Source organism: Strongylocentrotus purpuratus, unplaced genomic scaffold, assembly GCF_000002235.5.
Source record: "Strongylocentrotus purpuratus isolate Spur 01 unplaced genomic scaffold, Spur_5.0 spur5_scaffold_14, whole genome shotgun sequence".
In the NCBI taxonomy this organism is placed as follows: Eukaryota; Metazoa; Echinodermata; class Echinoidea; order Camarodonta; family Strongylocentrotidae; genus Strongylocentrotus; species Strongylocentrotus purpuratus.
The window spans coordinates 18,734,404-18,806,492 of record NW_022145599.1 but is presented as its reverse complement, the minus strand read 5'-3'; the positions used below and the strand labels follow the sequence as shown (position 1 = coordinate 18,806,492).

The 72,089-nt window shown below is 37.6% G+C and overlaps 3 protein-coding genes across 3 annotated transcripts in view; 1 reads left to right on the top strand and 2 right to left on the bottom strand.

Annotated features, from left to right (window-relative positions):
* LOC586328 (serine protease 33-like) overlaps positions 1-11,960 on the bottom strand; it is an 18,484-nt gene extending 6,524 nt beyond the window's left edge. Inside the window, 5 exon segments of the mRNA XM_030985132.1 lie at positions 3,891-4,071; positions 5,374-5,522; positions 7,532-7,664; positions 9,664-9,872; positions 11,891-11,960. Coding sequence (XP_030840992.1) covers positions 3,891-4,071; positions 5,374-5,522; positions 7,532-7,664; positions 9,664-9,872; positions 11,891-11,960 — 742 coding nt within the window.
* Positions 11,961-16,908: 4,948 nt separating this feature from the next.
* Positions 16,909-26,914, bottom strand: LOC589018 (serine protease 52-like). Its single transcript, XM_030985130.1, has 6 exons — positions 26,791-26,914; positions 21,568-21,742; positions 20,016-20,320; positions 19,092-19,237; positions 17,822-18,002; positions 16,909-16,994 (listed from the first exon to the last, which is right to left on the bottom strand). Exons 1-6 carry the CDS (start codon positions 26,912-26,914, stop codon positions 16,909-16,911), a joined length of 1,017 nt encoding a protein of 338 aa, XP_030840990.1.
* Positions 26,915-38,415: 11,501 nt separating this feature from the next.
* LOC100889101 (heparan sulfate glucosamine 3-O-sulfotransferase 1) lies at positions 38,416-71,444 on the top strand. Its single transcript, XM_003727431.3, has 2 exons — positions 38,416-38,602; positions 68,996-71,444. Exon 2 carries the CDS (start codon positions 69,064-69,066, stop codon positions 70,606-70,608), a length of 1,545 nt encoding a protein of 514 aa, XP_003727479.1. The 5' UTR covers positions 38,416-38,602; positions 68,996-69,063; the 3' UTR covers positions 70,609-71,444.
* The last annotated feature ends 645 nt before the right edge of the window (positions 71,445-72,089 follow it).

Sequence of the window (72,089 nt, the reverse complement as noted above, 5' to 3'; positions counted from 1 at the left end):
GTGGCTATTTCGGCCAATATGGATCCTTTTTAAAATACGTACAGTGTTGAATTATATACATATATAGTTTGGATGCGCATCTGACATCCATATGACATACGTTGGATGCAGTGGCGTAATGAGCCAAAACAAAAATTGGGGGTGGGGGGCAGAAGAAAAAAATTATTTCAACTACATTTGTAAATCATTGGTATCGAATTAGAAAGAAAAAAAAAAATCCACGTTTAAATCGTCTTTTGTGAAACGTACATGTGCAAGTGTGTGAGCGAGTGCATGTATTTGGAGCGCTTATTATATAATATCTATTACTTGTATGCAGATAATAAATGACGCTGCCATGAAAGAATATATCGTATAGTACATGATTTTACAGTAGCTAGGAAACTATTCCATAGGCAAAGGCCATGGTGTCGGATAGATTTATGAGCAATTAGCATTTGGGATTTAAATGACAATTCTGAGAGTTTCGTGTCGGATAATAATGGATTGTGTTGTTTATAACAAACAGGCTGTGGAATGCCAGATGAAGTAGGTTATTTGAGTATCTGGACATAACGATTACAAGCTTTTAAGTATCGATATAATGTTTTCAGCTTTTGAAATAATAGAATTAAGTGAATGTATACAAATAGAATTGCTGTGCTACATTTCGGCTATAAAAGTCATCTCAGGAAGAAGAAAAAATACAAATAATGAAATTTCGGTCTTATGAGATAAGCCATCGTTATTCACATTGTACATGTGATTGATTTAAACAAGTTTTCTTCTTCTCCTTCTTCCTTTTTAAGTATGAAACAAACTCAACGATTATTTAAACATATTTGTGGCTTACACCCATTAAATAAGATCGATTGATCGATCTGTATTGAAAAAAGCCACAAATAAACTCAACGTTGTGATAAATGATTCTTATTTATATAAAGACGTAATACAACTTCTGATTAGCAAACAAAACGTCGGTTTTAGGAGGAGAGGAAAAACGATTTTTCCATCGGCTTGCTTGTGAAGAGCACAATCACAGATACATGAATACTTTATTTCAAATATTTGCCTACATTAGAAATCTTACATTTCTGAACATGACGAAGGAAATAATACAGCTTTCATAAAATATGTCTTACAAAATACATACAAGAATGTCTTTATTATTAGAGGGAAGATGAACAGATGAGATTTTTACCATTAACAAAAAAAATTAACCTATATACATAAATATCATGTAGAAAATGTCACAATACAAAATTCGAATCATGTAAACCGTCTGAGAAGCAAACTTTATTTCCTGATTTTAAAATGCATTCACTTTCTCATTGATATAAGCATCGCTATCGCATCCTTTGCTTAACAATAAGAACGAGAGAGAGAGAGAGAGAGAGAGAGAGAGAGAAAGAGAGAGAGAGAAAAACAAATAGGTGAAGAGCGGGGGCAAGCCAAAGAGAGAAAATGTGATCATTTGTTTTAAGATGGGGTGACCAAAGTTCGCGGGTATTTTTTAAAACATTAGTAAATATGATATTCGATCCATGATTTCTCTTGTTCGACACAAATTGATTTAGTTCATATATTACCAAATGGACTATAAAGTTTTTTATTACAAATCGGTGCAACTAGAACATTTATCGTCAAGGAATTCCGGAATATATCGCGATTTCAAAATTCGATGTTGAATCGAAATGCGCTGGAACTCAAGAAAAATTCAACAACAAAAAACCGAGACCTTAATTCGCGCACGAAAGTTTACGACTTATTTAAACCCCCACCCAAAGAGGTTAATCAAATATAAAAATAAATGCACATTATGCAAAGAAAATATTACAAATTAGTTAGTACCACGTTTTACTCATAGTTTTGATGACATCTGCTCTCAAAATAAAAATGTCCAGACCCTTGTCGGTAATTTCATATTTTTCGGAACGTACGCAAAAAACAACAACATTTTCCGATCTTTTGTCAATATTTTCATAATTTTACACCAAGTTCCATAACAAATATTGGTCTCTGTCTAATTTTAGGTTCTTCTTTCCATTGGTAGTATATATTAGATTTTCGAAATCTTACCGATTTGTTGAGACAGCGAACTAAGGCCACGCTCGAACTATGGTCACACCACCATACATATATTTCTAAAGCGAATCATGTTAGGCCATACGAATATTTCGAAATCGACCAAGGCAAGGATGGAAGAGATTACAGCTATCAGCGACTATTTTTTGTCATGAGTTTATTGATTATAAGCCAGTAATATTAGTTTTTCATGCAAGTGATATTTAAATTTACGAGAAAGTACTATATACCAACATATCAATGGTGGCTATAACCTAAACTCATCTTAAATATATAGACATAAATTGTACAGAATATATAGGCTACACTATATTTCTTAATGATCAGAAAGAAATCGATTTCCCAGCTACACCTATATGAAAAACACTTTTGAAATTAATCTCATTACCGGAGGCATTTATCTTAATGATGTTATACTAGTATTCACTCATTTATACGGACTCTATTTTTCATTTATATTTTCAATCGAATTTTTCGGCGACACCATAGCCAAATGTCGGAATACCTCAATCATCATGGAAAACTGTGTCAAGCAAACCAAACCGTGTCATATTCAAGCAAAAATTCCTTTTCATTCGTAAGGGAACTTTTAAAAATCAACTTGAAGATGTTTAGTGTCTATATTCTCTGAACCTTTTTTATTCTGTCTGCACAAATAAATTCCTAGAGCTACACTGATGCAGATGAAAATGGCGAGCATTCCAGATAATACTGAAATAGCTGCTATCGTCGACGAATGCATCCCCTCCGGAGGCATCTCTTGGGTTTCATCACAAGCACATGCTACATCTGAAATATCGTGAATGGAAAGGAGGTATTAGTAAATCTATTTTGGTTATTGGTCAGATGGTCAACATTTTCAATAAGCTACATATAATAGACCAGTGCACGGTTAGCACCTTACTGCAATGACCTCGAATATCCACAGATCTTCAAAACATAAAGAGGTCCCACTTTGTACATTTTGAAATAATCACCCCTTACATGCGATGGAGGTGCTTTATAAATAGCCTTTGTTCCCCCTTTTCAAAGAATACTTCCACCTGTGTATCATGGAGTGCACTGAATGTGCATGAATGAATAATGTTACATAACTTTCATGAGCACGTATCCAGTATTTCGTCTCGGTGTATTTAAAAATTTGTTCTGCAATGACCTTTGTCTGCTCATGCTCAGATTGCAACCGTGAACTGGCTATGTCCGCAACCACAAATAATACTTAACTAAAATGTTGTATCGTGAGATATACAGCTTTCTGAGCTATGGCGTCATAATTACTATGGAGATGTCATGTCATGTTATATTAATCGGCTCTGCAGCCCACAAGACAACGAGACCAAAATTGTCGGTCTCCCGGGCTGTCGGTCTACCGGGGACAGGGGCGTACGCAGGGGGGGGGGGGTTTGAGGGTTCAACCCCCCCCCCCCTTGGTATTTTTATGTGTGTAAACCCCCCTAAACCCCCTAAAAAAACCTAAAACCCCCCCCTTTGGATTTTTTTTTTTTTTTAATTATAAAAAAAAAATAAAAAAAATAATAATATGCCCACGGCTAACCTAAAAAAGATGACCTTACCCCCCCCCCCCCCCCCCCCAAGAAGAAAAATGTCAAATTTTCAAATTTCGAGACCAAAAAAAAAAAAAAAAAGTGTCCGCTTACTCCCTTGAGCAGACCGGTTTTGAAGAAGGCCGTTACTGCCATACTTAATACGACCTTCTGCTTGACAGCCGAGTGGTTTATTGGTTTCCCCAAAGAAATGAAACGAAGTAAATATTGCGTAATATGTGATAAAAATGTATTAAATATATCTTCACGCCTTCAACTTACATGATTTTTGAGTTGGAGTGTTAAGGAATGATCGAATCCAGTCTTCATAACGTGTGACATTGGTGTAGACTCCAGGTGAATTCGGATTGCCACACCCATACCCCCAGCTCACCACACCAATCTGATAGTACTGGTCGGTGTTATTCGATGGATACGCCACTAAGGGACCGCCACTGTCACCCTATAAGGGTAATTTGGAAATTCGAGGACAATTGTTATTAGTTAGTTAGTTTGTTAGTTAGTTACTTTGTTTGTATGTTATTCTATGCATCTGTGGATTAGATTATCTTTGGATCAAGGATATAAAACCCCGTCTTAACTGGAAAATAGCGAGCTTTCGATTTTAGGCACCCGACGTGGGCTACTAAGCGTGACGACATATTTATTCCCTGCGCATGCGCGAGCTTCTGGGCCCACGTTCCCTTCCAAATCACCCGACGGGAGTCGGGGGCAATTTCCGCAAAGGTTCGTACGAACGATAATTTCGTACGAATCTCCCTGTTTTTCCATTGTCTTCTCGAATTTCCATTGTCTGAAAAACGTTCGTACGGCGTTCGTAGCAGTTCGTAATGGCATTTGTGACCGATCGAGGCTTTATTATCCTGTGTTTATTGCACCAAAATAACTACAGGTACATATAAATTTACATCCAATGGAATTGTACCCACGAATTGTACTAATTTTTTCACATCAATATGAAATTATGATTGAAATATTTGGGAATAAAAAGGTGTTAAAAATGCCACATCTGGGCCTTTAGATTGTGCCCTAAAATCCAACAGCTTCAGGGGGCTGCGTCCCCTGCATCCCCGCTGTCGGCTCGGTCGCTACGCTCCCTCGCAGCACAGAAACAAAACATACAGTTTGGCACTTCAACTACAAATTATTTTTGTGTTGGCACTTCTAATAAACTAGTTGAGAAGGCCTGGGGGGCGTTTCATGAAACAATTAATATTAATATCATGTTCACCGGCAATTCTTTTGTCACCGACTATTTTCCAGGCCTGTGATTGGTCAAATTTAGTCAGCACTGACTAAATTGTCGGTGAACATGATATTAGTCGGTGAAAACCACCGACTAATTGTTTCATGAAACTGATAAATAGTGAGGACATGGCGTCACAAACTGTTTTGTGATTCTCATTGTTCCATAGTTTTACATATTTTTCAAAAATTCATAACTTCCTTATTAGTTATCCGATTTTGCTCAAACTTTTTTTGATTGGTTTGTCTGATTTTTCTGCTTTTATTGAATTTATTTTTCGAGTGGACTTGTCCTTTCAGGATTACACTAAAAACGGAAGGGGCGGGGTGGTATACGTCAAATTTTTTGTAATCGCTTTTCTCTCGCAAATGCATTGACTGACTGAACCTAAATCGATGGAAAAATGATTAATTTTAACAGAAAAAGACGCACGTTGTGATGAAAAGTTAAATATTTTCATTGAAATTCATTTGTTGACATTCGTAGAATGACTATTACCTGGCAAGAATCAACACCGCCCTCTTCGTATCCTACACAGATCATGTTATCAGTAAATAAGATGCCTTTCCCTGCTAGGGACTGATTGCACTTTGCCCAGTCGTGGATGGGAACAACTGCCTCATATAACCTGTCAGGGTTTTCGGCCGCTATTATTGAAAAGAGAAACAAATAAGAAATACGTAAGTATTTCAGATTCAGATTCAGATTCAGATTATTATATTGGTCCATTTGGAAATTTAGTTGTTAGCATTAGATAAAGCACATGAACAATATACAATAGAAAATAATATACACAAATAGATAATACACAGTAGCAAATGTACAATGACATATTCATATGGAAACACGGATATAAGTCGTTTTTACATAGTGGAATAATATAAGAAAATAATGGACTCACAACACTATTGAAAATGTACAATTGCGTAGAATTCGGAAATAGCAATGTTATTACATTTTATTATTATTATTTTTATCTTTATTATTATCATCATCATCAGCAGTATTTATTATCATTATTTGTCACGGTTATATCGCTGAATTCTTTCTTTTTTTTCTTCTTCATAAATTAAAGGTATTACAAAGTTTTGGTATGGGGTCATGAATTTGGTTCAAATGAACATATTGGAAGCATAGGCGATCCTACAATATTCAGTGATCGTTGTCGTGGTTGAAATCGAGTCTAAAGTGATGAAATTGTAAATAATAAACTCTTTATGTTGTATAGCGCCCTCTCAATGTCAATATATTAATTTAGTTATAAAACAACGTTCTTTGAATAAAATCGACCGATTTGCTATTACCGTTTGGAATATATATATCACAACTACATATTCTGAGATTTTCATGGTCGCAGCTACCATCGTATGGTCGTAGGCGCTATTTGAAATTTCTCAAAATTTACCGGGAGCACCGGTAAATTTGTATATTCAATTTATCTCGAAAGCAGAAGTGTTTTAGGGGCTAAATTTTTAAGTGCTTATAATACATCCATAAGGGCATCCAAATATATCATAATTGTAAAGAATCACTATCCAGCCAATTTTCAAAATTTACCAAAACTTTGTAATACCTTTAAACGTTATAACATTATGATATCATAGGGTATTATTTATTTCTGTGCTTGTGATACTGGTACATTTGGTTGAAAAGGAAGGGTACAATGCAATTCATGAATAGCGAAGTGGCAAGATACAGGCCTATTAAATTTGACTGGAGTTGTTCATTGCATAAACGAACTGGGGTGGGGTAGAGGTAGCCCCTCGCCCCGAGGATTTTGACATTCGGGCAACGAAAAGACCGAATATGTAAATGTTACAGCTTATATAATGTATTTTGATCACATAAATAACGTTTAATCATTCTCGCAAAATTAAGAATCTGGAAAGTTGGTTTTCGGACATAAGATATCACCCCCCCCCCCCCCGCGTAAAATAAACCCCTAAGCATATAATTATTTCAGGTATCCAAAGATGAATATAATTAAGGTTATTTTCCTTATGTATCATCCTCATCTTGTCATCCTGCTACTGTTTCTTGTTTGTTTTTGTCTCGTTTTTTGTTGTTGTATGTCCTGTTTTTTTTATTCCGTAACTTTTTCAAAATTTAGTTATGAGTGTATAAAGTTTGATTATTATTGTGCGAACCTACACCTTTTTTTCTTGTCACTTAATGTTCCACCATCAACCGCCACTCAAGAAACCCTACAAATCATTAATGTCGATTTTACGCCTATTATCTAAATAAAATGCAGCTGCTAATATTTCACATTATTATAATTTCTCTAAGTTAATTGTTTATACATCATTGCTTTATTGTATTCCTTTGTTAAATTTTATTCATGAGACAATAATTATGGTTAGGAATGTAGAACAAAAGATAAAGCAGACGCGGATCCAGGATTTCTAGGGGGGGGGGCCAGCTAAAAAAAAAGGGTAAAATTAACGTGTTTTTACACGTTTTTTCCCAGGGGGGGGGGCGGCCCCCCCCCCGCCCTGGATCCGCCACTGTCCACACTGATTACCACCCCTTTAAATCCTCCTTGGAAAAAAAATGCCTCGTCACTGGACATGCAATAAAAATATTATCAACAAATCAAACAATAAAACTGAAAAACCAATATTTCTCCCCCACATGACCCAAAAATCGTCCTCACCCCCGCTTTGTAGTGTTCCCCATCCAGTGACTGTTGCATTCTGCCCGACGACGAACTGGTCATCCATGTCGCCAGTAGGAAGACAAATCGTATTCACTTTGAAATCTTCGCTGAGGATAAATGGTTCTGTCATCTTAAACAAAGCGATGTCGTTATCGTTATTAAATGCATCTATAAAGTCGTAGTCGGGATGGACCAGGATTCTTGAGGCCCAACGTACTTGAATGACATCAGTGAAGTCAGATAAATTGTTTGAACCGACTTTAAAAGCGTATACTTTTGGCCTGCAGAGTAAACAAGTATCGCTTCAAAAGAAAAGAAAATAGAATGTGGCATTAAATGATATTGTTAAACCTTTGTTGAAGTGTTTTATTTAGGCATATATATGAACTGTCAAGGCTTTTATTTCAATTTGTTTCAATTATATACTATCGTTTCGGAGGATTATCCAAATTGAATTATTTGCTCATTCTAAACAGTGACAGAAAATACAATTGGATCTGTCTACTATTCGCCACTGAATACTATAAAGGGCACTGCAGACTGAAGAATGATGTGATCTCAAAGCAAAAAAACATGAAAAAAGTTAGTCATTGGTATTGATAACATTAACAGGGATTATTTCAACATCATAAAAGATATTGCTTAAACATCATACTTTGCAGTTGGGTGTGATGGTCTGAATATTCATTTGCCAGCGAGCGAAGCAAGTAAGGACAAATTGTAAGATTTGTGAGGTCGCAGTGCAAAAAATAACTTCTTATAAGAGAAGAAAAGAAATTATCAGAACATTCTCATAACGCAAGACTGAAAAGGCCTTTGATAATTTTATCATTCATATATGCAAGCGAGCTTTGGGAGAAATTGCTCTTAGTCACTTTAAATTAGTAGGTGTATGTTTAGTGATGAGAGGAAAAGGGGACACTTGTCGAAAGGGATAAGACATTTATTGGAAAATAAAAGGAGCACAAGTACAAAGGGTAATTATCAGAGATAATTAGATTACACCTAAAAAGAGGCACTCATCAGGGATGAAAAAGGGCACTTATGAGAATGGGGAAGGGGCATTTGTCGACGGAAAAGGGGAACCCATCATATTTTGATAGGGGCATTAATAAGAGGTGAAAATGGGCATTTATGAAAAGGGGATAGGTCCCATATTGGAAAGAGAAAATGGCACGCATCATTAATAACAAGGAAATTATCAGAGGTGAAAAGGGGCTCTACTCGCACCTGAAGAGGGGCACTAATAATAAAGGGAAATGTGCATTTTTTGAAGAAAAGGGGCACCGATCACATTTTAATAGGGGCATTTATCTGAGGTGAAACGGGGCTTTGAAGAAAAGGAGGAAGTGGCTCATATTAATAAGAAAAGGTGGCACATGTTAAAATAAAAAGGGTAATTATGAGAAGGGGAAGGAGCACTTTTACGAAGAAAAGGAGCATTATTAGAAAAGAAAAGAAGCACTTTAAAAAAAATAAAAGGTGCAGTTATTAGAAGTTAAAAAAGGGCACTCATCAGAGAGGAATAGAGCACTTATCAGGAGAGGAAGGGGCACTTGTCAAAGTAAAACGAGCATCTCTCAGAGTTGAATAGGGGCAATTATTGAAGGTGAAGGGGGCACTTAGCTGAAGTGAAGAAAAAAATAACTTCTCGTACCTGAAAAGGTTCATTTACCAGAGATGAAAAGGGGCACTTATGAGAAGCGGAAAGAGCTCTTTTTTTTTAAATGAGACACTTATCATATAAGGAAAAGAGGCACATGTGAAATTAAAAGGTGCGCTTATCTGAGTTAAAAAGGGGTAGTTATTAAAAGGGGAAAGGGCTCCTCTTACAAAGGAAAAGGGGCAAATGTCAAAGTAAACAGGGCACCTCTCAGATTTGAATAGGGCAATTATCAGAGGTGAAGGGTGCACGAATCAAAACTGAAAAGGGGCACTTACTAGAGATTAAAAAGGGCACTTATGATAATGGAAATTGCGGGACACTTAGTACAAAGGAAAATGGGAACTTCGTTGTCGAAGGATAAGGGGCACTTGTCAGAATAAAAAGGGCACTTTTCCCGTGTAAAAAGGGGCGCTTTTGGGAGTACTTGAAAAAGGGGGCACTACGCCCCCCCCCCCAGAAGCGCTGCCTCTGCATCATCATCATCATCTTTGACTTACACGCAATGTGCAGCTGTCAGGATCCACCATGGGTCAATCAAGGAGCCTCCACAGATGAATTCCCCATCCTCGAACATAGCAACCTGCCATGGCCACGCATACTCCTTTGCTGGGTGACCGCCGACGATCATAGAGCTCATTCCTTCGTATGTTTTCCCACAATCATTAGGATTTGCTAAATATAGAAGAAAACAAGTTCAGTGGAATAATGATATGATTTAATATATGCGAAATTATGATAATATTAATGGTGATAATGATGATGATAATAATTATGATGATACTAATAATAATGGAAAACAGTTATAATAATTGATATTATAGAAATATAATAATAGTATTATTGTAATGTTAATAGTAATACAATGATAAAAATAAAAATAACATTGATGATGAAAATTATGATAATTATGGTGATAATATTAATAATAATAACAAATACGATCAAAATTATAATATTAACAAATAAAATGATGATAATGATATCAGTCGTAATAATCATAATTATAATAATAATAATGATCATCATCATGATGGTGGTAGTAATGATGACAATGTTGAATAATATTATTCAGTATTAATGCTGCGCTCGCTTTTGGGGCCTGACAGATTAATTTGAGGATGCAAGCTGATAACGAGAAAAGATCGATCCCTGCACCTCTCATACAAAAGTCAAGAGCCTAAACCCAGAAGCGGATCTAGAGGGGGGTTGGGGGGTTACAACCCCCCCAAAAAAAATCCGGGGACCATTTTTTAAAATCTTATCTTTTTTTTTAAACTTGTAATTTTATTTTATTCTATTTCTATGTATTTATTTCATTTATTATTATTATTATTATTATTATTATTATTATTATTATTATTATTTCTTTTTGGGGGAGGGGGGGGGGGTTGGGCGAACAAATGTCACAGAGTCCCTTGCCCCCCCCCCCCATCAGCTTTTTTGAGGACACGGGCCACCGCCGAAGTGAAAAAAGAAAAAAAAGAAAAAAGAACGCACGCTGGAGAGAAACCCTTTCAAGTGCAAATATTGTGAGAAGATTTTCAACTCATCTGGTAACTTAACCAAACACATGATAACTCTGGATATAACTGTGTATTTAACTGTTACTCGATTTAAAAAGACGTTATCATGCACTGCTTTTTATGGTCTCCATTGTGTTAATAGATGCCAGGAAAACATCACTTACGGGTTCAAATAAACACCCCAAAAAAATCGGCTCGCCGCTTCGCGGCTCGTGGACGATGCTCCGCATCGTCATTATTTTGGTCAACCCCCCCCTTAGCAAAAAGCTAGATCCGCCCCTGGGTTAAACCAATATACCAAAGTGCTCCCACTGTGGCACGATTATGGGTACTATAAAGATTACCACCCCCCCCCCCCTCCCCATCCATCCGCCCTCCCCTCTCTCTTTTTCTCTCTTCTCTCTTTCACTCATTTCTTCGTTCTTCTTTTTCTTCTTCTTCTTCTACTACTTCTTCTCTTCTTCTTCTTCTTCTTCTTCTTCTTCTTTTTTTCTTCTCTTCTTCTCTCTCTCCCTCTCTTTCACTCATTTCTTCTTTTTCTTTTTCTTTTTCTTCTTCTTCTTCTTCTTCTTCTTCTCTCTCTCTCTCTCTCTCTTTCACTCATTTCTTCTTTTTCTTTTTCTTCTTCTTTTTCTTTTTCTTTTTCTTCTCTCCTCTCTCTCTCTCTCTCTCTTTCACTCATTTCTTCTTTTTCTTTTTCTTCTTCTTTTTCTTTTTTCTTCTTCTTCTCTCTCTCTCCCCTCTCTCTCTCTCTCTCTCTCCCTATCTCGATCGTTTTTTTTGTTCTTTTCCACTTTTACCTCCCATCAATCTCGCTTCCATATGTTAACCTTGCTCTTGTTAGCAATCAATATGAAATTGTAGGTTCAGTCTTTCACTGAACAATGTTACTTCGGATAGATTACATATGACATATACACTCTTCTGTGAAACAGATACATTGTGATAAATCCGTTTTCAAAAATTAGTCCGCACTAGTTTGGCCAGGAGGGATTAGACCTCCCTGCATGGTCACTGACATGTGGTAATCTCATCAAATCAACTCTCAATTAACATAAGAAAAAGGGGATCATGGGGGACCAACGGGCACCGATTAGGCATTGTTTAGTATATAGAGGGCGCAAATAGATACAAGTAGTGCAGAATTTTTATTCATCACGGGCTCACCTTGCCAATCAGCTGCCATTGCTGTTACAGCAATCATCAGAACCACGAACATTGAGGAAAGTGACGCCATTGTTTCAAGTGCTCTAATGAGGAAAGGTCAAAGGTCAATTCAAACTTGACGCATCATACCTATCTATTTCCTGTGTATTATCTTCGTTTGTCTAAAGTACACTAATTATATATTTGCATAGTCTTTATCATTTATTAAGGGCTCTAAAAGCCCGCGAAATTTTACGTCCTTATCACCTTCACGATGCGTTTCCTGGCTCACTGTTTATCCATTACTAATCATGTTCAATTTCAATTTTATTCCTGTTTCTAACAAAGCATTACAAATCAATTATAATAATTTACACAAATTAAGGAATACATATTGGCAGCAACATTACAGCCTAAAAATTGCGAGCTTTTAATTAAAGAAATAACAGTGATTTTGCTTTTCCTTGTCATTTCTGAGTGTGAAAATACATTCTCCACGTGTACAGTGAGACAATCACAGAGATGTTTTGACAAAACTCATTATGAATTTGGTAAAATAAATGTGCTAATCCAAAAGGCCGGCTCCAGCATGAAGTTTGATTTTCATCCCTTGGATAATAATTATATAATCATTATCATAAATCATTGTACAGTAATAGTTAGAAATAAGACAAACTACTTACAGAGTGTTGGAAACCATCGAAGTTGTAGCCGTGCACGGTGCGAAATCAGTGCTTGATTCTGAGCACGCCGCCAGTATTTATCAGTCATATATAATTATAATATAGTTTAAAGTCTAATGTATATTTGATTGTTTTTAAGATAACAATTCGGCTTAGGGACCCTTCTGCAAGTAGGTCTGTCGTTATTTTTTAACTTGCGAAATCAATCATGATTTAATAGAAGACATGTAGCAGAAATCATCTTTCAACAATAAAAAATATCTTACGATAATGGTCAACATGACCGGAGGTACTGCCCACATACAATACTCCCCCTCCTTTTTTGAATTTATTTTTTTTCATATTTTTTCCTCCACAGGGATGTTATTGATTTTCCTTTGCAACAACTTCAAACATTAATTATATTCAAGGTAATTTGCATTTATAATATAAATAAAATTGACTACTCAAGATACAAATATTTGTTAAACTGTTGATGTAACAGAAGACAAATATAGTTTCAATAATGTATTTCTGATGTGCATGGAGAAAAAAATGGAGAATTAAAAAAAGAAAAATTGTAACTGATTGAGAGCCAGCAGTTAGTATGTGTCTATCCTTCAAAAGGGCATGTAGAACAGTATCATATTTTCAAAAATGATAATGAGAAGGATTTATAATCTTCGTAGACAGGGGTGTAATATATTTTGGCATATTCGTATACTTATGAATTAAATCGATGTTTTGTTTTCTTTCTCTACCAAATTTTCCCCTCTATTTCCCTTGGAATAATGAAGAACGGTGGCTGTTTCAGCCCACGTGGATCCTTTTGTAATACGTACAGTGTTGAATTACATACATATCCAACATAATAGTTCGGATACGCATCTGACATCCATATGACATACCTTGGATGCGGTAATGAGTCAAAACTTTTCTTTCGTTGGGGAGGGGGGGGGGGGCAGAATAAAAAAAATCATTTCAACAACATTTATAAACCATTGGTATCGAATTCGAAGGGGAAAAAAAATCCACGTTTGAATAGTCTTTTGTGAAACGTACTTCTTTTTATGTTCGTATTCAAGTATGTGCATGTGCAAGTATGTGAGCGAGTGCATGTATTTGGAGCGCTTATTATAATATATATTACTTGTATGCAGATAATAAATGACGCTGCATGGAAGCCATGAAAGAATATATCGTATAGTAGATGATTTTACAGTATAGTTAGGAAACTATTCCATGTGCCAGGGCCATGGCGTCGGATAGATTTATGAGCAATTAGCATTTGGGATGTAAATGACAATTCTGAGAGTTTCATGTCGGATAAGTATGGATTGTGTCGTTTATAACAAACAGGTTTTGGAATGCCGGAGGAAGTAGGCTATTGGAGTATCTGAACATAACGATAACAAGCTTCAAAGTATCGATATAATGTTTTCAGCTTCTGAAATAATAGAGTTAAGTGAACGTATACAAATAGTATTGCTGTGCTACATTTTGGCTATAAAAGTCATCTCAGGAAGAAGAAAAAATACAAATAATGAAATTTCGGTCTTATTAGATAAACCATCATTATTCACATTGTACATGTGATTGATTTAAACAAGTTTTCTTCTTCTCCTTCTTCCTTTTTTAAGTATACAACAAACTCAACGATTATTTAAACACGTTAAACGTGTATAAGCCACAAACTTTGTGGCTTATACACCCAGCAAATAAGATCGATTGATCGATCTGTACTGAAAAAAAAAAGCCACAAATAAACTCAACGATGTGATAAATGATTCTTATTTATATAAAGACGTAATTCAACTTCTGATTTTCCAAACAAAACGTCGGTTTCAGGAGGAGATAAAAATGATCTCTCCATCAACTTGCTTGTGAAGAATACAATCACAGATACATAAATTCTTTATTTCAAATATATGCCTATATTAGAAATCTTACATTTCTGAACGTGACGAAGGAAATAATACAGCTTTCATAAAATATGTCTTCAATACAAAATACATACAAGAATGTCTTTATTATTAGAGTAAAGATGAACAGAAGTGTTAACACTAAACATAAATTGTATACAATTTATAAGCACATTAGCACATTAGCGAGCTGATTCTGCCTATACTAGCGTGTATGTCTATGCGGCAGCAACGGACAAAAAGAGACCCCCCCCCCCCCCCACTCGGTGTTATTTAGGGTACGCGTATGCATGTTCCCTCTTTTTTTTTAAAACACCCCTAAAGATATATATGTTTTATATCTATTTTTTTAATTAATTAATTTTTTTTTTTAAAGAAAAAAACATGAAAAACACTGCTAAAATGGATCTTTTTCTGAATTTAATCAAATGTACAGACATAATATAAATTACCCCAGTCATGAGATTTTTACCATTAAAAAAAAATTATTGAATGTTGAATCGAAATGCGCTGGAACTCAAGAAAAATTCAACAACAAAAAAATAACCCGAGACCTTAATTCGCGCACGGAAGTTTACAGCTCATTTATTCTCTCAAAGAGGTTCATCAAATATAAAATAAATGCACATTATGCAAGGCAAAATATTACAAAATCAGTTAGTACCACGTTTTACTCATAGTTTTGATGACATCTGCTCTCAAAATAAAGATGTCCAGACCCTTGTCGGTAATTTCATATTTTCGGAACGGACGCAAAAAAAAAAATAACATTTTCCGATCTTTTGTCAATATTTACATAATTTTACACCAAGTTCCATAAAAAAATGTTGGTCTCTGCCTAGTTTTAGTTTCCTCTTTCCATTGGTGGTATCAGATTTTCGAAATTTTACCGATTTGTTGATATAGCGAACTATGGTCACACCACCATACATGTATTTCTAAAGCGAATATTATGCCATAAGGATGTTTCAAAATCGACCAAAGGATGGAACAGATAACAGCTATCAGCGACTTTTTTGTCATTTATTTATTTATTTATTTATTAGTCTTTTTTTAGTAGGGTGGCTCCATCAGTAGTTAAATACTGTTTTCCGTGGAGGCCCTACAGTCCATCAGTCCATTGATTATAAGCCAGTAATATTAATTTTTCATGCAAGTGATATTTAAATTTACGAGAAAGTACTATATACCAACATAGCAATGGTGGCTATAACCTAAAATCATCTTAAATATATAGACATAAATTGTACAGATATACTTATAAGGCTACACTATATTTCTTAAATGTAATACAAAGTTTTGGTATGGGGTCATGAATTTGGTTCAAATGAACATATTGGAAGCAAATGCGATCCTACAATATTCAGTGATCGTTGTCCGGGTTATAATCGAGTCTAACTGAGTTATGAAATTGTAAAAAATTAATTCTTTGTGCTTTATAGCTCCCTCTCAAGGTCAAGATATTAATTAAGCTATAAAACAATATTTCTTGACTAAAATCGACCAATTGGTTATTTCCATTTGGAAAGTATATATTTCAACTACATATTCTGAGATTTTCATGGTCATAGCTACCATTGTATGGCCGTAGGCGCTATTTGAAATTTATCAACATTTACCGGGAGCACCGGTAAATTTTGATATTAAATTTTTCTCGAAAGCAGAAGTGTTTTAGGGACTAAATTTTCTAGTGCTTATAAAACATCCACAGGGGCATCCAAATATATCAAAATTGTAAAGAATCCCTATTCAGCCAATTTGCAAAATTTCCCAAAACTTTGTATTACCTTTAATGATCAGAAAGAAATCGATTTCCCAGCTTCACCTATATGAAAAACACTTTTGAAATTAATCTGACCACTGGAGGCATTTATCTTAATGAAGATATTCACTCATTTATACAGACTCTATTTACATTTTCAATCGAAGTTTTCTGCAACATCATAGCCAAATGTCAGATTACCTCAATCATCATGGAAAACTGCGTCAAGCAAAGCAAACTGTGTCATATTCAAGCAAATATTCCTTTTCATTCAAAAGGGAACTTTAAAAATACGAACTTTGGGGAATGGGTACTCTGAACACCTACTTGCTCTGACCCTATTTATCCTGTCTGTACCAAGAAATTCCAAAAGCTACACTGATGCATATGAAAATGGCGAGCAATACAGATAACACTGAGATAGCTGCTATCGTCGATGAAGACATCTTTTTGGTATCATCACAAGCGCATGGTACATCTGAAATATCGTGGATGGAAAGAAGTTTTTAGTAAATCAATTTGAGTTGCTGGTCAATTTGGCAAGATTTGTCGATTAGCTACAAGTTATTATGTCCGCACACAACCACAAATAATGTAACTTAAATTTTGTCTCGTGAGAAACACAGCTCTCTGAGCTATGGGAGCTATGGCTTCATAATTACTTTCCCATTACTTCGTATGAAAGATGTAGTGTTATTTGTACTCGGCTCTGCAGCCCACTTGACAACGATACGGCCTTCTGCGGGATAGCCGATTGATAAATTGGTTTGCAAAAATGACTAGAAGTGAAAAATTGCATAACACATGTATGTGATAAAATCATCCAAGCATGCATGGAATATCCTATAGGATTAGGAGCTCAACTTAATGTGTAAATATCTCACACGTTCTGCAACTGAAAAGATCGTCCATGCCCTCATTTCATCTCGTTTAGACTTTTGTGATTCTCCTATGTACCACTTTACTCACTTGAAAACACAACTCTCTCGTTTGCAGGAATTACAAAATACTGCTGCCCGCATTTTACTTTATCTAAGAGATCTACCCACGTAACTCTCATTTTGGAATCTCCCCATTGAATGCCAATTTAATTTTTGAAAATATTTAAGATTTTGTTACTTTGTTTTCATTGTTTGCGTGGTGCTTCCCCTAAGTACAACTTTACTTTTTTCACTTTCCATAATCTTCGTAGACAACTTCGATCTTCTAACTCTTCTATTCTTGTAGTCCCCCAAAACAACAGTTCGTGGAGGGATCAATCTTTTGCACATATGCTGGATCAGTTCTATGGAATGAATTACCACAGCCTCTAAAGGAAATAGCAACTGTAAACTCATGAGTCTTCTCTTAAAATGCACGTGTTCAAATCCGATTTAGATTAATTTGATACTGATCCGTCATAGCATATATATTTCCTTACTGTATTATGCATGTCAACTTATTTTTTCGAAGCACTCTGTTTTACTCTTATTATATTGTTCATGACTCTGTATTGCAATTTGCAATTTACACATAATTGTAGTTAACTTTATTCATGTATAATCTCAGCGCTTTGAACATGTCTGTGAAATGGATATAGCGCTTTACAAATAGCCATTAAACTTACATGACTCTTGAGTTGGGGTGTTAAAGAAAGATCGAATCCAGTCTTCATAACGTGTGACCCTGGTGTAGACTCCGGGTGAGTTCGGTTCGCCACACCCATTCCCCCAGCTCACCACACCAATCTGATAGTACTGGTCGGTGTTACTCGATGGATACGCCACCAGGGGGCCGCCACTGTCGCCCTATAAGGGTAATTGGGACATTCAGGAACAATTAAAAAGGACTAAATCCCTTCCAATTTAATTCTCTTATTTCTTTGCCGATAATATGTGAATTATATTTTGAGCCTACTCTTGGCTACTGATAGTAGGCCTAACCATGGTTAATGTACATTAAGATATTGCATCCGGAGCACTACCTCTCTGCGCGAACATACCTTGTACGAAAGACTGCTCCCACCTCCTGCCCCGCAAAAACGTATATCACGACACTTTTTAAAGGGGTTATAGAATTTTAGGGATTGTTGTCCTAAACAGGCGTTTATCGGGAGTCAGGTACATGTAATTATTGTTTGGGCTTGTACATAATAGGGGTTTTGCCCTATTATTGAATATTGTACATCGTATTAAATTTTACACTGCACGTTACGAGGCACCTGTGTCTTTGTCGTATGACTTTGCTCCGAGTAGTATGCGTTTATCTAATTTTGGACTAAAAACTATAACAATGTCAATTAACAACGTACTCTAATCTATGATTGATAAAAATGTAAAAATTCAAGGCATTATGACTACCATTAGAGAAAATGTTATTAATATAGATTATACCAAGAATATAGGATTTATGATCATGGTTTTTGACAGGGGTTAATAAGGAAATACACAAGAGAAACATCAAGTTGGAACCATGTAGGCAAAGCTATACTTCGTGGACATGATTATTGCAATACTCGAGGTGTCAGAAATATACATTAATTATTGTGTAATGTTTTTTTTCTTTCAAATCAGCTTTTTTTTTTTTGGAGATATTTTTGGTTGTTTGTTTAATAAAGTAGTAGTAAGTCATTTAGTTAGTTTGTTAGTTAGTTACTTTGTTTGTTTGTTCTTCTATGTGCTTGTGGATTGGCTTATCGTTAAGGATTAAAGTAAAAACGAAAGGGGCGGGGGTTGTATACGTCTATTTTGTTCAAATCGCTCTTCTCTCTCAAATAATTGAGTGGACCTAAATCGATGGGAAAATGATTAAATCTAAAAGAAAAGGACGCACGCTGTAATCCAAATTTGTATATTTTCGTTGAAATTAATTTTTTGAAATTCTTGATTGAATTTTACCTTGCAAGCATCAACACCGCCCTTTTCGTAGCCTGCACAAATCATGTTATCAGTGAAGATGTCATCCCCTGCTAGGGACCGATCGCACTTTGTCCAGTTATAGATGGGAACATTTGCCTCATATAACATATCAGGGTAATTTTCCTCTATTAACGAAAAGAATAATCAATGGGAAATACATAATTATTTGCATAGACGAACTAGGATGTGGGTAGGGATAGCCCCCCCCCCCCCCCCTCCCCGAGAATTTTTGAATTTTGACAACGAAGAGACCGAATATAACTGTAAATGTTATAGCTTATCTAGCGTATTTTGATCACATAAAATAACGTTTAATCATTCTCGATCATGAATCTGGAAAGTTGATTTGCGGATAAAAGGTTTCAATCCCCCCCCCCCCTATTGAACAAGAAAAAAGGTGATTTATAATTTCCATCATTCGATATCAGTGGCGTATCCAGCTTAAAGAAGAGTTGGTTTAAACTTTCCCGTAAAGACCCGGCTTAAAAGAAAAGAAAACTTTCAGAGGGCAACCGGCTTGCAGGGCTTCAAAAATATCTTCCGTTGTAACCTTACTTTTATTCACCACGGATACCCGCAATATTTATGCTTAGGGGTTTATTTTTCGCGAGGGGGGGGGGGACGAAAATAATGCCACGTCACTTGACATGAAATTTAAAAGAACTCATAAGCAATATAAGAATCTAACAATAAAACTGAAAATCAATATTTATCCCTACATGCAGGCACGTAGCCACGAGGGGGGGGGGGGGCACGCGCCCCCCAAACAAATCCAAGATCGGTTGAACTTTTTAGACCCCTTTTTTGACCTCGATCGATTAATGTATGTGCCCCCCCCCCCCCCCCCCCCCAACATCAAACTCTGGTTACGGGCCTGCCTACATGACCCAAAATCATTCTCACCTTCACTTTTTAGTTTTCCCCATCCAGTGACTGTTGCATTCTGCCCGACGACGAATTGGTCTTCCATGTCGCCAGTAGGAAGACAAATCGTATTCACTTTGAAATCTTCGCTGAGGGTAAACGAACCGTTCATCTTAAACAAAGCGATGTCATTATCGTAATTATAATCATCTCTAAAGTCGTATTTGGGATGGACAATGATTCTTGAGGCCTGACGTTCTTGTGAGACATCAGTGTCTACAGTTGTATCGATAGAACCGACTGTAAAAGTGTATAATTCAGGATTGCAGAGGGACAAAAGATCGCTTCAAAAGAAAAGGAAATAGAATGTGGCATTAAATGATTTTTTTAAAAGCGTTTTAAGTGTCTCGGAATCGTAGTGGCGTCAGACCCGTAGACGTGCGATTGTCTACGAGTTGATGCCGATTCAGATTGTATTCTCAATAGAAGGCTTAAATGCACTAAAATTCCAGTTATTTGTATTCTTATAATTTCTAAGGACCTAAATCACGAATACGATGTTTGAGTACATTTCCACATCTAATATGATTGCCATTTCTTCGAAAATAGGATCACAGGAGGATCGTATCGTGTGCGCTTAGCGTAAGACACGCTACACCTGCTCCTATAGACCGAATCATCCATAGTTGTATGTTAAAGAGTTTTATTCTACCATTTTGAAAACGGTGGCACTTATCATCATCTTTATCATCATCATCATCATCACCCTCATCATCATCATCACCCTCATCATCACATCATCATCATTATCATCATCATCATCATCACATCATCATCATCACCCTCATCATCATCATCATCATCACATCATCATCATCACCATCATCATCATCATCATCACATCATCATCATCATCATCATCATCATCATCATCATCACCCTCATCATCATCATCATCACATCATCATCATCATCATCATCATCATCGTCATCATCATCATCATCACCCTCATCATCATCATCATCATCACATCATCATCATCATCATCATCATCATCACATCATCATCATCACCCTCATCATCATCATCATCATCACATCATCATCATCATCATCATCAACATAATCATCATCACCCTCATCATCATCATCATCATCACATCATCATCATCATCATCATCATCATCATCATCACATCATCATCATCATCATCATCATCATCATCACCCTCATCATCATCATCACATCATCATCATCATCATCATCGTCATCATCATCATCATCATCATCACCCTCATCATCATCACATCATCATCATCATCATCATCACCCTCATCATCATCATTATCATCACATCATCATCATCATCATCATCATCATCACCCTCATCATCATCATCACATCATCATCATCATCATCGTCATCATCATCATCATCATCATCATCGTTGTCATCATCATCATCATCATCATCACATCATCATCATCATCATCATCATCATCACATCATCATCATCATCATCATCATCAGCATCAACATCATCATCAACATCATCATCATCATCATCATCATCTCATCATCGTTGACTTACACGCAATGTGCAGCTGTCATGACCCACCACGGGTCAATCAAGGAGCCTCCACAGATGACCTCCCCATCCTCGAACATAGCAACCTGCCAAGGCCACGCATACTCCTTTGCTAGTTTACCGCCGACGATCATGGTGTTCATTCCTTCGTAGGTCTTCCCACAATCATTAGGATTGGCTTTATTACAGACAAAAAAATATAAATGGAATAATTACATGATTTACTATATGCGGAATGATGATGAGAATATCGATGGTGGTGGTGATAATAATGGTAATGGTACTAATAATAATAGTAACTGCAATCATATAGTTCACATTACTAAAATAACAATAGTAATAATGAAAGTGGTAATGATAATAATAATGATAATACGAAAATTGAGAAAATAAAACCGATAAAGATAATAATGATGATAATAATGATATTAATTATAATCAAATAATGATTAGGATAACAGTCATGATAATAATGCTGCTCTCTCATACAACACAATTGTTGTTAATAACCATGAAATATTGAATTTAAATAAATATTGTTTCAGAAATTCATATTCCTCTGACCTAGCTTTGGTTCAAAATTAATGTATGATAAAATATTAAATGCAAGGGGCAATTTAAAAAATGAAATTGGGATTTTTATGGATTTATCAAAAGCGTTTGATACGCTAAATCACAATATTTTGTTTTTACATAATAATGGAAACGTTGTATCATTCGCTCAGTCTGACTTGCGTGCAAAGAACTAATAAGCCTTTTCTCATGAAAAAGTTAAATTAAAAAGAATTTGCGTTTCTTTCCAGCATTGGGGTGCCCGAGAGTCACTTAAAGGTACTATGTCCCATTTGCAAGCCAAATAAATGAAAAGGTTATAAATTCCAACGGCATTTGAAAGATGATACTAATTTAGAACTTCCCTAAAAAAGGTGGGGCTTGAAAATGTCTTCAAGTGGGAAAATAACGACTATTAGTTGTCAAATCGACTTAGGAGCTATAGAGCCAATAAGTAATAGTCTTGATTTTCAGACCATTGTACAGAATGGTCATACGTTTTATGCTGCGTAAAGATTCAATCAGTTTAATTTTGGCCATCACAAGAAGTGGGTTATTGATGTAGACAAATGCTAATGTACCCTTTACAGCTCATTTTATGTATGTTATTACCAAAGAAGAAAAAAAGCCAGTCGGTCACTCAATAGTGTCTGACAGTGAAGTCTAGCAAGTAAACGGGTTTCCTTGCATAATTTAATATTAGGACACTGCTAACGTTTAAATTTCACAGATAGGACATACATGATATATGCATAATTCCTGCAAAGTTCTACATAATTTGAGGTTGGCTGCAAAAGGGAGTACATTTAAAGGAGCAACACAAAGAAAATTCACTAACAACTCATAATTAGAACAAATTACATATGGATGGAAAGATTTTCTCTTGAAAAACACGAACCATTTGCTAAGAAATCATATAGATATCATGGAAAGGCGTAAAATGCAATTTTTCAAGACCCTCTTTAGACCCCCGAACGCCCCTGAACGTAAGTCAAACACACAAGCGTAGCGAGCTCTGAAAAGTGACGTCACACACTGGACAAACAGCTCAGTGCCGTGTAGCAGTATGCAGCTAGCCAGCCGTGTCCCGTATGTGACGTCACAAATATTGACGCTCTACAAAGGACCGCTGAAGGCAGAAAATCTGGATCTCAAAACTAACATTTTTGAGAGTTGATTACTGTGGGCCCCAAACATATTTTGAAGAGAAGAGTTGTTGTATATTTGATCGGCAAGGCTTCCCCTTCGCAATGATATGAGTTTTGCATCAATTCAAAACACTTTTGATTCTTCGTGTGGCTACTTTAAGTAACCTTTCAAAGGTATAATATAATAATATGCAGTTTCTCTGTACTTTTGTTGGAAAAACATACTAATCCAGCACAATGTCGTCTCTATTTGAATTGGAGAAGAGCAAAATAGCGAGTTTCAGTTGCACTTCCGAGTCGGCCCCTCTCGCAATTTCTCACTCGTTCTCACCAATGTGGTCAGGTTGCTTTGGGGTTAGCGGCTAATGAATATAGTAATCAGTTCAGTTCAGTTTATTAAAATACACATGGCATAGTAATCATGACGAACAAACATGATCCAAATTGATACCCCAAAAAGCAAAGCTTGTGAGTGGGGCCCCTGTGAAGGAGGGACCTCTTAATCCCGGTGGATTGGCAAAGAGACCAACGTGTTTCAAGGATCTCCGCAATTCAAAACATGAAAGATGGTAGGATACGATCATGGATACGATACAGTCTCACGCGCGCAGAGCCCCCAACAAGCAGGTCCCAGAGTCCGCCAACCGAGATCAAGAAGTTCATTTACAACAACAAAAAACATGGTAATCGTTAGCCTTCTTCTGGTATTCAAAAACTTGTATTGATAAGATGTATATTTTCGTCGGAATTTACTCATTCACATATTAAACTACTTGTCAATGAAGCCAGTGGCCCGTACTCACAAAACTGTAAATAAATGTAGTGTTCGAAAAATGTGGCACTCGTACGTGATCACCTGATATCCGCCATTTTTGTTAGTCCTCTGTTGTGTTCGCCACTTTCTTCTCAACGACACAGACAGGCCAGACTGAAGTTCTTTTAATTTGTGAGCTGAAAAGATCGAGGACTAAGCAAAATGGCGGCGTGTGCACTCGAGCTTATCCCAGCACATTCAACGGCCACATGTCGATCTGTGCATTGTGAATGGGGATGAGCGTTCTACGTATGTTACAGTTCCGTGCCCGTGACCCCTGCACTCAAAACTGTGTGTTGTGGTCAACTTCTTTTATGAGACAAATCCAAGTAAACGTTTCCAATTGGGGAAAAAAAATCAAATGTATGGAATTCGAGGAGTAAGTTGCTCTTCTCGTGGTTCAGAGATTATTTGTCATGGTACATAGTAGGTTTACATTGGAATATCTTACAATTAAATGTGGAGTCCTACAAGGATCAATATTAAGTCCTCTTCTTTTCTTATCGTATATTATTGATATGAATGCTTCATCCCTTTTATTGTTTATACATTTTTTTTTTTACTGTGATAGGAATTCGGATGCCCTTATTCGTATACTTAATTTTGAATTATCAAAAGTATCTAACTTGTTTTAAAAGTAATAAACTATCTCTTTATATAAATCAAACGAACTTCATACCCCAGACTTTCCTTAAGATATTGTAATTTATAATTTATTCTAAAATTAGGCATTTTTGATGAAAGTCTCAGCTGGAATAAACACATGCTACATACAATTACAATGTATATCTAGGAATATTGGTATACTTTTATAAGACAAAAATTAGCTTCCTAAAAAGACCCTTTTGATGCTATATAACTCGTTCATCATGTCATGTTGTATCTTGGTGTGGGCTTCAAGTGCAAAGACAAAAATTAACCCTATTTATTTATTTATTGCAAAAGGAAGATCTTCGCATATTGCCGGCACCCATTCTTTAGCTCATACAAACCAATTATATTATGAATTTACGACATTGACTATCTTTGGTATAAACGCACAACAGAGACTAATCTTTATGTTTAAATTCATGAATAACCTACTTCCTTTTCATTTAAGAATTTATTTGTATTGAATAACACTATTCATTTTTCCCCTGCCCTCGGAATCATTAAACTTCTTTTGATAAATCCTAAATAATGGATCTTGCATAAATGAATAAGACATCATGGTCCAAATCTATGGTATGCATTTCCCGACTCAATAAAATCCTGCATGTAAAACCCTAAATCCATTTATAATTAAATACGAAGAAAGCATTTTTGTCACAGTACATTGTTTGATCTATTCCCAGTGCTGATTGAAAATTCAATATTATTTTCAGATTTTCATTTTCATCATCATCATCTTCACCATCATCAGTTTTTTGTTATTCTTTTAATCACGACCCAACCCTGGGCTATCACGCTGCCAAGCAAAGACTCATTTTGATAGCCCTTCTTCTTCTGCAGATCTATTAATGAATAGTTCTTGATAATGTGTTATCAGTTACATTTTGTGTTAATGTCAACATTTTTTTATTATATTGTGAAAAAATCCATGAAATTTGTAATGTTTGTTTTGCAGAAGAAAATAAATTCAATTCAATTCAAATGGTAATTTGACGATGCAAGTAACGAGAAATGGTTGAACCCTGGACCTCTCGTACATAGACTCAAGAGCCTAAACCAATATACCAGTGCTCCCACTGTGGCACAAGTATGGGTACTTTAAAAGATTAACCCCCCCCCCCCATTCCTCCCTCCCCCTTCTCCCTCCTGCCAATTCCCCCCTCTCTCTCTCTCTCTCTCTCTTTCATTTTCCTTCTTTTTTCCTATTCTTCTTCTTCTTCTTCTTCTTCTTCTTCTTCTTCTTCTTCTTATTATTATTATTATTATTATTATTATTACCATTATTATTATGATTATTATTATTATTATCATTATTGTTATTATTATTGTTATCATTATTAGTGTTTTCATTATCATTATTCCCTCCCTTCTCCTCTCTCTCTCTCTCTCTCTCTCTCTCTCTCCTATATTCCTGTTTTTTTTTATCATCATCACCTCCCATCAATCTCGCTTTCTACTCCGTTAATCCTGCTCTTTTAAATGCTTCATTAGCGATGAATATGAAATTATACGTTATGCTACGGTCACAAATGTTCATACGAACGATTCGTTCGTACGAATCTCCCTGTTCCTACGAATTTCAGAGTTCGTAGAGATTCGCAGATGGTGCATAGTTTCTTACGTCCTTCTTACGGAGTTCGTACGAACGCCGTTTAATTCGCGAGAACAACTCAAGACCTTCTTGAGAAACGAAGTGATTTTCGGTTATACAATGGCCCCAGAGTTCGTACGTTTTTCGTAAGAACGCCTTGTGTTCTTCTTACGTCAGACTTACGCCAATCTTATGAGTTTTGTTCTCGCAAGGTGTTCGTACGTTTAACTCACGGCATTCACAAGTCATTCGTAAGAAGATCTTACAAAAAAAAACCTATTTAGTCGGGTTGCAAAAAAAAAACGCTGCCGTATACTGTCGAAAATTCTATGACTGTTGAAAGTTTGATATTACACGATGACAGTATTACCAAGAAGACTACAACTGCAACTGCAACTCCATAAAATGTTTCTTGAACTTGCTGTTAGCATATCTGTTACTTCCTTTATTATAAAAGCAGTCATGTTAACCGAAGAAGTCAACAAGGTTTTGCTCTGTGGTGGCATCAAAGTCATAGGACTGCTTCTCCTTTCTTAGTTTCATCGCCGTCAAACTGCCGTCTTGATGGTTCTCCCTCCTCCTCGTCGTCGTCATCTTCCACCAGGCGCGGATCCAGGATTTCTTAGGGGGGGGGGGCCCAAATTTGAAATTATGCGAGCCAAATATTGGTACGTAATGGTGACCAGCAGTGACGTAATGCAGGGGGATGTAGGGAGGGGTGAGTTTCCCCCCTCCCTCCTCTGCAAAGCGCGGAAGCTATATATGACGTTTCATTAAAGTATTAGAGAAAGAAGACAAGTCGTTGTACCGTTCTCGACTCTTAATCCTTCTCTTAATTCATCCCCCCCCCCTCCGCGCAGCGCGGAAGCTTTGACGTTTCATTAAACTATTATTGAAAGAAGACGATTCGTTATAGCGTTCTCGAAAATTATCCTCGTTTGAATGCAATTTTCCCCTCCCGCGTGAAGCGCGGAAACTTTTACGTTTCATTAAATCATTGACGAAAGAAAACGATTCGTTGTACCGTTCTCGACTCTTAATCCTTGTCTTAATTCAGCCCCCTCCCCCCCCCCCCCCCGTCTCGCGCGAAGCGCGGAAGCTTTTACGTTTCATTAAATCATTGGAGAAAGAAAGCGATTCGTTGAATCGTTCTCGACTCTTAATCCTTGTCTTAATTCAACCCCCCTCCGCGAAGCGCGGAAGCTTTGACGTTTCATTAAATTATTAAAGATAGAAGACGATTCGTTGTACCGTTCTCTATACTCTTAATCCTTGTCTTAATTCAGTCCCCCCCCCCTCCGCGAAGCGCGGACGCTTTGACGATTCATTAAATTATTAGAGATAGAAGACGAATCGTTGTACCGTTCTCTATACTCTTAATTCTTGTCTGAATTTCAAAGATGTTTTTTGTCTGCTACTTTTTCTCCCTACGTCCTCTTCCTTTCCTCTCCTCTCTATTTTTTTCTACCCCCCCCCCCCTGGCTACGCGACTGCGGTCAGATAAACAAATTTTGATACCTTGTCCGACCCGAGAAGCTCAGGGGTTTTAGGCATTTGATTACGGTCAGATGAACATATTTTTATACCTTATTTGTGACACTGGCAGGACACTAATTGGCGTGAGGTCCAGCGGGCGAAGCCCCCAGAAAACAGGGGTTTTAGGCATTACATTTCCGTCAGATTAGCATCCAGGGGAGTCTAGGGCCCTAGGCGGGGTGCAAGGGACGGAACCCCGGAAGCTCAGGGGTTTTTAGGCGTTTAATTTCGGTCAGATGAGCAGCTAGTTAACTATTCTTTCTCTCTTTATTTCAATTTCTCTTTACTATACCTTTTCAAAAAAAAGTGGAGGGGAGGGGGGGGGGGGGGGGAGCTCGAGGCTTGCGATTCCAGCCGATCCCCGGGCCCTAACTTTTCTCAAGAATCATATTTCTTGCCTGGCTGTAAATTTAGGAACTTGTCATGTTCCAACAAACGCATACAAAAGTATAATTTACTAAAAACTGAGGAAAAATCTCGGAAAGAATTCAGCATTATTTGTAAGCCACCGTTATGGAATTAGAAATTAACCACGTTTGAATTTGAATTCCCCAAGCCCCCCCCCCCTATCAGTACGCCAGTGCCCCCCTTTTCTTCTTTCTCTTTTTTATTCTTTCCCTTTCTCTCCTCCTTAAGGTTTGCCGAGGGGGGGGGGGTGGGGGGCAAGGGCCTTTCGGTCCCCACCCCGATCCACACGTTGTTGGCGGGATTAACCGGAACTGATCTCACGTTCTTTTCACCCTTTTCTTTTCTTCTTCCTCTTTTTTGTTCCCTTTTAGCTCTCCTCTTTCCCTTTTTCTTCTTTCTCTCTTTGTTATAGCGGGGGCGGGGGAGGTAAGGGCCTTTTGCCCCTCCTCGATCCACCGGGGAAAATTGCAAATGATATCCCCTTTCTTTTCTTTTTTCTTTTTTCCTTCCCTTTATCTCCTCTTACCCTTTCCCTTTCCTTCCTTTTCTCTTTTTTTTTTATTAGAGGGGGGGGGGGTGCAACAGCCTGGGAGGCAAGGCCCTTTCGCCCCCCCCCCGATCTCCTTCTTCACCCGTTTCTTTTCTTCTTCCTCTTCTTTCTTCTGGCGCTACACCTCTTACAAAAACAAAATGCAAAAATATCCAAAAAGAGAGGACTGCAATGGGGAACTTTGATTTAAGCTACGCGACCATTATTCTCTCAATTCCTTTCACATTGTATCTCATAACCATGAGAATTGCCAAGCTATTGTATACGTTATTTCGTTACACGAACACACACAAACACACGCACACACACACACACACACACACACCCACACACACACAAGATCATAACCTGCACGAGTCTACAAGGTGTGAGAAAACTCTGATTCAGGAAAGAATGCAAGGGTGAAAGTAAAAGCGAAAAAAAGTGGACACTCTCACATGGCTTCCATGGATGCCGTCTTTGTTCTCTTTTTACCTTCTTCTTACTCCTTGACCGTTCGCGCATATTTTTTTTTACAAAACTGTTTAGCCATATATAGTTCATGTGCAAGCACGTATACCCAGGGAAGAGAAGGTAATAGAAAAGGGAAAACAAAAAAATACATAAGGAGAGTGCAGAGGATATGGAGAAAGAAAGACAAAGAAATACATAAGAAATACATAACGGAAGGGCTTTTAGGCACCAAATTACGCATCTAGGGACCCGCCTTAGGCCCCTTGGTTGGGTCCAAAGGGCAGAGCCCCCGAAAGCTCAAGGACTTTAGGCATTTAATTACGGCCAGATGAGCAAACAGGGCCCGCCTTAGGGCCCTTGGTGGGTTCCAGGGGGTAGAGCCCCCGGGAGCTCATGGAAAAATACTGCCATTTTAGCAATACTTGTAAATCACTGGTATCAAATTAAAAATAACCCATGTTTAAATTGTATTGGGGGGGGGGGGTTACTGCCCCCCCCCCCATCAGTACGCCAGTGAAAGAGGCGGAGGTGACGGAAGGGACTACCCCCATAAAGCTGTATGATAAGTCTTATATGTAAACCCCTCACAGGTTTTTGAAGTTTTGTTGTGTTACAAAATTACATTCTTTAGCAAAACTACAGCATAAAAACAAGCAATATACTTTTTTCACGCTTCACTTTTACTTTGCCGATATCTAGTGTGCAGTCCGAAGGGTTGTAAATATTTACTAGGTAAATTTTAGTTTGACTGAGCAGGAAGGGACTTCTTAAAAGAGCAAGCTGAATATTCATTTTTGGAACACTGATCTATTTCTATAACTTTTAATCTTGTTAACATACAGTGTAATTTGTACATACGTGATACCAACAGAATACATATTTTCTTCAATATTTACTTGTATATTTTTAGGATATTATGCGAAGGAGCGTAGCGACCGAGCGAGAAGATTTTAGCATTTCTATTAGTCTAAACGCTGTACTCTTGGGCCCACCAGAGCCTTAAAGCGTGTTGCAGTCTTTAGTCAGTATTTGCTATACATTTTGTTGGTGTGCACTTTTTCAAATTATCCATGGGGGACGATCCCCCTCAGAAAATTGAAGAAAGACGTGTACCCCGTCCTTCCACCTATTTTGTGTTTTGCTCAAAAAACTATCCACAAAAAGGACTATGTATGCCCCTTTTGTGAAGCGACCTATCAATATTAATGTTCACATATCAGTCCCTTTTTGGATTGCCCTCCTCCCGCCCCCCCCCCCCAGAAAAAATATTATCACATTGTTACATGTGTGCACAATATATATTGATGTGTCAACCTTACGAAAGTGGTGTTTTCGTAATGATTATTGACCTCCTTTAAATTTATATTTATATGGAAGACTTAAGAAGACAACTGTTTACAGTCCAACTAAGGGTGTAGAGCATATCGTGTAGACTAAAATGTGCAATGTTGTTCAATTTCTGAATTCTTTGTTTAAAAAACTTGCTTGCTGTCAATAGTGTATACATTTTTTATACGTTTCAAATGTCTAGTCTGGTTAAAAATAGCACGTAATGATTTCATTATTTGACACGTACTTCACATTGATTTATCTTATCGATAAGCGAAACGATTTGCTTTAGTATCATATAACAAATATAACAGTAATGACAAGTATGGTTTTCCTGAAAATTGCATCATACAATGTATATTCATCGTTATGGAAAATGTTGTATAATATACAACAATGGGCATTAACATTTTCCAGACCATTGATTTAATTACGTTTAATATTGAAGCTGTTGCCCTTTGTATATACATGAACTTGAAATAATAAGTAGCCTTGAAAGTGTCGCAATAAATCATGTGTGAGTGAGCTTGAAGTTTAATGGTGTAGGTTTGTTTGAAACTATATAGCCTTTACTCTGTTTTTAATGAGATATATCTCCAATCAAATCAAATCAAACTGAGTGATGTTATCGTACAACTAAACAATATCAATCTTCTGTTCTCCTAAATAGGCCTGGGAAACTTGAAAATTGCATTACAATGTGAATTCATTGTCAGTGAAAATGTAATACAATACACAACAATGGGCAAATAATTGTTTCCAGACCAATGATTTAAGTAAGAAGAACTTACATTTTATATTAAAACTGTTGCCGCTGTATATATACATCAGGCGCGGATCCAGGATTTCTTAGGGGGGGGGGGGCAAAATTTGAAATTATGCGAGCCAAATATTGGTTCGTAATGGTGACCAGCAGTGACGTAATTGGGGGTGGGTGGGTGGGTGCAGGGAGGGCCGATTTCCCCCTCCCTCCTCCGCGAAACGCGGAAGCTTTGACGTTTCAATAAATTATTAGAGAAAGAAGACGATTTGCTGTACCGCTCCCAAAAAATAATCCTCGTCTGAATTGAGTTTTCTTCCTCCCGCGCTAAGCGGAAGCTTACGTTTCATTAAATCATTAGAGAAAGAAGACGATTTGTTGTGTGGTTATCCCCTTTTTTTTCCTGTTCTTCTTCCTCTTTTTTCCTTTCTTGTATCTCCTCTTTTCCTTTTTTTTCTTTCCCTTTCCTTGCTTCTCTTTTATTTTTTGATTGGGGGGGGGGGCAACAACCTGGGAGGCAAGTCCTTTTGCCCCCCCCCCCCGATCTACTTCTTCCCTCTTTTCTTTTCTTCTTCCTCTTCTTTTTTCCCTTTCTCTCCTCTTTCCCTTTCACTTCTTTCCTTCTCTCTCTCTCTTTTTTTTTTTTTTTGCGGGGGGGGGGGGGGGCCAAGGCCCGCTCGCCCCCCCCCCCTGGATCCGCGCCTGTCTTCCACCGCCTCCTCCCGGTCGCTTCCGATATGGCCATCATTCTTGATATCAAGCGCGCCGAAAGCAGTTTTGGATTGAGGTGGCAAACATTCCAGGGGGCTCACCTTCCAGGGCCAGTGGCGTAATGAGCAAAATCGTTTGGAGGAGGGGGGGGGGGGGCAGAAGGAAAATGTGCATCACCACCACTCCTAGGCAGGCCAACATGTTACATGCAGGCCCCACGGAACATTTTTCAAAGTGGAGTATTAACGATCAGGTTAGAGTTTAGCGAGCGTAGCGTAAATTGGCGTGGGGTCAGGGGGCTTTGCACCGGCGGGGGTCAAGGGACTAAGCGCCCGGAAGCTCATGGTTTTTAGGCATTAAATTGGGGTCAGATAAGCATATTTAGATACCTTATTTGTGTCACTGGCAGGTCACTTATTGTCGGGGGTTCCAGGGAGCAGAGCCCACGGAAGCTCAGGGGTTTTAGGTATTCAATTACGGTCAGATGAGCATCCAGGGGCCCACCTTAGGGCCCTTGGTGAGGTCCAGGGGCAGAGCCCCTGGAAGCTCAAAGGTTTTGGGTATTAAAGTACGGTCAGATGAGCATCCAGGGGGCTGTCTTAGAGCCCTTGTTGGGGTTCAGGGGCCAGAGCCCCTGGAAGCTCAAAGGTTTTCGGCATCTAATTACGGTCAGATGAGCATATTTTGATATCTCATTTGTGACATTGGTAGGTCACACATTTTGTTCTCTCTCTTTCTTTCCTTTCCTCTTTTTTTACAAAAGTGAGGGGGGCTCGAGCCCCGAGCCCCGCCGTTCTGCAGGCCCTGACATGAAGGCTTCTAAATAAGCATATTTTTATGCCTAGCTGTTACTTTGGGAATTAGTAGTTTTCAAACAAACGCATAAAAAGTTATGATTTGCAAAAAAAATGAGAAAAAATACCGGAAAATCATGTCATTTCAGCAACGTTTGTAAATCACTGGTATCGAATTAGAAATACTCCCCGCCCATAAGTACGCCAGTGTTCAGGGGCTTATGTCTTCTCACCACTATAATAAAAAATAAAAAAAAACACTTTCCCATCCTCTTACAATATTTCCACGATATGCGCAAATCGCATATATTATAAAAACCTCCATTGATAAAATGTAGGAGCAAGCGGAATGTATACGACATTTAATCCCTATTAATTTTTCTTTTTTTTTAATCGAATATAATTGATATGTGATTCAATTCAGATTTTGTTCTTTTGTATGTTCTTTTTGGTTAAAAAATACAAATCATCTTTGTCCCTTTACTGCTTTTTTAAAGGGGGGTTGGAGGGGGGCGAATGCCCCCCTGCCCCCCCCCCCTACCCCTCCCCCTCCACTTCCGGCGCCTCTGCTTGATATTGTTGTTGCTGCTCTCCTCCTCTTTCTCCTTCCTCCTCATCTCTTTCCTTAAGTTTGTTTCCCTTCCCTCTCTTCCCTCTAACAGATTTCCCCTTTGGTCCCATATTTCTTCGACAGGAGATGCACCCTCGACGAACACTATGAACAGAGTGAGGCTTTATACGTTAAAACTCAAAATGTGCATAAATTGTGTACGTACACCTTACGAGCACCTTACGAACGTCTAACGAACGCCAGGAGTCATTCGTACGAATACCATAAGAATCTCCGCTCGTAAGGCGTTCTTACGAACGCCGTAGGAGCCCTCTTTGAACAACTTGAGGCGTTCTTACGGTCATCGTAATAATTTGAAGCTTCTAGAATTGTCCCTCGACCCTAAGAAATGTACGTAGATCTTGCGTGGTTCTTACGATGTAATTACGGCGTTCGTACGGCCGCCTTACGAAGAGAGGGTTTCGTACGATGTTAAAAAAAATCTTGGACAAGACCATCGACCAATTTGCGTTCTTACGAACGGTCTACGAACGGTTTACGAGCGCTTGTTTCGTACGGCCTTCTTAAGAAGATCTTACGAAATGGTCTAAAAATCGTTCGTACGGCGTTCGTAGCAGCCCGTAAGGGTATTTGTGACCAAGGCATTAAGTCTTTCACTAAATAATGTTACTTTGAATAGTGACATGCACTATTCTTATTCTCTACTTAAAAACTTTTTATTCATCATGGACTCACCTTGCCAATCAGCTGCCATTGCTGTTACAGCAATCATCAGAACCACGAACATTGAGGAAAGTGACGCCATTGTTTTTAGTGCTGTAATGAGCTGAAGTTAATTCGACATTGACATTTTTTCTTTTTAAAATATGTATTTGGGGTTGGGAAGGGGGTATCACTTATTACGATATCATTTATCATTTCATACATCGAGTTAACAATTTGTTTTCCCCTTCTAAAAAAGACTCTATGACCGAGGATTTTACTGGCTTCTCAGCAAAATTCTTTTACCACGTTCCGTGCATGTTATGACTCCAAGATTATTCATCTACCGGTACTAACAATGTTAACATGCTCAGCTATGGCTTGTGATCTTAATTTATTCTTTATGTACTATTTTTTGACGAATTTAATTCTTTATTATGTTGTCTATTTTTTTTAAAGTGTTTTTTTTTCGGTAGAAAAATGCAATACGCTTATAACAAATTGTAATAAAGTAGAGTACGAGATGTTCTTTTATGCTGTTTTCTATCGTGTGATAATGCAGAATGAGACGCATATTAGTCTTGTTCCAACAACGCATATTGGCTTGTGGGTATTGTATGTTCGAAACTTCGAATACGATGTTTGATTTTTACCCCCTTAGATAATTATTGTTAAATTATCATGAACATATAGTTCATAATTTATTATTAGGATCATCATACTCTCTAAATTTGAAAGTCTTATTTTTAAATCTTAAAGTCTTACTTTTAAATCTAACAGAGACTGATATTAGTGACGAACCCTTTGGGATTTAAAATAAGTCTAAGCTAAGACTTGAAATTTTAAGTCCCTGAAAAGGTTTAAAATTTAAGTCAATTGGATTTATATTTCAAGTCTTTTAATATTTATTTTAAACCTTTCTTGGATTCATTTCAAAAATAAATCTAAGCTAAGACTTAAAATTTTAAGTCCCTGAAAGATTTAAAGTTTAAGTCAATTGTATTTATATTTCAAGTCTTTTAGATTTACTGGTCTAGCTAAGCCATTAGAACCATTTGGTAAAACTTCCAACCAATTGAACGGCAACAACACTTCAATACTGGTACGTCTGTATTATCAATGTAAAGGCATCGGTAATAAGTAGACTTATACATAATTTAATTAATCGAATTTTTTTCATATACTTGTATTTTATTGAAATTATTTTAGTTCATAGTTAATGTTTCCCTTATTCATGTTTAATTAAATGGAATTCATACGAAGTAGCGAAATGTCCTAATAACTTGTAATTTATATTTGTAGTATTTTCGAAATGAATTGCATATACCTAAATCATCAGTAATTAAGAAATATGCTGTAAATTCAGAAAAATTGTTAAAAAAACATAGATCTGCACGCACCCCATATTCAATATGCAAATTAATTGGTGTCAGCTGGTTCAACTGGAAATATGCCAACAGTCAGTCATCAACAGGTGCAACTGGAAATATGCACATCTTATTGGCGAGAAGTTTAAGTCTTTCCAAGATTTATATCTAGAAGCTGGTTTCGATAAAACTTTTAGTCGAATTCCCAATTTATTAAGTCTTAAAGACTTGAAATATTTTAAGTTTAAAAATTGATTTAAAATTTAAGTCCTAGAAATTAAGAGAGTACTTGTTAGAAATACAACAAACTATACTTACATAGTGTTCGAAATCATCAAAGCTGTAACCGTGCACGGTGTGAAATCAGTTATTGATTGTATATTATTACGTTGGATGCAGTTGCGTAATGAGCCAAAACTCTTTGGGGGGATAGAAAACAAAAAACGGAAAATCATGACATTTTAGCAACATTTGTACCGGTAAATCATTGCCATGGGATTAGAAGAAGAAAAAACAAATCGACGTTTGAATCCCAGTACGCCAGTGGTTGGATGTCCCATTCTGACCTCCATGGAATGTATTTACAGAGCAGTGGGTGAATTACTCAGGATTGAGGTATTTATGTAATGATAATAGATAATGATATTAATGAGGATAATAGTCAAAATTGATCGGCTGCCAGAACACTTACCTTGGACCCTACCATTCTTATGCACTATAGGCTTACTATAGTATTACAAGTATTTTGAAAGAGATGACGAATAGCGCCATCTGTTTTGATGTGCAATTCTGAATGATGTATTTTGAGGTCCCATAATAGTGTTACCACATTTTATGGATACGTTTTAAACTCACATTAAAGTATCCCAAATGATAATCTACATGGTCTCATTTATTAGGTATATGACCACTAAATGCGATCACCTATATCATGGTTGGGAGCGAAGGGGACATGAAACAAAGGGCCTTGAAAGGGTTTTGAGCGATCGTGGGTTATCCTGTTCAAGCTGACTTAATTTTGATTCGTTATTCTTGTATATTGTTGTATGTTGGAAGCTTGTCGACTAAACATCAATCAATCAATAAATCAATCCCCGGAATAGGAAACCCATGTCTTTGGGAAATTATCAAGCAATTCACCATTGTTCCTGGCTTAATGTTAGGCGTATACATTCCATAAAACAATTTTCTCTTTTTTCTTTTATATGATATCCTCTTGTGAGCTTTTGAAATCGAGTTTACCAAGTATAAGCAATACAAAAAAACTTCCCAAATATTTTTTTCTTTGATAATCAGTTTATTTCTTTTGTCTTATGGAGTGTTTTATTTTGCCAAACAGAAGTAGTTCATTTTTCGTTTACTGCTTTAATTTTAATCCACTTTTCTTTTCTTCTTCTTACTTTCGGCTCCGTTTGTTTATTTCTATATTTTCCCTTTCGTTTGTCCTTGCTTTCTTTCGTATTATGTCTATTTCTATATTCATTTATTAATTTGTTTATGTTGATGTACTTTTTGGATTTTTATTAAGATAGCCTATTATCTAGGCTATTCATTTATTCGTATATATGTTTGTTCAATTTTGTTCTCAATTTATCTTTCTTTCTTTCTTTCTTTCTCTTTCTTTCAACCTTCGTCTTTCTCTTTTTCTTGATCTTTTGTTTTCATTTCTTTTCTCCTTTCCTTCTCCTTTCCGCCTTTCCTCTTTCCTTTCTATCTTTTGTTTTATTCATAATCCAACGCTAGTGCGCAATAATTTATTGACGTGCCTATTAGTTTTGTTTGATTATTATTTCTCAAAACTCCAATACTTTTTTCGCTTAGAAGCAAAACTTTTTTCCATAATCTTAAAACTGAACGTAATTATAACAAACTTTTGATCACTTCTTAAACTAAAATAATTACAACGTAATTCGTTATTCACAATTCTCACAATGCTTGTGACTATAAAAGTATAACTCATTTACATAATATGAACATATTTTCGTAAGAAGCAGTTATTGCATGGCCTAAACGAAAACATGCATTGCTTTGATTTCAGAATAAAACAGAATACTCTCTAAAATTTTGATTATTATATTTCTGAAGGTATGATTATACAAAATTAAAGTTATGAGTCTTTCCATATCAAAACACACCCGTCTACCCCCCCCCCCCCCCCCGGGGGGGGGGGGTACTCAGATTTGGTTTGGACGGGGGTATGCCGCTCAGGCCCCGAAACCCCTACCCATTTTAAGGGATCATTTGGGGGCTTTCATCATTATAAAAGACCCATTTTTCACAATTTTCGGGTGTTTTCGGGGGTGTTTACATGGCCGACATCCGAAAATTTTGGAATTTTTGAAAAAACAGACCCATTTTTAATGGTATTTTTGTTAAAAGTAGGACTCATGTTTAAGGATTTTTTTGTGAAAAAGTGACCCATTAGAGCGGCACACATGTCCTTATATGTGCCGACTGCCGAGTACCCCCCCCCCCCCTTTCCCTTCTTCTTGTGTAATTGATGGGGAATGCATTTAGCCTGGGACAAGTTTCTTTACTCTACCTTGCCCTCCCTCTAACTTCTTATGCAGTTTTCCCATTTTCTCAGATGCAGGGTAAACTTTCTAATTAGTCATCAATGCCAAATTCTTTTCCTTCAATTTTCTTATTTTGAACCAGGGGCGGATCCACGTCGCGATTTTTCCGGCCCGGCCCCCCCCCCCCCAGCCCCCCAAAACGGTAAAAAAAATTAGGATAATAACGTAAATTTAACCTTTTTTTAATAAGTGCCCCCCCCCCCTCCCCCTACCCCGCTTATTCACCGGCCAGCTGAATCGGCCCTAAATTTAAAAATTGGCTTCTTTGTTTTGCTTCCTCCCACCCTTCTCCCACCCCACAAAATATTCCACCTATATGTTAAATGAATTGCTAACGTTTAACATCCCGGCCCGATATCGATCGCAATACACAGCGCTGAATACTGTGCGCTCTATTGTTTTGTCTGAATCTGACTTCGAATCTGACTGAAATACTCACTTATCGGTATTTGAAGCATCATGTACTGCACTTGTAAGAGGACGATCAGCCCTGCTGCAAAATTCTATTTATGAATTGTTGAAAATGTAAGTACATAGAACTAGAGGAAGTAAATCGGTTTTGTTGCAGGTTTAGTCTCGTCATCTTCGTCTCCGACATTGTGTGACTCCGGCAACGCGGCGGTTGCCCGTGCATTTAGGCTAGTCTGGAGCAGTGTGTAGTGTCGAGCTCCTATTTTGTGAGTGTATTGACTATTGCATGCATTGTTGTGGGGGATTTTTCTCCGTGAATTTGTGCACCGCAATGGGTTTTTGCACAGCTCAAGTACCGGTATGTGTAGATCTACTGGAAGTTCTGTTTCACTTTTTGACATTCTCTTTAAGTAAGCCACCAGCACCATTTATTTCATAGATCTTTTAATAATTCTGATGGCGCTAATTTAGAATCATATCCATACTTTGACCCGTAACTCCAGCGTGGATCTTCTTAAAGGAATCCGGACATTGCTAGAAATCAGCACTATTGTCCAGATATTGTGGAGATACCCTAGTCTACTAAAACCAAGTAAAACATACCAAAAATCAACTAAATCTTCGGCATACTCGTGATATACGCCCCGCAACTGTTTTGAATCGATTACAATTCTATACTAGGCTTCTAACTTCAGCCAACTCACTACCGTTATATATATACTCGTTATCGAGGCCCCGCGCTACGGCATCGCGCACAATTCAACACAGCATCGGGGCCTGTATCACAAGTATACTATACGAGTCTCCTATTCAACTCGCTATATATACCCGTGATATAGGCCTCGCGCAACGGCGTTGTATGTTCTACAACACTTACATGTACATGGGGCCTGTATCACGACTATACTACTCGTGAACAAGGCCCCATCCTATGCATTTTCAAGATGGGCAGCACGGTAGTGGGGCTTCTTTCACCAAAGTATAATTTAGGGGGTGTTTTGAGGTTTAATAAATAGAGCTAGGAAATGATTAAAAAGGGTTACATTTAAATGATTAAATTTATCTTTTAGACCCTATTTTAATATTTTTCCTTTCCTTTTTTAATATTTTGGCCCCCTCTTTAAATTTATCTTTTAGTTTAATATTTTGTTTTGGGGGCACGTGCCTTCCCCCCCCCCCCCCCCCCTCCTCCTAATTTTTATTTTAAAAATAGTCCCTTTCACCCCCTTTTTAACTCACTTTTATCTCCCTTTTATTGCTGTCCGTCATGAAAATGTTGGCTGAAGACTGAAGTTAGAAGTCTAAGATGATATGTAATCGATTACAAGACGGGTAAGTTGCAGGGCCTATTTCACGATATTGCCAAATCTTCATCAGTTGTACAGATAATGGTCATGATCTAAAAGTTGTTATGTTGCTGTTTCGTATCAATTTTCTTTTTTTTTGTTGAAGTATTTTCCCCCAAAACAAAGACATACATGTAATATACACTTTCTCACAGGTTTTACGGCAAACCGCTGCACAATAGAATTGCATATCTTCTAGCATACCGACGGTGGATTCAGAAGCGACTTAAGTTAGAGACTATATTACTTCTTAGATCCTCACTAAATTCATGTTAGTAATTCAATCATCCAGTGAAAAAAATACACGGGGGCTCAGGGCGAATTTGCCCCCGAAATGCCCAAAAGAGCCCTCGAAAATCAGAAAAGAGCCCCCGTAAATTTGCATAGAGTTCAATGCAAAACAACTTTTAGAGTGTTATTTTTATGCAGGCAAGCTTGAAAAGTAGCCCCCGAAAAATAAATATTAATTTTTTCCCTGCAATCATCATTACGGTGCACACACCCCATCGTCGGTATTGTTTGAAATTGTGTTGTGCAGCAGTTTACCGTGAATCCTGTGAGAAAATTATAAGTCTTTGTTTTTAGAAAAAATATTCCAAAGAAGATAAGAAAATTGACACGAAACAGGAAAAAAACATAACAAATTTTAAATCATGACCATTTTTCGACCAATTGATGAAGATTCAGTTGATTTGTGGTATGTTTTTAGTAGGGTATCTCCACGCCAGAGTTACAGGTCAAAGTATGGATATGATTCTGAATGAGCGCCCTTCTGATGGACAATATAATGAGGGACAATTGGAAATATTATAAATATTTAGTAGTCTACTATTTGATTCAAAACTTTTCTATCGAAAGATATAAGAGAAGGCTTCATTTTTGTCAAGCATCTGGACATACGACCCCCCACCCCCAACCCATCCCGAAGTTACCCCACTCTCTAGTCTCTATAAAACTCTATTTTTCTTATTAGGTGGTCTGTCAACGACAGATCACCTATTGTTTTCGTCAGAATTTTCTTTCTTTATTTATTTATTCTTTATTTTTATTTCTTCCCGTTTTTTGTTTATCGTTTAACTCAAGATCGGTTTTGTTAATTTCTTTCAATTTTGACACAGTCATAGGTCTTTGTCATGAGACGTGACAGGAACATTTTCAAGGTCATCAGGTTATCGTGACGTTATCCAGGCGCCATTTTGTGAAATTACGTTATCCATCATATCTCCATGATGCATTAGCAAAGGTCATTCATATTCATATCACATATACTTCAGGTCAAGGGTCAACAGGTCATGTCATCAAAGGTCACATAAAGGTCATGACGCGCGCGTACGCGTGCGTCAAAATTTTAAAATGCTCAAAATCACTTAACTATTAAAGGAGAGTACGAATCAGGTCATTTTAAGCATTTCAAAATTTTCCGTCCAGACGTGTCAACGCGCGCGTTGCGCGCGCTCACAACGCGCGGAAAAGGTCAAATTCATTTTGTTTTACATGATTTAGATTCCTCTTACCGTAAATGACAATTTACATTAATTTCAGTCACTCTTGACCTTTCATAAGGCCGTGAGCGCGCGTCAAAGTTCAAAATCCGCGCGGGCTGCTATGGGCAATATAATGCAAATTTGATCAAAAACATCCCATTTAAAAAATCAAAATAGCTCTTCAGATAGTCAATTGACCCCAACTTATATATCATGGTTGGAAAAAGCATGAGTTGGAGATATGATTTCATGTGTCATTTGACCCTCAATTAACTCATGACGTCATCATAATGGCCTCCAAACTCAAAATTTCAATTTACATATTATGACGTCAGCATATTTTTGTAAAATTGATTGTATCTCTGTAAATATTGATCAATTTTCTTTCAAATTTTGATATGTTCTACCTGAGTATATTCTCTACAAATGCAGTCACCATGATATTTCATTTTGACAATGGTATTATGGCGTATTTTTGCGATTAAAGGAGGCATGTCAATTTTTCACATTTTGCGTGTATTCTCTATGGGACATGACTTTTTCTCAAAACTGGATCTACATTCTCGTCTTTCGCGAGCAATATCTCCGCCGTTTTATCTTTGTTTACGCTGAGCTTTGAGTATGTTGTAGCTGAGACAATAATCTATCACAAGTGTGTCCTTTATTTTTCGATCAGATGCCGGGATCATGCTCATATTTCACTTACAAAGTGGGATTTGATAATTCCATTTTCCGTTTACGTGTAATCTCTATGGGAAATGTTTTGGTATATCGGTAACGCACTTGACTTCCGACCTCGAGGTCCCGGGTTCGAGTCCGGGCGTCTCCAACAATTTTTTTTCTTCACTTTTTTTTCTTTTTGACCTTTCACTCTACCATCTCCTTTGAATATTAAAACACGTACAATGTACAATCGCAAATAATGTAATAAACAACCATATTTACTTTATTATTACCCTATTATCACTAGATCCATTACTTTTGGCGTGTAATCCTTATGGGAGATGACTTTTTCTCAAATCTGGATTCTACATTCTTGTCTTTTGCGAGCAATATCGCCGTTATTTCGGCTTGGTTTTTGTTGATTTTTGAGTATGTTGTAGCTGAGACTATACGCTATCTAAATGTTTTCTAATTTTGTTCAGTCTGATGTCATCGTGGTCTGTTGATGATAATCATCAACATCATCATCATCATCATCATCGTCATCACCATTACTATCAAGATCATCATGATGATCATCATTGTTTACATGTCTATATAACTTCTCCCTTTCTCAATATAGTAAATATTATAATCTCTCATAAGACTTGAAGACAGACCACCTAATTCGTCCCCATGACGAATTAAATTTCTAGTTATCTTCTTATTTTTTAAAAAATTCATGTGTTTACCTGGCTTCCTATTCAAGACTATTCAAGACTATTATTGATACATTATAGCCAAAATTGTATTGCAAATGTGGTGCATTGAAATTTTATATTCACCTCTTCACACATTCATCTTTGACCAATGACCATGATCATGAGTGCCCCCTATTCTTAAAGTGTAATTACCATTTGTCATGGTTACTGCTTATGCTGAATGCTATTAAAGGACCTATCAATTTTACCTCTTTGTAATCTTGAAAGTGCTTCCATGTTTTTAACACTCATGACATTTTGTGTTTGACAATTTTAATATGCTATATACTGTATGTCCAAGGTAGACCCACAGCATGTACAGTATTAATCATGGGCCATTGGTCCTATTTCATATTTTGTTTCTTTCTGATACATTTATGTTCAAATGTTCATGTACGCTTTAGAAGAATGTAAGGCCCTATCAAACGTCCGAATGCAGTGGGATAGACATATGGGTTGGGTTGGAAACGTACACCCCCTCCCATACCCCCCCCCCCCCCATCGATTGATCTTAAACAAAAGAAGAGAGAGAGAGAGCTCAGAGAGAAAATGATGGAGAAGACAACTTGAAAGTGAATGATACCCCATCTGATTGTTATATTTTCTTACATTTCATTTACCAAGAAAATATCCCCCTATGGAAATTGACACCGAATCCAAATGGCGGAAAATCAGCAAAAGAAGACCAAGAAATGGTCTCAGAAGTATAAGACCAAATACAGTATCAAGTACCTATGTATTCGGAAGTCTGAAAGGAATTTTGTACAATTTGTATGTTTGTTTTTTTTAAAGTGGGAATTATTGAACTAAATACACATATAAAATGCTGCAAAATAAGGCTCAGATTGCACCAGAGAGTATCTAGAACCCCAGAACTTCCAGGGCCGTAAGGCAGGCCCTGGACCCCGGCCGCATGGGTCGGGCGGGCGCTACGTGCTAGAGATGTGCGCTACACTCACATTATTTGGTGTCGGTTACAAATCCTCCCTATTTCTGTTTCCCAAAAGTTGGCATCTCTGGTATCTACATGTATAGGCTGTTTCTGTTTTGTTTGGAAACCTCTGGATTAACTACTATATACTGTACATGTCTGTTTATGAACCTACTTCATTTGTACATGTACATTGACTACAGCATAAGCTCTGGTCGTCCATATGTACTTGATCTCTGAGCACTGAACTTTTCCTTGACCTTAAAGGTCATTAGGGTTGGTCTTTTTGCCAGATGTCTCATAGAAAAGGCAGAGTATGATATCCACATGGACATCCTTTAGTCATCCTTGTACAATGTATCTTGTAGCAAGAAACTTGACAAGTGGAGGATGTGTCCTTATGAGGTCAGGCATACACTATATCAGTTCCTCCCCCTTCTCATTCTACAGATGGCACGTTGTTTACGTCTCCATGTAGACCTACACTGTACATGTACATTTACATCAGCTTATTGTGCATGTATCACTTAAAAACTGTATCAGGTCCTGATGCCAAGTTGTTAACGTCTTCATGCGTGCCTAGACAGTAGAGCTGTATCACTTTGTCGACTTGAGATCGCATTGAATTGAAGTGGATAACGGGTGACTCATGAGAACTTGAAGATTTCTCTTGCCAGATGTTATGTGTGGGCAATGTGGATGTCCAAGCTAATATCCTAGGAGAAGGGTTTAAACCACAGATATGATCTGATCTCACTGGTATATATGCCCTAAACTTGAATTTGCATGTTTTTGTTTGTTCACTTTCTCAAATCTTGGTAAACACATGAACATCTACATCTATGTTCTTCTTTTGTGGAGTACATGTAATAAGTGAGTATGTTTGTTTTTAAAAGTTTGTTTATGTTTAGACTTTACCTGAGCACCAAAGTTATGTAACTGTTGTCTTTCTGTATATATTCCTGTCCAACAGTAGTCGTTTTCAGTATTAGAAAATAGAATTTGTCTAAATACATGTACTTAGGATTTCACTTTATTTCATCTTTGTTAGTACTCTTGGTAACGAGTATATATTTCACATCTAATTTCTAAATCAGAAACTTTATGGTTAAATACTGTACTGTTCATGTACATGTACCATCAGGTCAGTCTTCAATTCAAACCACACTTACCGTTTCCTCACACTTTCTAATTGCCCTTGGCCCTCCTAATATCCGCCTTTTACGAAGATTTCCTGATGAAATGTGATAAAGTGCTTATTAAAGTTCTCTTGATTTGAACTTTCCTGCCCTCATTTACCCCTAAAATGAAGTTCCTGGGATTTGCCAGAAATTAATTGCTGACCTGCTGAAACTGAATCAAGAGAGAGAGAGAGAGAGAGAGAGAGAGATGAAATATTCAAGTACAGCTGTATTTGTATGTTGACATTGTTAGACAATATTAGCATTATTATATTCCGATATTGTATTTGAGTCAAATTTGTATAGCGACTACTCAGGTATTATACTCTTTGATGTTTTTAGCGTTGAACCTGTAGATTGTACATCATGTAGACTATTAGGTTGTATCATATCAGGAAAACCGTTTCCAGAGTATATGTACACTGTACATGTATGTCTCTCATCATATTATACATCATTAGAATACAATATCTTGTAGAAAACAAAATAGTACTGACACCTCCATTATCGGCCTAAAGGCTATGAGAAAAACGCATGTCATACAGCACAAATGTCACTTTCCAATGGTCAACGTGGATTGAACAGATAACACAGAGGATATGCAGGTCGATGCTAGTATCGTACAGGGAAGATCACATCAGCCTAACTGTAGATAGTGCATGCATGGCATCTCTTTAAGCCTTCATCGTTTGATCAGTATGACTCTACACAATACCGTAGAGAACTATCAGAAGAAGGGAAATGACCCTTTGCTCGCACAGGCTTGATGCTGACAGGTTTGATTTGAGCAGACAGCATCGATCAGGCCCTTTCCCACTGCTGGAAAAGCCAGGCTTCATTGTGCTTCCAAATATTGTAGAGGTTGGAAAATGCTACTGTGCAAGCACTGAACCTCGTACAAAAGATGCACAGTTCACACAGGTTTGATACTGACAGGTTTGATTTGTGCAAACGCATCAGATCCTTTCCCACTGCTGGAAAAGCCAGACCCCATTGTGCTTCCAAATATTGTAGAGGTAGGAGAAAGTGCAAGCGTGCAAGCACTGAACTTCGTACAAAAGATGCACAGTTCACACAGGCTTGATGCTGACAGGTTTGATTTGTGCAAACACATCGGGCCCTTTCCTACTGCTGAAAATACCCCAGCTTCGTTAATGCTTCTCAAAATTGTAGAAGACGGAGAAAATGCTAGCGTGCTAGCACTTGACCTTGTACAAAAATTGCCCATTTTACAATTAGTTCAGAAATGATCAATAATAGCCTGTGTTTCTATAGTGCGAAATACAGTCTCTATACATGTGCTTTTAGGAATAGCAAAACTAGATGGGAGCAATAGGAAAATCAAATGTAATTTTTACAACCGTGGGTTCTCTGGGACTTGAATAGAAAAAGATACAAAATGCCAAATTCAGAAACAGCAGTTCAACCCCCCCCCCCCCCCCCCCCGAACTTAAATATTGCTACAAATCTTATAGGCTCAGATTCTTCATGGATTAATGGTACATAATATTTTGAAAAATTACAAGTGCTAAAAAACAAGAAGTTTATACACAATTTACCTTTTGAATGTACTAGGGACGAAATAAGGGACAGTTGAAACGGGGCTGCAAAAATGTCACAGCTAGATTAAACGTAGCATTTTCCTTCAGCATCTTTAGGTTGATGTCCGGCGAGTAAAATTTTACTTCCCTGCGTGGAGATTAACCATGGACCTACTTTCACTAATGGATTAATATGGTTGGCTGACAGGTCATCACATCATCAGGCTAGTGTGGTTGTTTTTAATGCGCAAGGTCTGCTACTGTGAGTGACTGTGTGACTGATTAAAAAGCGTGGATTTTATCTTTGAGATGTGCACGTACGTGTACACTAGTATGCAAGTACAGACTCAGTTGTCGCACTTTGCAAGAATAGATTTTATTGTTTACGAATGTTTAGTGTATCCTGATGGTTTTGTTTGAACGAGGTATATTTTAGTTGGGAGCTAACTATTGCTTGGGAATTATTCCTCTTGTGAATCTACTACATGTTCATGTACCAGGTATGTACATTATGTGTACCGGTAAGTACATCCCTGGATACCCCTTCCCATTGTTCCCACATGTAGTCGGGCAATTGCATTATGCAAGAAACTGTCTGGTCGATTATGAATGTACATCAGAATTGATGTATACTGTGAAGCTTTTAAATGATCTAAATGAAAAGAAAGATCACATGCACTATATACATGTACATGTATGTATGTAGGCCTAGCTACACACATAAATTGGAGTCTAATGTGTGTGGTCAACCCTTTTCTGCTATTTGTTGTCATATGTTGAATAAAAGGGCATTTAAAGAGCAATCCTTTTTGTCTGTTTATTCTGCTATGAAATTCTTCCAAGCTGACATACAAAGAATGGGGATACTCACGATTTCCCACCTATTTTTAACAAAACTCAATCCTTTATTGGAGGCCCCCTTGCCACTTCTTGTTGTTATATGTTGAAAAAAGTTGAATAAAAGAGCATTTGTAGAGAAATGCTTTTTAGGAGACAATTATGTCTGCCTACTCTGCTATGATATTTTTCCAAGCTGACACACAAAGAATGAGGGTGCTCTCAATCTCCCCCCATTTTTTACAGAACTCACCGCTCTCTTTCAATATTGGAGGCCCCCTCCAAATTTCACAAGGAACCGAAAAAGGTTCGTACTAGCAAACTAAGGTGTTTATATAATGTACATGTAGCGTGTGATCCATGCTGTAATGTATCCATTACAACCGTAATGAGTTAATGGCATGAGGCAGGCATCCATCCTTGAGCCTGACAAATTGCGTGATAGATATTCCGGTGTTTAGTGTGCTTGTAATTACGGTGGATGCGACTCCCTAGCTTGCACATGTATGCAATCACTTCAGTAGATGTGATACTGGGAGGCTATATTACATCATGCATCTTCAGTGATGTCTCTTGACTACTTTTAATGCGGCATATGCGACATGCGTACTATACATGTACATGTACACCACTGTGGTCCTCTGGCACTGTTCTTTCTGACTTTCTGTAGTGAGTTTTTTGTTTTTCGATGGGTTTCCATGGATCGAGCATACTCCCAGATGTACCCCTTCCATGGGCGTAGATCTGTAATTGATACCTATTGTTCAGGGGGGGGGGGATGATCTATTCATTCATCCCCCCCTAAACAATAGGTATTACGTAAGGATTGACGCCCATGACCCCTTCCCCACATGTACATGTATCTTGATTGCATGCATGTAAAAGTAGATCTACATGTATACAGTGTATGTATTTCACAGTGAAAGGAAAGAGCTTTGGACATGCAAACTAGGGTGTTTATACATGTACATACGAGTGATCCATGCTGTGATGTATCCATTACACAACCCAAATGAGTTAATGGCGAAGGCAGGCAGGCAGGCAGGCAGGCAGGCAGGCATCCATCCTTGTGTAGACATGATACTGAGAGGCTACATTACATGTACACCATCCATCTTCAATGGTGTCTCCAACCATTTTTAATCCGGCACTCTAGTACCGGTGCATAAACACCAGTAATCAAAGTTAAAGCCCCACTGCACTACTTATAGCTACATGTACATGTACTTGCGCCCTCTATATAGCAAACAATGCCTAATCGGTGACCGCTGGTCCCCCATGATCCCTGTTTTCTTATGTAAATTGAGAGCTGATTTGATGAGACAACCACCTGTCACTGACCAAGTTGGGTGGTGTAATCCCTCTTGGCCAAACTAGTGCAGGCAGGCTTTAACACTGTTCTGTCTGTAATGAGGTAGGTGTTTAATTGGTGTGTTACCACTAGTTATTAAACATGTACATTTTCTTTAATTATGCACTAGCCCACTAGGTGATGAATTCAAACTCTGCAAAAATAAGGAGGCAGTATAGATCATGAGGTTTGATCATGAAAATACTTCATCCTACGTAATTCTACAAAATTTGTTGACGAATTTTGTCAAAAATATGATTTAGGACGAGCTTTGGGGCTTTACATGCCTTACGGTACATGTATGATTGATTTCGATACTGACATTTATGTCTATCATTGTTTCTAATAAAGCTAAAGATAATAGCATATAATCAATTTTCTGTGTACCTGTAGGCATTCCACGACTTTTATGGGAAGTGCCCTTTTTTGCAACTGCATGAGCAAGTGGGACTCTTGTTTATCACAGATATGGAGATCCATTTGTATGTAAATTGGGTACAAATTGGAAACTGTAGACTGACAAATGAAAGCATAATTACATATTATGTAGGATGAGGTTCTATGGAGCTGAAGCTTTACTTGGATTTGCCATGAGATTTCTTGTCAATATCCTCACTCCTCAGTGATATGTAGGCTAACGAACGTTGATTGGCAAAATATCCAGGGTTAAAAAAATGGAGAATTTACAGTATTTTACAACAACTTAAAGTTGATCTTAGTCTTTGTGAAACACTCTCCTGTAGTACCTCATTTTGAGTATCATTCTATGGGCTAACTGATGAAGAGTAAGAAGAAAATATAGAATAATATGAAAATTCTCGTTATTTTCCAACTAAAAGACATTTTCAAGCCCTTTTTCGTTTTTAACTGAAGTTCTAAATAGGTATTATCTTTCATATGCCGTTGGAATTCAACCTTTTTGTTTTTTAGGCCTGCAAATGGGACATAGTACCTTTAATGCGGCAATTTGTCTCCGAAACTCATCCCAAAAGTTTAATTAGAAGAGGTTCTTTACATAGAGAAGACGTTTGAGTGCTGATATTCTATCACTATTTGGAAATGACACCATGGATGTTTGTGTCATGCTCAATTAGTGTAGAAAATGTTTCATAAAACTTGTTATCAATAACAAGTTACAATAACTGCTACACGTATAAGCTACTGGAATCATGGCATTCGATTGGCTGATAACAATTTTGTCATAGAAATTTAGGATTCGTTATTGAAAATAAGTTAAATGAAATAGGGCCCTGATCTGGATATTCTAGTGGGTTGAAAGGGTTTAAAAGAATGAAAGCACTCGAAGATGCTTTATACAATCCACCTGCTTCTTGTATATAAAGCTTGCAGGTCTTGTCAGGTTGTCATTATTTAGAGCACGTCCATGAGGACAGGCTCGGTTATCAAATTAATGTTGACGACTAATTGAATTTAATAGTGGAGTAGGTTGGTTGTTTCAGCAATTTGACGGGACCCTTGCCAATTCATCAATGTTTTCCTTCCCTCCTGTCAGTCTCATGTGCAAGTAGGGTGTTGTGACGTGAAACATTAAAAGCAGCCATGTCTGACTGGTATGATAATGATGCTCCCAGGTCAGCTGGGGTGAATACCTTTTACACGGTAGCTTTGCCTCTCACATGCATTACATACATGTACTGTATACACTGTTCATGTAAAATGTATGTTGTAGGAGTCTGCTTGTGACATTATTTACAAAGACTAATGTCCTTTGGCAAGACATTGATCTATATTTGCCACACTCCACCCAGGTGATGTAAATGGGTACCTGGCAGGAATTAATTCCTTGAAATGCTAGAGCGCCATAATGGCCGCCTTGCTAAAAAGCAGGGTAATAATCGGGGCAGCGCCATGAGCGTCATGACGTGATGGACATGTTCACAGTCCCACACACAGTCGAGTCAATTTGTGCACAAACCGTCCGATTTTTCGCGCAAAATCTTTACTTCGAAAATAATTATACACATTTTGTGAACAATGCCAACATAATCATAATCCAAGCCTCTGCATATGTAGTCTTTTCATGAAACTACATTGAAATCACAACAATAATAATGCAAATAAATAGTAATTATCGAGATCCTATCTGACATAGTTTGTTTTACGATGCGCCATTCATGGTCAAACAGCATATATTATAAAAATTCTCTATATAAAGATAATCTAATTTTTTTTTGGATAGCACATAGGCCTCTATCTATCTATTTGGCCCCCTCCCCTAGAATCCCGTGGATTTTCCACGGGTCCTGCTAGTTATTATTATATTACACATCTACATGTACAGTACCGGTACGTGGTCTTTTGTGTTAAAGAAGGAAAATGAATTATTTGTTCATATTCATACAGATTAATTATGGAGGAAAGATTTAAGATTATATTAATTGTGTTGGTCCAGTTTATTACATGTATGTTGTTTTGTTTTGTTTGTTGAATAGTCCACCTTTTAATAATGTACCTGTACATGTACACTGTATTTGTGCAAGCAATATATAGTCCATGGGGGGAGGGGGGGGTGAGAAGTACCTATATTAGGCCATTTAAAAAAATATACATGTTTAGCGTCCCCGCCCGCTTCCTTTTTGGGGGCCACCTCCTATTTTTTTTTTTTTTTTTTTTGAAATTTTTTTTTTTGAAATTTTATTTTTAAATTTTTTTGAATTTTTTTTTTTTGAAAGAAAAAAAACATGAAAAACACTGCTAAAATGGCTCTATTTCTGATTTAAAAAAAAAAAAAAAAATTGTTGGCGGCCATCTTGAAAAAAATAGCCCCGACTGTCAGGGAAAATGTACCCAGCGGCCATTTTGAAAGAAAAAAAAAAAAAAAAAAGGGCCTCCTCCTTCCTATTTTTCAAAAAAACAGGACGCTAAACATGTTTTTTTTTTTATTTGGCCTTACGGCTTTATGTATAGTTGATCATTTGAAATCAAATGTGATCTTCGCCCATTGAATACGGAAGCTGTGATAATTTGGGATGAAAGCCATGGGAGATGTAAATCTACATGTACATGTACGTCATAATATGTATTGTAAAGAAAAATATTATTGGCTCAACATCATGTTAGGGAAGTGATGTCAGGTTTTCTTTATGAGATTATTTTTGTTCCGAAATTATCTTTGTTGCATCATGAGGAAAAGTAGAATGAAAAATGAACTTGTCGCTCATACTGTACATGTACATTTTGTAATAATGCGAGGCCTACATTATATATCTATCCACGTGTCTTCATCTCCATGGATACTCTTTTCTTTTCTTTTTGTACTGATCGAGACACCTGTACCGATGAAGCCTATTTATGATTCTAATTGGTGCAGCCTCCACCTGCTACATGTATGACTTGGTTGGAATGAGTGTTGAATTTGCTGTTTGCCACTGGAAGCATACATGTACATTATGTACCTGTGAAAGATTAGAGCTCATGCAATATACAAACATTCATGTGTATATATATAGGCCTGCACTTTTTTTTTCTTTTTCAACTTGGTTGTAAAGATCAACTTTATTACAAAGCAGTGAGTACACTTAAAGCTTGCAAATATGAACAATTATGCATTTATCAAAATTTTAGCTACATGCACGCATGAACATGTATATAGAGTTATGATTTTATGGGATTGTATTGATGTAGGACTCTATGTACATCGTACAGTACATGTACTGTAGATGTATGTTGAAATAACTTTCCTTTTTGTACGTGTACAGTGTACATGTAATTTGTAAATGATCATCTACTGGTCTCTTTGTTTCCCTTTTTGTCAAAAGTTGCATGACAAATGTGGTCCAGATTGAACAATAGAAGAACCTGTTTCTTTGATTATCACAGCAATTATTTGATTATCATGACATATACACAAATGTATGTCAGTAAATTTCTTATCTTCTTTTGCGTGCTTCTTTTTTGGGTAACATGACCTTCTTGCTTGCCTCGGTGTACCTGTAGTTACATGTACAATGTACACGTACATGTAGTTATCTGACTATAGGAAGTTCCTCTTTCCGATCAGCCTTTGAGAAATAGAAAGGAAGTTGGTCAGTTTGGAAATCTATCCACACTATAAAGAAACGTTGTATAAAGAATCATCGTGTGAAAGGCAGGGAAAAAAATACACGGGGGCTCGGGGCGAATTAGCCCCCGAAATGATCAAAAGAGCCCTCGACAGTCTTAAAAGAGCACCCAAATTTTGCATAGAGTTCAATGCAAAACAAATTAAAGAGTGTTATTTTCATGCAAGCAAGCTTGAAAAGTAGCCCCCGAAATGCTTAAAGTAATTTTTTCCCTGGTGAAAGGGGAGTACACACTGTTTACATATATTGTATGACAATAATGTATAAAGAATCATCATCGTGTAAAATGGGAGTACACACTGTTTACATATTGTATGACAATATTCATCGTGTGGAAGGGGCTTTACACACTGTACACACTGGATGGCAACAATGTATAAAGAAACGTTGTATAAAGAATCAGTTTTGCAGACAGTTGGCATGACGGGTGGCCAATCATCAGTGCACGCTCATAATAAGCTCCGCCCCGTTGTACAGTTTTCGTACAATACAGTGTATGATGTTTATACAACAAGAACAGGGGGGTGTTTCATAAAAAGTTCGTAAAGTTACGCATGACTTTACAAACGACTTGTATATGAAGTGCCAGATAGGATGCCCAAAGTTTTTTCTGATATTTCCAATAACCTCAAATAAATTATGGCAAAAAATATAATTTGCATTAAAAATGGTTATTATAATAAGAATGTTAATCTACATCTGCACAGTTCAACTTAATAAATAATAATCAATAATGATTGAGCATCCCATTTGGCTTATCATATACAAGTCGTTCGTAAAGTCATGCGTAACTTTACGAACAGCTTTATGAAACACCCCCCAGGACCCTGATTCCTGTTTGAAGTTCTGGCTGAAAATTATGCTCAAACATGGTTTGACTATTAAGAGATGTTTCACTATATGATGTTGAGACTAGAAAAAAAAGTTATTAACTTTATAGAGCATACCGGTATGGGTACATGTACATGTACATGAAGTTCCATAAATTAGGGACCCACTTTGTAACATTTTGGTGTCCCTGTTCAATACATATTGGAACCCACACGTATTTGTGGCTCTGAGTAAAGATTGAGAGTGATATCCAAGCATAATATTGCATCCTCATACACTGTACCTAGAATCAACAATCATACTCCACTATTTAAGTCTTTACTCAGAGCCACAAATAAGTGTGGGTTCCTTATGTAACAGCTAGGGACACCAAAAGTATCACAAAGTGGGTCACAAATTTATGGAATCACCTATATCTGTATGGTTTTGGCAAAGCCATATAAAGAAATTTGGTTTGCCGAACAGGAGTCAGAGAAATAACATTCTCGGCATCAGATTGACTCACTGCCGGCCGGAGGAAAAAGCTTTCTACCTTTTTATTCCTGTCTGGCAGAAATGGTAAACCAAAATAACCACATGTGCTAGAAATGCCAAGGAAAATGCAGAGATCAGCATCGCTAAATATTGACAAAGAGAATCTCTCTCCAAAAGGAAATGGAAGAGGGGGCTGCAAATGCTTTTATCTTTATCACGAGATTGGAGTTGAGTGCAAGTGACTTCACGGATTGATGTTCCAAGCTGTACTTTCAAGGGAACATCTACCTCACGCAGGAGCTCGAAAAGTGCTACAAATTGATTTCCTAATGTATGTGGAAGGTCTTCTTGTCCTTTTCCATTTCGTTTCCAGTTTGAAAAGGTGCATGTGTATTATACATGTAATAATCTCCTTTTTTTGTAACATATACATCTACATACATGTACATGTATATGTTAAATTAAAATTGCAAGATATATATCTATTTTGAAAGACAAAACTTCAGACCTAAAAACTTTCAACTGTTCATATGCAGTCACTATCCTCTTATCCAACAGTTAAACATGTTTAGCTACATGTATACCTGCATCCAATCATTTAAGATTTTATGATATATTCTTGACCTACATGTATGGTGTCCATTCATAAATGACTGACTGATAGCCATGATTAAGAATAGTTCTAGCCCTAGTATAGTTCATGTGCATTTTGTTTCGTTGGGTTTGTGTCAGTACAGTCCAGCTAGAGAACTACACAGTATACATGATTTTTCTGTAGTCTGGACAATTTCTCTCTACCGTCGCTGTCAGTGAGCTGCTTTTAGGTTCATTTCCTCAGAACAGGAGAGTGCTGACGTACACCAACGTACTTCTAGCCAGTTCCTGTAAGGAGTGGGATATGTACTATGTAGAATTTAGCCAGCTCCACTGAAAGAGCCAGTGGGGGAAGATTTGGCAAAACGGTACATTATCAATTTATCATGTACTGGTCCTGTAACATGTGGGCATCAGGCCTGGACAGAAATGAGTGAGGGCCTGCATGATGTGGGGGTTAGTGGGTGAGAATAACACTTTTCACTACCCATCATTCTTTTCCCTATTGAAAGAGACATCCACTGTACATGTACGTGTAGGACACTATATTCATCCAATACAGGGTCTATCTCTCATTTATTCATGCATCTTTCTTTCTTTAATCTTTACGTTATAGTTGCTATTGGGGGCAGGGGGTGTTCCATTCGCTATTTTCATACTCACCATCATGTAAATATTTGTCTGACTCTCAGACTCCCAGCCAAATTGAAGTCTGTCAAAGAAACTGTTTGACTGTGATTTTAAGGCATCTATAGACTAACTAAAAATTAAGCAAACAATTTTTTGCAACAGTATGCAGTGGTATACTATTCCAGCCTTGGAGCTAGGCTATCCCTGTCTGGCTGTCATACATGTCGACCTACATGTATCAGGGCAGGATTTAGGAGATTAGTTCTGTCATACTGTATGTACTGGTGTTTCTTTCTTAGCCTGAAAGTTCTGTTGTACATGTGAATGTACTATATGCCTGCAGCCTGTTCAACACTTTTTCAGTTTTAATTCTTTCAGAAATGTAGCCCACATTTGCATACCTGCCAACCTTTCCGAATAATCCGGAATAATCTGGAATATTCAGTTTTTCTGGATTTTTAGGACCCCAAAATCTGGAATATTCTGTTTTTTCAATTTAAAAAAAAAAATTTTGTTGTTGATTTTTTATTGTTGTGTTGCTTAAGCCAAATTAAGCTTATCTTTATCATATGCCGCGATGTGAGATTTCACGTATTGCGTGCGTTGAAGGGCTGCATGATTGAGCAGCGATGTATGTTCGCTTTTTTGCACAGATTTACTGCGTATTGCCAGTTACACTGCAGCTGCATGTGCGAACGCCTGTTAAGGGTACAGATTTCTTATTTTCGAAGACATACCTTGGCAGGTATGCATTTGTATGCCCCACATGAATGAGGATATTAATATGTCCATGATCTCTCTCTCTCTCTCTTTCTCTCCATCTCCTTCTCCTTCTCCTTCCCCTTGCCCTCTCCCCTAGCTGGCTCCCCCTTTTTCCATTGTCAACAATATAAATCCTATGCCAGTTTCAAAATTTGTTTCCTTTTTTTTCAAAATTTCCGTAGTTTTGATACAGAAACGACTTGATTCCAGTATGCAATGGGTTAAGTTCTCAACAGTCAGGCTTGTTCAAGGAATGCCACAATATTCTTGCCTTTCACAGTCTCACCACAGACCCTGACCGCAGACTTGTGCGACCATAATTCCTTGCCCTTTATATTTATGGTTTTCAACAGTGGTTGGGGGCATAATTCCATGTGCACAACCATAATGTGAATACAAAGTAGCAATTTCAAATCTGCATGGAAACCTCTACCTTTGGATTATTTGTCAATTTGAACTTTATTTTCATGTAGATAATCATTAAGTAAATTATACAGAACTATGGTTCCATATGTATTGAAAATCAGAATTACTTTCTATGAATACAAATTTTGTTTTAGTTCAAGAAAATCAAAATTCCTCTGATTTTCAGGATGTGTACAAAATCAGATTTCAGAAGAGATTTCCATCATAAAATGAAATTGATACAGGTGTATCTGCAGACAGGCAAGTTCCAGACAACCACTGGTGTGCATGCAGGCCGGGCCTCCATCCTCCCGTCCTGTTTGTAGAACCACACCCTTAAACACCACATCTTCTTGTAAGTCATACAGGATGAGAGGGGGTCTAATTAGGGAGGTGTTAACCTTTCCCAAACAAATTAACCCCCTGCAGGCCCGGCCTGCGCTGCTGAATGCCGCTGATAGGCATTTGGGATAGCACTAACTTCAAATGCCCTCAGAATGTATGTCCTCATCAGCTCGAGATTGCCAAATAGCCCGCTATTTCTGATTTGGGAAATAATCCTGAAGTTACAAATCGCGTCTTCATCAGCTCGAGACTTGACCTCGAAACTTGAAACTCGAGCTCGATAAATTTGCTAGAGATATGTTTCTCAGTGTTCACGCATAGTGCGAGTCTTTGAGTTAGGGCTGGTGAGGACGCACCGGACAAATAGCAGGATATTTTGCAAACTAGCCCAAGATATCTTGGAATGATTATCTCGGCCAAATATCCTGCTAATTGCAACTGCGAGCTGATTAAGACGCAAATTTGCTGGATAATTTGCGATCGGGATAGTTAGAATAGCAGGTTATTTGGCAATCTCGAGCAGATGAGGACAGGCCTAACAGACTTTCATAGAAAGCTGTTTACTTTAATGTACGCAACAGAGGAGAAAGGAAACATCATGCCAGGCTTTTCCTCCGTCTCTGCTGTGACTCCTACCCATCTATTTATCTAGGTTTGGGTATCAAGCATTGCCAAGAAACCACTTAAAAACAATGCACCATTGTCTCTTGCAATTAGTGCCTTAGCTGGACAAATCCAACAGGTCGTCCTGTTTACAAATCCTGCAGTCGATCCGACCAGGTGTTTGGGCTGTACTTTTGTACAAATGTTGTCTTCACGAACGTACATGTATGTGACTTTTGCTGGTGACATTTAGGGAAGACAGATCCTTAGACTGATTCGACCTGGCTGCTTCCGTTGGAGCGTAATGAGCCGGTACTCTTCGATGTGGCTGATGGGGATTTGAGGGTTTTATCCTGGGATTTCTCTGTGTGATTCATCTACAGGTGTATGTGGTCAGTACGTGTAGGAAAGATTCTGTGTATTGATTCAGTCATGATCTGTCGAACATAATATTAATTTTAGTAGATGAATTGATGGATATTCCTACATGTCTATGGGTACGTTTATGCTCAACTTTTTCTGGCCAGAATGAGGCATCTGTTACGCGTTTTGTTCAAAACACGGTTGCGTCTTTTCTCATTTTTGTAGAATCACAGAAAAACGCAGATCTTAAACTCACAAAAAGGTGCGTTTTGGATCGGCGATTCTGGGGAAGCATAAACGCACAATCATTTGTAAACGCGTTTAAATGGGGTCAACGTAGCATGCGCAGCTAGTGCAGACTCTGCACTGCATTTCTCTGGCTCCTCCAGGCATGATTCTGGCTCTGAGCCAGAATCATGCCTGGAGGAGCCAGAGAAGTGAGCATAAACAGTACACCGTGGAACTGCGATTACGAAGAGCAATTACGATGAGCGTTTCAAATCGCTCATTCTGCCTTCAAAGTTGAGCATGAACGTACCCTATCTTGATTCACATCTTTAAAGCTTATCTGCCGTAGTTTACAGGAGGAATTAAACCGCTCTACAAGGTCACTGGACAGGTGGTTATCTCATCAACTCAGCTCTCAGTTAACATAAGAAAAAGAGGATCATGGGGGACCAATGGTCACCAATTAGGCATTGTTTGTTATATAGAGGGCGCAAGTAGCTACCAGTAGTGCAGTGGGCCTTTAAGCTAATGTACAAGACTAAAATTCTTACTAATACTGTGACTGACTTTGAAGAGGGGAGGGGGGGGTGACAAAAATATTGAAGTATGATGAATGGTATTAAGGTAGATTGGAGTAATTGTGGCATCTTTTCCACTTTTTTGTATTACTGCATGAAATTTTTCTGTGATAAAGCTACCTGTAGGTACATGTATGTGCCAAACACTTATATCTTTGAGTGATGTCCAAGCTCTCAGAGACCACTTACCTTAGTCTCCCTACAGCAATAGGTCTGTTCTTTAAAAGAATTGGTTGGACAATTCTCATTGAATGTTTTTTCACTGATACCAGTGCACTTTCCTTGTTAATCATTGACAGTTCACAACATGTTTTGATCCTTGGTACATTTGGGATGCCATGTCATTCCCTAGTAACGTGCTGTGTATGACAGGTGAGTTGTAACCAGGATCTTCAAGCAGGTGTATAGCTTAACCTGGTTTTTAAAGGCTTGAGCGGAAGTACTTGTACAAGACTGATCCATTCATGTATCCATGATTCAACGAAAATCGCTTTTTTGGTCAGTATTCTACACTCGCTGACTAACCCTAATACTGAAACCCAAGGTAACCTAACAATCAATTGCACAGCTAGCATTTTGTCAAAGACAAAATGTTCCTGTGCAAAATATGTGCAGCACCCACATCCATCATGTTTCAGAAGTTCCATATATGCGTGTATAGCCCGATGACACCATCTTTTTAACTTCAATGACAAAAACAGAAAGGTGTTCAATCAGGAAATTAAACTAACCAGTTGAATACGAGATACAGTGTACATGAACATGAAACTTTGGCTGGAGCTTAAAGGTAATACAAAGTTTTGGGAAATCTTGAAAAATGGGTGGATAGTGATTCTTTACAATTTTGATATTTTTGGATGCCCCTGTGGATGTATTATAAGCACTAGAAAATTAAGCCCCTAGAACACTTCTGCTTTTGATAAAAATGGAATATAAAAATTTACCGGTGCTCCCGGTAAATTTTATTAAATTTCAAATAGCGCCTATGACCGTACAATGGTAGCTGCGACCATGAAAATCTCAGAATATGTAGTTGTGATATATGATTTCCAAACGGGAATAGCAAATTGGTTGATTGTAGTCAAGAAACATTGTTTTATAGCTTAATTAATATCTTGAACTTTAGAGGGAGTTATACAACATGAAGAGTTTATTATTTACAATTTCATAACTTTAGACTCGATTTCAACCGCGACAACGATCAATGAATATTGTAGGATCCCATATGCTTTTAATATGTTAATTTGAACCAAATTCATGACCCAATACCAAAACTTTATATTACCTTTAAATGCAAAATGTTTGTTATATCAAAATCAAATTGTATCCAATGAATTAAATAGAGTTGCTTGTTGAATTTCTAAGGAGCTACCTGTAGAAGCTAGGTTTACACAAGTCCAAAAACTTAAATTTTAAGTCATGGTTTTAAACCTCTAGGATCTTGTAGTCTAATACTAAACCGTTCAGACACACTCGTGGTAAGGAAACCTTACGTTTACTTGAAGTCATAAACCACAAGTGATCTCATGGTTTAATAGTGCATGACAGCTCAACGATTATGAGGGAGGTGTCATTACTAGAGGTACGTACCTGCCGTGCTGACGCAATTAACTTTGAGGTTTTGCCATCCTGTGGTTACTACTGCTTGCCCGGCTTGGAATTTACAACTTTGAATGCTCATTGCTTCATTCCCCGTATTCCTGTGTTGTGACAGTCATCATCGTTAGTGGATTGTTCTTAAAAACTTCAAGGTTTCGTAAACTTAAAGTTTAAAACAATGACAGTCCCCCTGTGAACATAGCCAAGAGAGCGTCTCCTTTGAAACACAGTAGGAAAAGTAAACCATTGGTATTACCATCAAAGATCAAGGAGCCCTTGTTAAAGCCCCACTGCACTACTTGTAGCTTCTTGCGCCCTCTATATAGCAGACAATGCCTAAGCGGAACCTGTTGATCCCCCATGATCCCCATTTTCTTGTGTTAATTGAGAGCTGATTTGATGAGATAACCACCTATCAGTGACCATGCAGGGAGGTCTAAAACCTCCTGGCCAAACTAGTGCAGATGGGCTTTTAAGGAGGCCCATTCCCACAAATGGAAAAAACCATAAAATTGTTGGTGTGTGATAATTCCGTTTTTCAGTCCTTTTTTTTATAATGAACTGTGCGCATGTGCCACATGTTGCTGTTCGGCATGAGTTAGCACAGAAGCTAGGAGAGTCGGCATTTTAACAAAATCACTCCAGAGGTGCGTTTTTCGATTCTGGTTTTTCAGCGTGCTTATGGGTAGTTGCCTAGCAACTTCTGACAAAACTCTGAAATATGAGCAAAAACAATATTTTTGTGCTTGCAGTGTAAATGGCTACATGTAAATGCCCAGGCTTTCAATAAAGATTTCCTTATAAGGAAGTGCATCTCCCAAGGGATTTATCTAAGTTATCTGGTATTACCTTACAATGACAGGTGCATTGTCTGTCTGTCTGCTTCCCAGGGAAGTCTATTCAGGATCTGTGTTCTACATCTTGGCCCCGTCTTAATAATACAAAGAGTTACAATTGATCCAAATCAATCGCAAGTCCTCCAATCAATCGCAAGTTTGTCGCCTCCTATCTCTTTTGTACGTACAGGTAGTTGCGATTGATATCAACTCTTTGTAATACGAGGCCCTGTTCATACAAGTTTTTGTTGCCTTTTCTCTTGAGGTCAACTTGTACAGTGTAAAAAAAGAATAAAGAGAGAGAGAGAGAGAGAGAGAAGAGAGGAAGAGAAGAAGCCAATGCTGTTGATATGTCTGTACACCAAAAGGAATGTACTTGAACATTAAATATCATATTGTTCTACCATTTAAGGAAAAGCATAGTTGTGTGCTATTCCTGCACTATATAATTTGGTCAGATCGAGAAGTGCATAAAATTAGACACCCTTCTGTTTCTTTGGAGACAATATTATACAAAGTACTTTAAGTATAATATAGAGGAACAAATTTATGATCTACAGAGCCTGCCTATCTTCACGTACAGTATGCATCTTTTATGGCTTGTAATTTTGTCTAGCGAATCAGGAGTTGATAGGGAATACGTCCATGAATAAAACAGCTAGCTTGTGTGAAATCGGCTGCAATCATCTTACCGCTCTTCAATTTCATCACTCATTGAGTGGCATCGCTTGAGTGTCGCTGCATTTTGGTTCAGAGTTCAAGACCATTGATTTTGTTTTCTCCTTGGCTCCACGTAGGGTGCCACTTTGTTATTATACCCTACCCTGGATGTACCTATGCTCAATGTAAATGTAATGCATTTACAACGTGATATGTCAGAGGGCTGAGTAGTGCCCCATCGCTAGAGGGTGTATGTTTCTACTTGAGTCACGCCTGTTATCGTACCCTCCTTTGATGTTACGTGTACACTGTACACTGTATGTTTAATACCAGGCATCCATGCAAGTATGTAAATCTACCGGTACAAAATCCGTCTTGCAATTCTCTCCATCATGTAATTCAATCTAAAATGGGATGCAATTGAAACACAAACAGTATTGCATTTATGTATCGAGGCTAGAATTAACATGTGAAAATACAAGATTTCAATACTATTTCGAAGCAAACAAGTATGATGTAATTCAATCTAAAATGGGATGCAATTGAAATACAAACAGTAATGTATTATGTATCGAGAGTAGAATTAACATGTGAAAATACAAGATTTCAATACTACACATGTACATGGACATCCAAGCACACAAGTATGATGTAATTCAATCTAAAATGGGATGCAATTGAAACACAAACAGTACTGCATTATGTATCGAGAGTAGAATGAACAAGTGAAATACAAGATTTCAATACTACATTTAAATGTACATGTACAGTGTAGACAATGTTCAATGTATTTGATACTAAAAAAACAATCAAACATCATTCAAAGGTAGTGCATCCCTTTTGCAGCCATGCAACATCAAATTCTGTAGAACTGTGCAGGAATCATGATTGTATGTGCTATCTGTGAAATTTAAATGTGAGCAGTGACCTAGTTATGCAACAAAATCCATGTAGGCGTTTGGTCTCTAGACTTCACTGTCAGACACTATTGAGTGAGTGACTGACTTTTTTAAATTTGATAATAACATAGAGAAAATTAGCTGTAAAGGGTACATTATCATTTTTACACATCAATGACCAGCTTCTTATAGTGACCAAAATTAAATTTATTGGGTCTTTACTCAGCACAAAAGGTACGACTTAGCAATGCAAATAGGCAGAATCCAGTAAAAGATTAGATGCTGGGGCTGATGACATCGTTCCAAAACTTCACCAAAATAGCACTGAAATATTTTTTCTGTCAAAAGCTTAATATTTGTGCATGAACTCATTAAAACACTGTAGTGCTTGTCAGAATCTACACTATAGTAGCACTGTGAGATTATATTAAATGCTTCCGTGGTACTGGCGGTAGAAAAAAATGAAACATTACACAATGTGTGCAACTCTGAAATATGTTCTCCCTGACTGCTGGTATTAAATATGTCATATTCTTGAGCTCTCGATCGGTAAGAATTTAAACTAATTATGCAGCTTCTGAAAGTGGGTCAGTAGTCAGTACGCGCAAGCTACCGGTAGTTTTGCAGGAAGTCAATAAGATTCGCACACAGGGACTATATAAAGCTGGTGTATTTTTGTAACCCACTTGGCAGAAATGTGATCACTGGACCACTACTACTAATCCAATTGGATGTGAAATCAAGGTTGACCGCCTCGAACTTGGACTCGCACCAAGTGTTATTGAATGTGAAAATGTGCATGAAGAATTTGTTATGTCAGGATTCAGGATTGGAAAGAAAGCAAAGAGATGAAAAGGAAAAGGAAAAGGAAATTTGCTGTTGATGTTTTACTAGTAATAACTTAAATACAGAGTTAAATTAACAAACAGTCAATGTCTACATTGTCAGAAGTCCAACAAGTGAGCTATTTTCAGCACAACTGTGACTTGTACTTATATTTATTCCTTCAATCCTAGGGATTTATTTAGTTTTTTTTGGGGGGGGGGGAGGGGAGGGGGTGTCTGTTTTGTTTTATTACATTTTTTACAAACAATGAACAGGGTATGTAAAAATGTACCTTGAACTTGTCATTTTTAATAATTGATATTTATGCAATTGATGATTTTTACGTCGTCACTACTGGCTTTTTGTCATGTATTCATACATGTACACATGAACATGTATCTAAAATTCAGAATACCTACACTTGTATGACATTAGGTCTTCTGCATTTATTAGCACTCAATTAACTCAGAAAGGTGTATAAATAAGACACTCTTCCAAACTACAGTACATGCACATTAAAATGCGTTGATGCATACCAAAACAAGTGGATCGTCGGGTATCGGTAATTGCCACCTATCTTCCAGCTTTCTTCTACAATGTAATTCTCATTAGACTCTGAGAACTTGCTTCCTTCTTTCAAAGTGTATTGTATGTCTTGGCTGCTTATTCCAATCTTTGGAGATGGACCAAGCAGATCTAAGTGATGAGTCATGGATGATATTACTCACCAACTTAGGGGAAGTTTTCTTGTAAGAAACACTTAGCAGTGAAATCCTTTAAATGATTCTCTATCCCCAATGTTCAGAAACTGACTGCAATAACTTCATTGTAAAACTTGTATTAGTTTGTATGTAAAATTAAGAATGGGGATTAATTAGCAAGATATCATCATAAACGGATAGGTCTCATGGGTCAACATCCTGTTAAATAACAGTTGGATGTGGACGACGAAGCAAGGTATAGTTTCTTTCAATGGGCCTCCGTTTTACAACCTGGAGTCAGTGTAATGTACAGGCCTGATAAAAACCCGATTTAAATCGGTTTCCCGATTTTTTTTATTTTTCCCGATTTTTTCCCGATTTTTTTTTTCTTCCCGATTTAAAAAAAAAAAAAAAAAAAAAAAAAAAAAAGATTTTTTTTTTTTTTTTTTTTTTTTTTTTTTTTACTAATTTTTTTTCTTCCCTATTTTATCCTGATTCCCCTCTTATTTTCTCTATTCTTCCCTATTTTGCCCTATTTTTCCCAAAGTTTTTTACTCGAAAGGGGGCAATGTTGTTAGATGCCATTTTTTCCCCGCGAATCCTCTTTTCTTTTTTTTTACTCAAGGGGGGCGTGGTTGAGGGGAAAACAAAAAAACCTATTTTTTTTTTAGTGCTCACTATCACCCCTGAATGTAGCCTACTTCTCAAAGATAATGCACTTCTTCACCAAAGCCTTAAAATGATATTTTTAGTCTTGCAGCATCTTCCATAGAATGCTTTTTTTTTTCTCCCTGCATTAGGTTACTTTAAGATACATGCACATTAAATTAAAATGCGTTGTGGCATACCAAAAAAGTGGATCGTCAGGTATCGTAAATTGCCACCTATCTTCCGGCTTTCTTCTGAGAATCTATGAAATCTATATCCAAAACATGAAAATGCAGCTGAATTAATGTTGACTGAATTCATGTACTGTACAGTTTGGTAGCAAACAGAATAATGTCATGAAGCATGTTAAATACAGTCTCATGTTGTACTTCTTGTTTCAAAAGATTCATTTTCCATCCACGATTTCCAGTGAATTTTCATGTAAATAAAATATATTAAAGTGACTCAATAACATTGTTGAAGGTTGATGAAAAAAATGTGTAATTTTTGTATGAAACGTTATTTATTACATTCCTTCTACTGTACTAACCCTCAAAATATTCTGAAAAAAATTCTCAAACCACAAAGATATTTATGGTTTTCTTTGAAGGCGTCACTGTGCGACACCCTCTAACAGTAAATTCTTCCAACCATTTTTGAATTTTCCCCAAAAAATAAAACATAAGACAGGCTTTAACAAATCATTCAACACTTACATGTAAATATCTGGAATTGTATATAGAGCTAATTCATTGCTTTGTGACGGTTAACATTTACCTAAAATGTAATTATATTGTAATGATATAGTTGGGAGAATTAAGGAGTCAATCAGATAAGTTTTTTTCTGTTTTATATCATTAATAATCGTCTGTTTTCACTCAAACTTTTAGATTATCTTTAATTCTACGTCTAGCATTTAAGTCACTACCTTAGCACCCTTTTCTCTCATCTGAACAACGCTACCAAGTCCCTATAAAGATCACAGCTATGCACTAACCTACTCAAATCCTTTCCACCCGAATACCTCCTCGCTCAATCGCAGCATTTCTTTTGAAGCGAGAGTGTTTGTCACAGGTACACACAAAAGCTCATTGGTTGTACATGTATGCATACACATTGACGCTGGTATTTACATCCCAGGCCAGGTGTATTAATGATTTTTTGGCTCTTATCGGCATTTGCTTTAATATTTCGCTTGGGGCGGGGGGCGTCGGCGGCGTGGGGTGGGAAAGATTTTATAGCATCTTAGTACAAGTATCTTAATGTTATCTATCATCTACTAGCAAAGAAATCTGACAAGTTTTATAGGGCTTAGCAAAACTATATTATGGCCTTTAACTATCCCAAACAACACATGAATACATGTAATCTTTTATCTATCATAATCCTTTGATTACTGTATACTGTATGTAGGGCTATAATGGCAGATTGTGATACAGATCTTTAAATATTCTGATCGCTTTCACCAATGCCACGGCAATGACCAACCCTGTTTATTATGTCCTGTCCAAACTGTTGAATGATACGCAACCACACACGAAGGCCTAATTCTCATTAGACTCTGAGAACTTGCTTCCTTCCTTTAAAGTGTATCATATGTCTTTGCTGCTTACTCCAAACTTTGAAGATAGACCAAGCAGATCTAAGTGATGAGTCATGGAGGGTATTACTCATCAACTTCGGGGAAGTTTTCTTGTAAGAAACACTTAGCAGTGAAATCCTTTAAATGATTCTCTATCCCCAATGTTCACAAACTGACTGCAATAACTTCATTGTAACACTTGTATTAGTTTGTATGTAAAATTAAGAATGGGGATAAATTAGCAAGATATCATCATAAACGGATAGGTCTCATGGGTCAACATCCTGTTAAAAAAGAGTAGGATGTGGACGACGAAGCAAGGTATAGTTTCTTTCAATGGGCCTCCGTTTTACAACCTGGAGTCAGTGTAATGTAGCCTACTTCTCAAAGATAATGCACTTCTTCATCAAAGCCCTAAAATGATATTTTTAGTCTTACAGCATCTTCCATAGAATGCTTTTTTTTTTTCTCCCTGCATTAGGTTACTTTAAGATACAGCTGAAAACTTATACGGCTGATTTTTTTCTTCTGGTACTTTCATTTCCATTCTACCCAGTACCCACATAATGAAAATGTGATCAAAGATCCTGTCTTATTCGAGGAATCAAATATGACAGCCTGTTCCGGTAGTTAGACTTCTTGGAATGTTTAAACTTGCTAGTGGATATGAACCACAGATTGTTTGAAACATGTACGGGTACATGAAGAGGGTATGTCTTGAAGGTGGATATACCTATATCTCCCTCTCGCTCTACTCTCTAGAGAGATACATTTTTTGATTTCTTGAAACTTGGGTTTGCTTGTTGAATATGAAATATATAGTGGCGATAAAAATAATAATTGTTTGCCCACGTGGACCTGTAAAATGAACCAAAGTTTGTAAGTATCAATGTTTTTGCTTTTGGCTGGTAAACAGGACATCATGTTTAGCTGCACACATGTATGTATTCTAAGATAGGCATACACATGGTATCTAGGAACCAGGAAATGTAATTTATCATGAATTGCAGCAGCTCAAATTTCATTATTTGTTTCGTATATATCAGGAAGATGTATAAATGTAGGCCTGTTGTAGGATTAGCTTGTCACAAAGCTGTATTTCTGCACAAATCTCAATGTGTGACATGTGTACAGTACATTGCCTGTATAATCTTTTGAAAGTTCTTGAATTACCCATGAACCCTTTTTTTCTCAAATCTGCATTAACACACATTTGTTATGTAAACCTTGATTTTACATCTGAATAATTAATTTAACTTCTATAAGATAATTTATCTGGTCAAATCTTCACTGAACTTCTTATTAAGAGGGTGTGGCAACATGGAGCTTATATTTTGTTGATTTCTTGCATGTGTAAAGATTATATCATAAACAACTGCCATACACAAGAGGGTCATGATGGTAGCGGCCCACCGTTATGACATTGTTCAGTATACATGTAGGTCAATGAAATGTCCCTCTCTTGGTCAAGTTCACTGTTACAAGTATATTATTTCTGCAATTCATGTACAAGTTATGTTAAATTAAGAAGATTCTGTATTTTGATTAGGGCGAAAGTAAACCGGATTTAGATAATGATCAATTGTAAGAAGCAGATTTTAGGGGCACCAGATTGCCCCCTAAAACACCCCCTCCCCACATCTTGAATAAGAAGTTAGTCACTATCCTCTCCATATCTACCCTCCCCAGGGAGCAACACATGTGGGTTTTTTTTACATTCAGCCCCCTCCCCTTCTTTTATGTTGAAAACCTTCAATCTACCCTTGTGTATCAGGAAATCAGTCCTATATAAATGTTCTGTAATTCAGATTTAATCAGTCTATTCCTATGTATCCTTCCTCATCCTTGCCTTATGGCTGCTATAGAGAGTGAACGTATGGTTTCAGTGGCTGGTTTCAAGTGCCCTGTTATTCTTCTCACAACTCACGAGCTCTAGAGCCAGCATCATATTATGCTTGTTTTACTCATGCATATATGATCCAATGTTGTTGCTATATCAGAGCCTACATGTTATTGATGTATATTTGCCGATTGGAAAAGGATTACTCTTTCAACACAGCTGGTACATCTACGATACATTGTGATATTTATGGATCTGGTTTTGAGAACTAAACTCGCTTTAACTATTAATATGCACCTGTTCATGTTTAAGTTTGTTTTTGCGCAAAATTGAAATAATCAATAATCTGCAGATGTAGGTTAGATACATGGATATGTACACCTTGTTTGAGGGCTTTTTCTATGTAATGGAGTGCAGAATTGATCTTGATGTCAATTGAAACCAGATCTTATGTGTATTTTTGAAGGCCTTAAATGTCAACTTCTACTTTTCATGCTTTGATTTTAATGATTTTATCAGGCCTCTCATCACATATTTTCTTTCTTGTACATATTAGCTTTCTTGTACATGTACATGTTACGGTAATGTACATATACATGTATGCACACCTGTATATATGTTTGCATATCTGAAATTTTACACATTGAAATTAAAAGAACCAGTTTTCAGCTTCCTTTTTAGTTCTGTACAATTTGTAGTCATCAGAGTTTGTATGTCGCCTTGCATTTTATGTTTTGAGGTTCTTTTTCATTCTTATCAATATCCCTGGCTTGCTGGATCTGGACAGGGTTTGATATTGTGTATCAACTTAATAATATTACGTTAATGATTTTAGACAAAATACTGATATGCAGTGATAAATGATGTGATTTCATGAAATATTTTTTTGTCCTTTATTGAATGCAGTATTCTAAATATTCTGTTCCTATTTTTTTTCTTCCTTTCCAGATGTCTTGACAACCTGACCCTGTAGCAGCTTGCTGATATCCGGTTTGCAGTCCTGTCAAGCTACCACGATGGTTCGGCTTGGGTCGTCCAAGAAGACCATCGCTGCTCTGCTCTGCATCTCCACTGTGTGTGTGATCCTCATCCTCAACTCCCAGCTGAACGCCTCGCCCCGCCGGCGTGCTCGCTACGAGACCCGCCACACCCTTAGCGTTCCCCTCACCCTCAACCTCTCCAAGAATGTCACCATCCTGCGGCTCCCGGACGCCAACAACCGCATCCACCGGTATAAGCTGGAGCGCATCGATGAAGCAGAGGAAGACGAGGATTATTGGGGAGATGAGGAGGAAGAGGAGAAAGAGAAGAAGATGATGAATGCGAGAGAAAGTGGGGAGGAGAAGGAACCATTCATGATGGCAGCAGATGAGGAAGAAGAGGATTTTGGAGATAGATTGAATGCAGGGCAAATGTCCAACCAGACAGTGGAAAGACAACCTCAGCCCCATATAGAACCCCCAACTAAATCTATTGGTATGCAATTAAGGCAACAAGTAATTCAAGCTCGAAATATTACTAAAGAAAAGAATTACCTGTTACAAGTATCAGATCCAAGATATTCTCGCATGATAGGGAAGGTTTTGTCTAAACTGCCTAACGATGTCCGCAAAGACATGACCTTGAATATAAGAATGGTCGAAGCAAGATCCAGGATGGACTTCCTGAAGCTGCCAGCTAATAAACAGTGGGAGGTTATTCTCCAAGTTTTTGCTTCGAACGGTTACGAGCAGAGGTTTCCCGATGTCATTAACATCGGTGTGAAGAAAAGTGGAACAAATGCTCTTGGTTTCTTCTTTCCGCAGCACCCGCAAATTGTTCATTCCATCGGCAACGAGGTCCACTACTTTGATTGGATGTATGAAAAGGGCTTGGCCTATTACAAATCACGAATGGGCTTTGCCAAGTCTACCCAACTAATTTTCGAGAAAACGCCACGCTATTTTGTGACTGCTTCAGCCCCGAAACGGATCCTAGCAGATCTGCCCACCAAACCAAAGTTTATATTGTGTGTAAGGGACCCAATATCCAGACTCATTTCCGATTTTAGGCATGAATCAGAACTGAAGCTTAGGAGAGAGTTCAAGAGCAACAGGTTAAAGTACGCCTCAAGGACTGGCCAGTTTGAAGGAGAGCGGTTGCGACAAGAGATCATTGGCAGATTTGGCCATGTCAATGGATCCAACGAGCTTGTGGATACCAGTGTTTATGTGAAACACTACAAAAACTGGCTCCAGTATTTCCCTCCTGAGAGTATCATGGTCGTTGACCAGGACAAGATGGAGAAGGACGTCTATGCCCAGATGAAACGGCTGGAAGAATTCCTTGGCCTTAGGCCCTTCTTCAAGCCCTCTATGTTTTACTTCGACACCGCCAAAAATGGGATCTGTATGAGGGAAGGGCACCTCCCAAATAGGAACTGTCCGGCCAAGAGCACCCCGAGTGTCCTACCTAAAGCTATCATTGATCCACAGACGATGGCCAAATTAAAAGAATTCTACCGTCCATTTAATCAAGAGTTCTCGCAGTTAACAGGGATGTCCTTTTCTTGGGCGATCTAGTCTGGATTTCCATGGAGACCTTCACTGTTTGAGTACAAAGCCTGAAATAACTGGACCTGTGGTCTTCAGAAAATGCTTGTTGTACCCAAACAGCCAAACTAGCTTGTACTGAACGGGTTAAGATGTGAATGGTTACAAATTCTTTGGCACACTGGCTTGTGATTTGTATATATAGGAATGCCAGAACAGGATTTTCTCACCACCATAGAAATTATTCTTAGATGACTTGTAGTGTGAAATGTCCTAATCTTTAGTTCTATAGGATGTGCGATTCAGTACTATTATATTGTACCTAGCTGTAGATTTAGCGTGATGCCCTTCATCAATACACATTTAAATGCTATAAATATAAACTTTTTTTGCAACCTATTTACACGTTTTTGACCATTGTAATGTCATTCTGATATGCCTTGTAGTAATGCACTGTCTTGAATCACAAACTTAATTCAACCCAATCTGACCAATTGACCCAAAAAAGAAAATATATCTTTATTTTTTTTCCTAAAATCTCTATGCTGGAGGTATGAGAAAGCTGCTACATGTACAATGTATATAATTTGTACGAGTTCTACATTTTGCACAGGACTCCACACTAACCTATTTTTTTAGCATAGGGTCTGGATTCAAAATGTGAAAGACTGTATGCATCTATAAGCAATATATGTAAATATCTTGAAAATGTAGGGGTCTGGACTTAGACCCCGTTTACAGTGAGAAAAGGGCCAGGGCCGGGCCAGGCCTACTCGGCCCTGCAAATTGGTGCATTTACAGTGGCAGGCTCGGCCGCGGCCGAAATTGTAACCTTTCAATATTTTGTCAGAGTGGCGTTCTGCATGTAAACAAATGATTATTTAGGGGGAGCGCCGAGGGTCACAGTGCAGATCCGGTCGCGCGCGATTTGCAGTGAATCTTTTCCCCAATTTCCTATACGCGGCGAACTTTCACTTTCGGGGTAACAGTTGGCCGCGCATTTGGCCCTGCGTGCGTTTACAGTGAGAAAATGGCCGCGGCCGAGACTACCTCCAGAGCAGGGCCAAATGCGCGGCCAGTTTGGCCTCGCATTTGGCCTTTTGCGCGTTTACAGTGCTAGGCCTGGCCCGGCCTTTTGCTCACTGTAAATGGGGTCCTAGTCTTTGGAGTGCCCTTAAGCCTTAAGTTTTAAGGAAAGGAAATGAAGCTCTCTCTTTGGAGTTTGATCAAGACATTTGTAGATTTACCTGGTGCGATTTCTTTGAAAATTGCACCCAAATACCTGTTTGATTATTATGCAGTGAACATTAAACTATAAAGAAATGAAGGCCTTTTATTTCAGGGTGGTAGGCTTCGTTAACTTTGTGCCAAAATATTGTGATAAAATTGTAAGGAAGATGGAAACATAGATACAATGTATCAACCAATTGCCATGCTCAAAGATCAAATAAGTTTTCAGAATTTGACCTGATATGTACAATTTTTTCCCCTATGGTCGCTTTCACCAACGT

Bases quoted from the DNA above. Each gene is read 5' to 3' on its own strand.
- LOC100889101 (XM_003727431.3), top strand. From the start codon at position 69,064: ATGGTTCGGCTTGGGTCGTCCAAGAAGACCATCGCTGCTCTGCTCTGC.
- LOC589018 (XM_030985130.1), bottom strand. From the start codon at position 26,914: ATGACGACGACGAGGAGGAGGGAGAACCATCAAGACGGCAGTTTGACG. The intron at 21,743-26,790 runs GTTAACATGACT...TCTGTAATAAAG, and splicing joins AAACCTTGTTGACTTCTTCG to CCAATCCTAATGATTGTGGG. The intron at 16,995-17,821 runs GTAAGTTTAATG...TTTCACTTCTAG, and splicing joins CACCCCAACTCAAGAGTCAT to TCATTTTTGCAAACCAATTT.